Source organism: Acinonyx jubatus, chromosome A2, assembly GCF_027475565.1.
Source record: "Acinonyx jubatus isolate Ajub_Pintada_27869175 chromosome A2, VMU_Ajub_asm_v1.0, whole genome shotgun sequence".
NCBI classification, from domain to species: Eukaryota; Metazoa; Chordata; class Mammalia; order Carnivora; family Felidae; genus Acinonyx; species Acinonyx jubatus.
The window spans coordinates 37,179,064-37,251,152 of NC_069383.1; the positions used below are offsets into that span (position 1 = coordinate 37,179,064).

Consider the following 72,089-nt stretch of genomic DNA (forward strand, 5'->3'; position numbering starts at 1 on the left):
AATTTGATAACAAAAATCAAAAACATTATAAATTTTCCAAATTAAGGAAAAAGTTAACTAAATCATGGCTCAGCCATATGATGCAATATTTGCCATTCTTAACACAGTGTAAATGCTAATGCAATAAGTGCAAAAGGGTTCAGACAATAATAATGACATTTATTATCTAATTTAAGAATTTGGGATGTAAGAAAAAAGTGTAGTTAAGCTCTGGCAAACATGGCTTGTTGTCATCCATCATTCTTTCTTCTTCTCAAAAAGAGAACTCTGATTTTTACACAGGCATATGGCCACCCCAAAACTTACTACTTTTCCCAGATTCTATAAATACTAAATACTGGACAGTGTGATATAAGCTGAAGTGTTTCATGTAACTTCTGAGAAGTGTCATTAATGTAGGGGTGAGGGGAGTACATTTGCCTCTTGTACTTCCTCCTTTCTGTTACTGGAATTCAGAAGCGACAGCCAGAAATTAAGCAGACATCTTGCACTGTGAGAAAGAAAACCATGTTCTGAGTGGAAGGGGAACAAGAGAGAAGGAATTAGGATCTTTGACACCAAGAAGCACCATATCTGCTCTAGAACACCTACTTCTAGACTTTTTATGTGAGAGAAATAAACTGGTATTAAGCCATGGTTATTCGGCTTTGTAATACATACATCCTAAAATCTGGGCTCTACCCTTAGAGTTTCTGATTCTGTAGATCTGGGGTGGGGCCTGATAATTTGGATTTCTAACTAGTTCCCAGGTGATGCTGATGCATCTGGTCTAGGGACCACACCTGTAGAACCACTACACAGATGGAGATAATAACCCAGTTGTCCTCAACCCTTGCTTTACATTAGAATCACTGGGGGAGAGGCAAGAAGGAGGGCAGGGAAAGTCTTTAATAAAACACACCATCTACCTGGCACTCACTCCAGAGGAGACTGACTTAATTGATCTGGGTTGGGCCTGGGTATTGGTATAGATTAAAAATCTTCAAGATGATGTGGGGTAGCTCAACTGGGTAGCTCAGTTGCTTAAGTGTTAGACGTTGGCTCAGGTCACAATCTTGAGCCCTGCATCAGGCCGTCTGCTGTTAGCACGGAGCCTGCTTGGAATCCACTGTCCTCCTCTATCTGCCCCTCCCCCACTGGTTCTCTCTGTCTCTCAAATATTTTAAAATTAAATTAAAAAAAAAAAAACAAAACTCTGTTTGGGGCACCTCGGTGGCTCAGTCGGTTGGGTGTCTGACGTCGGCTGGGATCATGATCTCATGGTTCTTGAGTTCGAGCCCCACGTCAGGCTCTGTGCTGACAGCTCAAAATCTGGTGCCTGCTTCGGTTTCTGTGTCTCCCTCTCTACTCCTCCTCTGCTGGCGCTCTGTCTCTATGTCTCTCAAAAATAAATAAGACATGACTACCCAGGGAAGATGGCAGTGTAGGAGGACGCGGGGCTCACCTTGTCCTGCTGATCACTTAGATTCCACCCACATCTGCCTAAATAACCCAGAAAACCACCGGAAGACTAGCAGAACAGACTCTCCGGAGCCAAGTATAGACAAAAAGCTCACGGAAGAGGGTAGGAAGGGCAGAGAGGTGGTGTGCGATACACAGACTGGCAGGAGGGTGCTGGGGTGGTGGAGGGGCAGCCCGCCCAGCAAGGCAGAGCCCCCCGAAGTCTGGTTTGCAAAAGTGGAGGGGCCAGACTCCGTGAGTTCTGACAGCCAGCGGGACTTAACATCTGGAATGTTACAAGTCAACAGCTCTGCTCGGAGTGGGAGGGCAAGAGGACACCGGGTGGGAGAGGTGTTGAGCCCTGGAAGACAGAGCTCAGCTTGGCGGGGAACAAAGGCACTGGCAAGCACCATCTCCCTCTCCAATCCCCCAGCCATAATCCCAAAGGGAACCAGTTCCCCTCACCAAACTTGCTTGCACCGCCCAAACACCCAACGCTGTGCTTCTGTGGATCCATCCCTCCGACAGGCCTGCCTCCCTCCTGGTGTTGCAGGGCCTCCTCCCCACCCCCCCACCCCCCTACTCCCCCCACCCCCCCACCCCCGCTTCAGGGGACCACCAATGGCAAAGCTAGCTAGGCCTGCACCTCCCGCCCCTGTGCACCTTGCAGATGCACCCTGGCTAATACGCCAGATTCCCTCAAAGCAGCACCACAAGCCTGGCAGTGTGCAAGTATCCCAGAGTCCTACCCCTGGGAGAAGGGAAGATAAGGTACACACCAGTCTGACTGTGGCCCCAGTGGTGGGCTGGGGACAGACATCATGTCTGACTGCAGCCCCACCCACCGACACAAGTTACTCCAGATAGCACAGGGCTTACTGAAGTGCCCTGCAGTTTGGCACCACCCCAGGGACAACCCAAAATGACAAAGCGGAAGAACTCTCCTCAAAAGTAACTCCAGGAAGTAGTGACAGCTAAGAAATTGATCAAAAATGATTTAAGCAACATAACGGAACAAGAATTTAGAAAAATAGTCATAAAATTAATCGCTGGACTTGAAAAAAGCATCGAGGACAGCAGAGAATCTATTGGTACAGAGATTAAGGGACTGAAAAATAGTCATGAGGAGCTAACAAATGCTATAAATGAGGTGCAAAATAAAATGGAGGCGACCACAGCAAGGATTGAAGAGACAGAGGAGAGAATAGGTGAATTAGAAGATAAAATTATGGAAAGAGAGGAAGCTGAGAAAAAGAGAGAGAAAAAAATCCAGGAGTATGAGGGGAGAATTAGAGAACTAAGTGATGCAATCAAACGGAAAAATATCCATATAATAGGAATTCCAGAAGGGGAAGAGACAGAGAAAGGGGCTGAAGGTGTACTTGAACAAATCATAGCTGAGAACTTCCCTGATCTGGGGAAGGAAAAAGGCATTGAAATCCAAGAGGCACAGAGAACTCCCTTCAGACATAACTTGAATCGATCTTCTGCATGACCTATCATAGTTAAACTGGCAAAATACAAGGATAAATAGAAAATTCTGAAAGAAACTAGGGATAAACAGGCTGTAACTTACAAAGGGAGACCCATAAGACTAGTGGCAGACCTATCTACTGAAACTTGGCAGCTAGAAAGGAATGTCAAGAAATCTTCAATGCGATAAACAGAAAAAAACATGCAGCCAAGAATCCTTTATCAAGCAAGTCTGTCATTCAGAATAGAAGGAGAGACAAAGATTTTCCCAAACAAACAAAAACTGAAGGAATTCATCACAACTAAAGCAGCCCTACAAGAGATCCTAAAGGGGACGCTGAGTGAAATGTTGCAAGAACCATGAAGTACCAGAGACATCACTACAAGCATGAAACCTACAGACATCACAATGACTCTAAACCCATATCTCTCAACGATAATACTGAATGTAAATGGACTAAATGCTTCAACCAAAAGACATAGGGTATCAGAATGGATAAAAAAAACAAGACCCATCTATTTGCTGTCTACAAGAGACTCATTTTAGACCTGAGGACACCTTCAGATTGAAAGTGAGGGGATGGAGAACTATCTATCATGCTACTGGATGTCAAAACAAAGCTGGAGTAGCCATACTTATATCAGACAAACTAGACTTTAAATTAAAGGCTGTAACAAGAGATGAAGAAAGGCATTGTATAATAATTACAGGGTCTATCCATCAGGAAGGGCTAACAATTATAAATGTCTATGCACCGAATACAGAAGCCCCCAAATATATAAAACAATTAATCACAAACATAAGCAAACTTATTGATAAGAATGTGGTACTTGCAGGGGACTTTAATACTCCACTCAGAGCAATGGATAGATCATCTAGACACGGGATCAATAAAGACACAAGGGCTCTGAATGACACATTGGATCAGATGGACTTGACACATATATTTAGAACTTTGCATCCCCAAGCAACAGAATATACTTTCTTCTCGAGTGCACATGGAACATTCTCCAAGACAGATCACATACTGGGTCACAAAACAGCCCTTCATAGGTATAAAAGAATTCAGATCATACCATGCACACTATCAGACCACAATGTTATGAAACTTGAAATCAACCATAGGAAAAAGTCTGGAAAACCTCCAAAAGCATGGAGGTTAAAGAATACCCTACTAAAGAATGAGTGGGTCAACCAGGCAATTAGAGAAGAAATTAAAAAATATAGAAACAAATGAAAATGAAAATACAACAATCCAAATGCTGTGGGATGCAGTGAAGGCAGTCCTGAGAGGAAAATACATTGCCATCCAGGCCTATCTCAAGAAACAAGAAAAATCCCCAATACAAAGTCTAATAGCATACCTAAAGGAACTAGAAGGAGAATAGCAAACACACCCCAAACCTAGAAGAAGAAGAAGATAAATAAAGATCAGAGCAGAAATAAACAATATAGAATCTAAAAAAACTGTAGAACAGATCAATGAAACCAAGAGTTGGTTTTTTGAAAAAATAAACAAAATTGATAAACCTCTAGCCAGGCTTCTCAAAAAGAAAAGGGGGAGGATCCAAACAGATAAAATCATGAATGAAAATGGAATTATTGCAACCAATCCCTCAGAGATACAAGTAATTATCAGGGAATACTATGAAAAATTATATACCAACAAACCGGACAACCTGGAAGAAGTGGACAAATTCCTAAGCACCCACACACTTCCCCAACTCAAATAGGAAGAAATAGAAAACTTGAACAGACCCATAACCAGCAAAGAAATTGAATCAGTTATCAAAAATCTCCCAACAAATAAGAGCCCAGGACCAAATAGCTTCCCTGGGGAATTCTACCAGACGTTTAAAGCAGAGGTAATACCTATCCTTCTCAAGCTGTTCCAGAAAATAGAAAGGGAAAGAAAACTTCCAGATTCATTCTATGAAGCCAACATTACATTGATTCCCAAACCAGACAGAGACCCAGCAAAAAAAAGAGAACTACAGGCCAATATCCCTGATGAATATGGATGCAAAAATTCTCAATAAGATACTAGCAAATCAAATTCAACAGCATATAAAAAGAAGTATTCACCATGATCAAGTGGGATTCATTCCTGGGCTGCAGGGCAGGTTCAACATTCGCAAATCAATCAACGTGATACATCACATTAATAAAAGAAAAGAACCATATGATTCTGTCAATCGATGCAGAAAAAGCATTTGACAAAATTCAGCATCCTTTCTTAATAAAAACCCTTGAGAAAGTCAGGATAGAAGGAACATACTTAAAGATCATAAAAGCCATTTATGAAAAGCCCACAGCTAGTATCATCCTCAATGGGGAAAAACTGAGCTCTTTCCCCCTGAGATCAGGAACACAACAGATGTCCACTCTCACCGCTGTTGTTTAACATAGTGTTGGAAGTTCTAGCATCAGCAATCAGACAACAAAAGGAAATCAAAGGCATCAAAATTGGCAAAGAAGAAGTTAAGCTTTCAATTTTTGCAGATGACATGATATTATACATGGAAAACCCAATAGACTCCACCAAAAGTCTGCTAGAACTGATACATGAATTCAGCAAAGTCACAGGATACAAAATCAATGTACAGAAATCAGTTGCATTCTTATACACTAATAATGAAGTAAAATAAAGACAAATAAAGAAACTGATCCCATTCACAATTGCACCAAGAAGCATAAAATACCTAGGAATAAACCTGTAAAAGATCTATATGCTGAAAACTATAGAAAGCTTATGAAGGAAATTGAAGAAGATATAAAGAAATTGAAAAACATTCCATGCTCATGGGTTGGAAGAATAAATATTATTAAAATGTCAATACGACCCAAAGCTATCTACACATTCAATTCAGTCCCAATCAAAATTGCACCAGCATTCTTCTCAAAGCTAGAACAAACAATCCTAAAATTTGTATGGAACCACAAAAGACCCCGAGTAGCCAAGGTAATTTTGAAGAAGACCAAAGGGGGAGACATCACAATCCCAGACTTTAGCCTCTACTACAAAGCTGTAATCATCAAGACAGCATGGTATTGGCACAAAAACAGACACATAGACCAATGGAAAGGAGACTCCAGAATTGGACCCACAAAAGTATGGCCAACTAATCTTTGACAAGGCAGGAAAGAATATCCAATGGAAAAAAGACAGTCTCTAACAAATGGTGCTGGGAGAACTGGACAGCAACATGCAGAAGAATGAAACTAGACCACTCTCTTACAATATTCACAAAAATAAACTCAAAATTGATAAAGGACCTGAATGTGAGACAGGAAACCATCAAAACCCTAGAGGAGAAAGCAGGAAAAAAACCTCTCTGACCTCAGCCGTAGCAATTTCTTACTTGACACATCTCCAAAGGCAAGGGAATTAAAAGCAAAAATGAACTATTGGGACCTCATGAAGATAAAAACTTCTGCACTGCAAAGGAAGCAATCAACAAAACTAAAAGGCAACCAACGGAATGGGAAAAGGTATTTGCAAATGACATATCAGACAAAGGGCTAGTATCCAAAATCTATAAAGAACTCACCAAACTCCACACCTGTAAAAGAAATAATGAAGTGAAGAAGTGGGCAGAAAACATGAAAGAGACACTTCTCTAAAGAAGACATCCAGATGGCCAACAGGCACATGAAGGAGGAGCTCAACGTTGCTCCTCATCAGGGAAATACAAATCAAAACCACACTCAGATACCACCTCATGCCAGTCAGAGTGGCCAAAATGAACAAACCAGGAGACCATAGATGCTGGAGAGGACGTGGAGAAATGGGAACCCTCTTGCACTGTTGGTGGGAATGCAAACTGGTGCAGCTGTTCTGGAAAACAGTGTGGAGGTTCCTTAAACAATTAAAAATAGATCTACACTATGACCCAGCAATAGCACTGCTAGGAATTTACCCAAGGGATACAGGAGTGCTGATGCATAGGGGCACTTGTACCGAATGTTTATAGCAGCACTTTCAACCAATAGCCAAATTATGGAAAGAGCCTAAATGTCCATCAACTGATAAATGGATAAAGAAGTTGTGGTTAGGTACACAATAGAATACTATGTGGCAATGAGAAAGAATGAAATCTGTCCTTTTGTCGCAACGAGGATGGAACTGGAGAGTGTGATGCTAAGTGAAATAAGTCATACAGAGAAAGACAGATACCATATGTTTTCACTCTTATGTGGATCCTGAGAAACTTAACAGAAGACCATGGGGGAGGGGAAGGAAAAAAAAAGGTTAGAGAGGGAGGGAACCAAAACATAAGAGACTCTTAAAACTGAGAACAAACTGAGGGTTGATGGGGGGTGGAAGGGAGGGGAGGGTGGGTGATGGGTATTGAGGAGGGCACCTGTTGGGGATGAGCACGGGGTGTTGTATGGAATCCAACTTGACAATAAATTTCATGTTAAAAAAATAATAAAAACAAAATAAAATAAAATAAATGTTTTTAAAAATAAATAAATAAAACATTAAAAAGTATGTAAGTAAATGAATAAATAAATACATACATAAGTTAATGAATAAATATCCTCAAGATGATTCTAAGGTGTATGCCAGGCTGAACACTGTAACCCTCTCCTGCTGTTTACAGTAATAATGAGACTGAAATACCTGCCTTCACCCACAAAAGGAAATGATATTTAGAAAGCTGCACTTGATATCCTAGAACTTGAAGCCAAAAGACTGAAGTTTAAGTGCCTGCCCTGGGTCAGTGTAGTTTCTCTGGACCTTGTTTATTTTACGTATAACATGATGATGAAGATGGTTACTTCATTTAGATTTATAGAAATCAAATTATATGATAGAGGTGAAAGCACTTTGTAATCTCAAAGTGTTACAGAGATATATCAAGGGAGTAGACCCAGCAGATCATCTAGGGAGATGCTGAGTTCGTTCGACTCTGGAACAGGATTGAAGAATTGGAAGAAATAGGAGGAAAACAAGAGAGAACATAGGAAGAAATAATGTAGGACTTACCTGTGACTCTCTGCCACAGAGGACTGAGAAAGATACAACCATCCATTTCTCTGCCACAGGTGCCACCTTCCCTCCTTCCCTTGATTTTTAAAAGATATTTTCAACAGCTGTTCCTAGTCTGAAATAATTCCTCTGGGCGAAATTTTTGGCCTGGAGCACACAGACCTTGCCTGCATAGAAACAAGTGTTGGAGAATGGATGTTCCTGCTATTAGGATCATTACACTGCCATCAGTAACCGCAGCTTGAGATCTCCTGTCACTGAAATGGTACCCAGGTGGCTGCTTTATATCCAGGTGTTTGGCTGTGGATGTACTAGATGTCAGGAACTGACCCTAATATTTATAATTTGGGGACAAATAGTACCCAGCAAAGGGGTGTTCAGTTCATGCTCTGGAGGGCCTCAGGTGCCAGGCTAAGGAGTTTGGACTTTATTCTGTAGCCTGTAGAAATCATTGGTTTTAATCTAAAAAGTGACACAGAACGGTGCTCTGAGAATATCAGTCAGTGTGATGGATTAGAGGCTGGGTGAGGCTGACGTCAGGATGACAAACCACAGAGGTTACTGAAGTAATTCGGGGTTAGGACCTCAACTATGGTAGTGGCAGTGGACTTTGAAAAGAAATGATAAATGCAAGAAATGTAGTGAATGAAAACAAAAAAACACTTGGCCTTCACAATTGTGAGGTTCTTTTTTAGTCAGTACTGGCAGCCTTCAACAATGGAAAACTGATGAGAGTTACTACCCTCTCGTTTACTAATAGGTCGTGTCCTATAGTGAAAGCAAGTCTCAGACTTCATGCAACTACACAGATAAATATGCATCAACAAGCAAGCACACACACACACACACACACACACACACACAACTACACAAAAAATATTTTGTGCCAAAGTACTAAACAGCGTTCTAGACCCAGGGAGCCATTCTGAAGGCTGTTAGGGTGCTATATTCAGAAGACTCTTCCACGTGCTACATTGAGGCAGAAACAGAAGTACCTGCTCAGTATGCTAGCCAGCCACATATCCTGAACACCTGTTCTTTCCACAATGAAAAATTATTTGTAATCTTTTATGTTCATTAACATACCTCTAGTGCAGATTAACAGTGATGGTGGAAGCACTTGTGCAGCCAACGTTAGAGTGAAGATGCCTGATTAGTCTTTCAAATGCTAATTACCCACCCTGGAGTGTGCAGATTAAAGTTAACTCTCAAACACATACACATCTCGCTGAAGTATTCTAAAGTATACCGACAAGATAACAAGCATCAAAGATAGTTTCAAGGTCACAAGGCTGTGGATCATCTTTGAGGAAGATGAAAAAGCAGTGTTTTAATGAGGAGTCTTAGTGCTAAGGAACAGGAAACAGCTGTGGCTGATTTAAGCAGAAAAGAAATTTATTAGAGGATACTGGGTAGCTCAGAGCGTTTCTAGAAACGAAGCCTTGGACCTGCATGGTCAGAGTCTACAACCAATAACAACAGAGCACTGAACTGATGGGAGAGGGCTCTAGAGTTGCTGTAGGCACACAGGCATCTTGAATTACTGATGCCACTCATCCTGAACACTGGATGTCAACCACCAGAAACACTCTCCCTACTGCCTCGGGAGCCTCCCTTGCCACACTCCTCCAGTTACCCCGGAAGCACAGCTTTCTGTTTGCTTTTTTTTTTTTAATTATTTATTTATTTTGAGAGAACATGCAAGCAGGGGAGAGGCAGAAAAAGAGAGCGAGAGAGAGAATCCCAAAGCAGGCTCCATGCTGTCAGCCAAGAGCCCAACGTGGGGCTCAAAGTCATGAACCGTGAGATCATGACCTGAGCGGAGATCAAGAGTCTGATGCTCAAGCTACTGAGCCACCCAGGTGCGCCATGGTTGCCTTTTTGAGTCCATAGCTCCCAGCTGGTACACATGATTGGTAGAACAAGTATGTGGCATTTCAGTTTCAGCTACTACTAGACTCCTCAAGTGGGGAGTTCAGATGGTGGGAATGCAAAACAAAAAAACAATATATATATGTATAAATAAATGTCCACTAAAGGTAAACTGAGTTAGAAGTGTATTCAATGTATTCAAGAAGAAACATCTAGCAGGTAGTAGGCAATATGGACACTGTGGCAGGAGTTTTTTTTACCTCAAGACGGGGTGGGGGTTCATTATCTTGCTACTTTGAAGAATGTAGAGGTGGACACAAAATGACCAGCAGGCAAAAGTTTACTGGAGTATAAGATCAGAAAGGAAGAATAGTATGGAAACGCTCTATACAGTGAGGGGGACTTAGAAAGTAAATACCTGCGACTATAGGCAAGGGTTTTGGTCATCGCCGCCTTCCCTTCCTCCTCATTCCTTCTCAGGTCATACTCTTACAGGCTAGACAACTCTAGGTGCTGGGTTGTCCATATCTAATTGGCTTGTTTCCATTGTATGAGGTGTGGTGGATGGCCACAGGCTTCCTTGTGGGTCACACATTTTATTGTCTAGATATTTTTAATCAGGTCTTTTGTCAGGTTCCTGAGGGAAACCTGAGTGGGAGTAGATGGTGTCTGTTACATTCTTAAGAGGGACTTTAATGCCTGAGGCGATTTGTTGTAATCAGCCCCTCCCAGTATTGTTCCAAAATATGTGTTTTCCCCCACCCGGGGACCTCAGGTACTAACCTTTCCTTCACTGCCTATTGTATCTTATCTTTCCCTATTAGAACACTTGTTCTCCAGAGAGCCAGAGTTACAGATTTGGGAGATGGCTAGCGATTGCATTTAGAGTTACACAGAAGTCTGGACACAATCTCACACTTTTCATTTGCATATGAGGAATCTGAGCCCGAGAGTGCTTCATCACTATAGATGTGCTGCCCACCTCGACCCCCAACATCTATTAAATAAAAATGAAGAAATTCACATTCTATTAGCAGATATAGGAACAGACGACACTAACAGAAATAAGTGGGAGAGAACTAGTGATTGTTGAAGTCCTACTGTGTACTATTACTTTACAAATAGTTATGTACCAACTATGTATCAGGCACTACTACATTGGGTGGATTTAATGGTGAGTAAAACCGGACATGTCCCAGAGGAAATGAAAGCATGCTGGGGTGCAGACAACTGAGGGAGTGTTCTGTGATGTCAAGCCGAGGTAAAAAAGAGCCAGACTACAAAATTTGTTGAAGGATTACAGCCAGACTATAGAACTTGTTGAAGGATTCTGAGCTTTATCCTAAAGGATATAAAACATCTAAAGATTGTAAGGGATTTTTCTGCATGTATCTTCTCATTTAATCCCTATGACAACCCTGTAAGGTGGATATTATTAGTATCCCATTAACACATAAGAAAACTGGGGTTCAGGGAGATTAACTGACCTAAGAGCTACAAGGAGTAGAAAATGATGGGAGGGAGAGAAGGCAGGCAGGAAGGGCTATTCTTAGGGAAGAGTAATTCATACTTTTTAAGGGCCTACCTTCTGCCAGAAAAAAATATATTGTTTCCCTGTACATTGACAACACCTTTGCAACGAAGGTTTAGTTACTATTTATTTATTTAATCAGAGAAACTGAGGTTGCGCATAGAGAAGGGGAACCAGGATACAAATCCCCAAACCGTCGGGTCCACAGCTGTTGTAAAGCGCTGCCTGTAAGAGGCCTGGGCGTTTTAATGGCTTTTAGGAAGAGAGGTTGGTGAAGGAAGAGAGGTTGGTGAACATGTAAGGGACAGGGGGACGAATGGGGGGAGAGGGGGGGAGCTCAGCGTTGTCGGTGGCGTAAAGACCCAGGCGGTGATTTAAAAGGAGTCTTAATTAGGAAAGGAGGCGAGAAGGGCTTTGAAGGCGAGCCTAAGGAGCTTGCCTTTTGCCGGTCAGCAGACACAAAGCCATGCATTATGCCAAATACTAAAGAACAGCAAAGCCTCCTGCGGTATTTACAGCCCACGTGTGGCCGTCCCGCCCGTCCGGCCCCAGTTTCGGTCCAGCCCGAGGCGGCGGCCTAGAGGCTTCATAGGCACGGTTTACATGATCCTTTGTGGTCTTCCCACTCCCGGTTCGCGGCCGATTCCAAGTCCCAGAAGGCGAAGGTCGCTGGACTCGGCCAGCACCCTAGGTGGTGTCTGTGCGCCAGTGCAGGGCCGGACGCACCTGGGACGGCTGTGGCGCGGTGGATTTGGGCGGGGAGGGGGGCCGGGCCTCAGGGAGGAAGCGCGCCGCCCGGTTTGACCCCGGCGGCGTTCCGTACCGTCGCGGATTCGGCGGCAGGAACATGGCGGCCGCGGCCCGGCCGGTAACGGAGAAAGTTTCCATCGAGACTGGCCTGTACTAGTGCGTGTGGCCTCAGGCCCTCGACCCCCCTCCCCCCGCTCCCGGCGTGCCACCTTCCCGCTCCGAGTCTCAGGCTCAGCCCCAAGGACCCTCCCTTTTCTGTGTTGGCCCCAGAGCCGACTCCGTGGGTTGAGAGAGCATTGGTGGCGGCGGCCGAGTCAGGTAGGGGGGTCCTGGTGAACAGCGGGGTGGCGAGACCTGAGCACAGACACCGCCCAGGGCTCTGCCTAGTTCGAGCCCCAAGCTCCGCCCAGCCGGTCTCTTGGGGCCGGGATTGCCATTAACTGCCCCGGGAGTAGTTGACGGTGGGGGTCGGAGGATGGAAGGTGGGGTGTGCCTTTCCGTATCTTCCGTGATTAACCAGTCAGCTGGGTCCGCAGTTGTGGTTGCCTTCTCCCAAAGTAGAGGGGTGGTAGAGAACAGGCGGGCTCTTTCTGGAAGAATTGCTGTTGCTGCCCCAGTACTGAGAGATTTAATATTTAAGGTGCCATTCTTCTCGTATTTAATGGGCCCAAAGAGTTAACATGAATTCATAGAAGCAAAGCTCTGGAATTCCCCGCCCCTGGCTGTTCAGTATGGTTCTTTTAGCTTTTGAAGCTTCCCCCTAGATGGGACAGAAATAGTTTCTGAGTCCAAAGCTGATGCAAATATTAAAGTGTGGCTTTGACTCTAGTGAGCCATTCCCTAGAGGGAGGACATGGAAGAGAACTAACTGGTTTGGAGGAATTTGGGTGAATTCAGCGAAGGATAGAGTAATTCCAAACATTTATGGAATCTCCCTTAGCTCTACTGCTTATGAGCCATGGGATATTGGACAACTTCTTTATTCTCTTTGTGTATTAGTAAGTGTCCAATAACTAGCATTGTTATTATAGTTATTTCTGTATTAGACTTTATTTCCTCAGGTATTTGTTGAATACCTACTTGATTCCAAATTTCTGCTAGACACGGGTACACAGTAGTAATGACAAACTTTCAGAGACCTTGTGATCTAATAGGGAATGCAGATATTAAATGATGATCAGTATTCTGCTATTATAGAGGAAGTGCAGGGATCATATGAATGGGTCAGGGGTGATCTCAGTAAGAAAATGATTTAAGTGACACCTGAACAGTAGGAGTGAGCCAGGTGTGAGGACTGGGTTGGGGGTAGGAGGAGGGAAAGGAGTATACTTGAAGAGGGAATAGCAGTGGTGTAGTACAGAACTGAAAGGTCAGCGTGGCTGGAATACAAAGTTCAAGAGGAAGAGTGGTAAGAGATGAGGCAGGAAAGTTATTCACATCCAATATGGCGAGTATTATAAGGCATTTTAAGGAATGTAGACTTTATTGGTTAAGATGATGGGAAGCCATTGGCAGGTTTTACATAACAGAGTGACCTAACAAATTTTTGGTTTTAAAAGGGATGTTTCTTGGAGCAGGCAAGAGTAGATACAGGGAGATATTTAAGCATGAGACAATGGTGGCCAAAATTGGGATTTTGACTTTGGGGATGGAAAGAAGTAGAAACATTTAAGATGTGTATAGGAAGAAGGATAAGACTTGGTGAGGATTAAATATCGGCGGTGAAGGAGAGGAGGGTTAGAGTAGTATGTGGGTTTTATAAAATAGACTCTGGGAGTTATTAGTGAACTTCCTCTATGCAAATTGACTCTTCTCTGCTCCATTTTTATCTGTCTGTCAAGGAATTTCTCATTGAATCGACTAATGGCACACAAGTTGAAAAGATTGTGATGCTTTGTTGCTTTGCTCTCTGATTCAGCCAGCTCGTCTTTTGAAGAAGGTCAGAATATGGAAAGACTTTGTAAACTAGCCATTTAAAAATATGCTGCCATGGTGATTTTGGCAGTGTGGTTGCGTATATTCTACGATATGGATTTATGGGTACAATTTACGTTTACCTTTTTTTCTAGGTTTTACTTTAAGAGCAAACAGAGTTGGTGCTTTTATTTCTATCACATAGATTAATATATGTGTGTAATTAGGGAGAGAGAATAATTGAAACATGGAAATAGATGAGATTGCTTATAGAAAGTATATAGTGAGAGAAAAGCTTAAATTTGGGATTGAATAGCCAAAGGATGGATTGAGAACGAAGAGTCTGCAAGAAGACCTAGAAGGAAAGATCAATGGGTTAGGAAGAAAATCTGGAGTTTAGTCTTTGAAAGCTAAAGGGCGGACAGGTTTCAGAAACTGAGAGGAGTCAGCAATGTCAAAGGTTGTTTGAAAAAAGTGCAGGATAATAAGTGAAAAGTACGCATTGATTTTTAGGAGCTTACCGCTCATTTTAGAATTTGGCAGAGCAATTTGTTGTATAGTGGGAGCCATTGTTTAGTGGTGGGAGAAGTGCAGCAATCAAATAACATCTGTCAAGAGGACAGAAGATTGAACTTGGAAGAGAAGATGGGGATGAGTGAGGATTGTTTCTATTGTTTCCGGTTTTTGGTATTTTTTTTTAAGTAGTTTATTTTTGGGAGAGGGGGAGGGGCAGCAACAGAGGGAGAGAGAATCCCAAGCAGGCTCTGCACTGTCAGCATGGAGTCCCACGAGGTGCTCTATCCCATGAACCCGAGATCATGACCTGAGCTGAACTCAAGAGTCGGGCACTTAACTGGCTAAGCCACCCAGGCGCCCTGGTATTATTATTATTATTATTATTATTATTATTATTATTATTATTACTTTTTAATGTTCTATTTATTTGTGAGAGAGAGAGAGAGACAGAGTACAGGCGAGGGAGGGGCAGAGAGAGAAGGAGACACAGAATCCGAAGCAGGCTCCAGGCTCTGAGCTGTCAGCACATAGCCGACTCGGGGCTCGAACCAACAAACCATGAGTTCATGACCGAGCTGAAATCAAGAGTCAGACCCTGGACTAACTGAGCCAACCAGGCCCCCCACCCCAATGTTATTTTTAAAAAGAGCTTTGCAGAGCCCCTGGGTAGCTCAGTGGGTTAAGCATCCGACTCTTGATTTCTGCTCAGGTCATGATCTCACAATTCATGGGTTCGACCCCTTCATCTGGCTCAGCGCTGACAGGGCTGAGTCTGCCTGGAATTCTCTCTCTGCCCCTCCCCTGTGCACATATACTCTCGCTGTCTCTCAAATAAACTCAGACATTTGCAAAGCTCTTTTAAGTGCTAATGGATAAGAGTGGGAGTTTGGAGAGAGAGGAGACAAGTTCTGGAAGAGGTAGAGGGAAAAACATATCTAATATGGCTGAAAGATTTACCCTTATATAGGGAAGGGACATCCTTCTTTTCTTGTATCAGGAGATGTAGGTTAGACATGGGTTTGTAGGATTGGAAACCCAAGTAAGCTCTCTTCAGACACCTGTCGGAGGCAGTCATATAGTGAGAATGCAGTGAGAAATGGGTGTCAGAGATTTGACTAGAAGAAGAGAGGATGATAGTCACAGAGAATGGGAGAGTGATTTGAGTGGCATCCATTTAGCCTGGTGTGTGATTTTTTGTTTTTTTTCTCCAGCAGTGTTCAGTTGTCTAAGCCCAGACTGTACCATCAACTGAGGATATACATGCCAACATAGTCACTGAATGATTATATAACATACAGGAGTGATGTTAAAAAGATACAATGTATTCTAGATTTTTTTCAGTGTCTTAAGCTTAGGGGAAAAAAGGTAAAACCAAAATAAGGTTTTGTCCTTCCAAACAGAGGAAGACATTTTCTTTAGTGTGTATGGTATCATAAGTAAGAAATGATTGGATGAAAATGTAATTGAGGAAAATCAGAATACTTAAATAGGATTATCTGTAAAAAATATACTTGATGAAGTAGAATTAGTAAGAAGTGGAATTAGTAATAGTACTTGGAACATCCCAGAGACTGTAAGATTGTCACTCATTGACATTCTTCTCTAGCCAAATGGATAATTAACATTAATTCCAGGTTATCTTATGTTTCTGTCAGGTCTTTTAGTGTCCTATTAAGAAAGTATAAATAAGCTGATCACAAACAAGTCATTTTTTTGAATTTTTATCCAGTTGAGTTCTCCATGGATATTTAATGTGACCGTGAACTGTTGAATGGATCAGTTCTTTTGAAACAGTATACTAGAAAATTTGAACAGTTATCTGGCAGATAGTTAAAGCATTTTTGACCACTGTCATGCTTTAAGTGCAACTTTTGGGGGGCACTCAAAGATTGAAATAATTATCTGGGTCCTTTAACAAATAATTGTTAACTTTTTAAAAGTAAAATTATAAGGTTTTTAATTTACAATAAATATTGGTTAGCATTCCAACTTTACAATTTTAACTAGAAAGTTCAGGAATTGGTTTGCTACAGAGATAGCATCTAGATTTAGAAAGGAGGTTTGATAATCCAAGTAATTTAGTAGAGACAAAACTACAGGGAAAATTACAGATTAACTTTAGGGACTAATTTTAATACTTTACTTCTAATAAGTATATTCGTTAAACAATGTAAAGACTAAGATTTTATAGCATGTTAGAGCTGCCTTGTAAAAAGATGTAGAGGATTTTAGGCAGATAGTAATGGTTGCTATTATTGGGTATTAGTGCTTTTCAAATTAAAGATGAGGATGGAAAAAAAAAAAAAAAAGATGAGGATGAAGTCCATCATTCTTTTTAGCTGCTGAGTAACTTGTGATTGTGCCAAATCCATCTGCTACAACCTAAGCCAGGTTGAATATCTCATATTTGCCTGTAGTTGAAAAATCAAATATTGAAGCAAGAATGGCTTAGTCTCTGGAAAAACAGTTTCATTGGTGGTGATTTAGTCATACAGTCTTAGCATATGTTAAGTAGAAAGCACTGCCATTTTGGTTTGAATAAAGTGAATTTTTAAACCAGAGACAGTTACCATTAAGATACATGCAAGTCAAATTTAAAACTGGGTTTCAGAAGAAACTGTATATTTCATTTATTATTTTTTACAAAGAAGATAGGTGGAAAAGGTGAATTATATAAAATTAACACTGACATATATATTTTTTTCGTTTTAGATCACTATAAACAAAAATTCCACCAGAGGAAATGTGGAAATAGGAGTTACGGATACATTGGATTTGCTGGATGAAATACAAGCAGATAATTTTTGAAACGTGGGGAGAAAGCCCAAATTGCCAGATTACATGTGTAAATCACTGCGTTACTGCTTTAGTCATTGTCTCTATTTAGCAATGACAAGACTGGAAGAAGTAAACAGAGAAGTGAATATGCATTCTTCAGTGCGTTACCTTGGCTATTTAGCCAGAATCAACTTACTGGTTGCTATATGCCTAGGTCTTTATGTAAGATGGGAAAAAACAGCAAATTCCTTAATTTTGGTAATTTTTATTCTTGGTCTTTTTGTTCTTGGAATTGCCAGCATACTCTATTATTATTTTTCAATGGAAGCGGCAAGTTTAAGTCTCTCCAATCTTTGGTTTGGATTCTTGCTTGGCCTCCTATGTTTTCTTGACAATTCATCCTTTAAAAATGATGTGAAAGAAGAATCAACCAAATATTTGCTTCTAACTTCCATAGTATTAAGGATATTATGTGCTTTGGTGGAGAGAATTTCTGGGTATGTCCGTCATCGACCCACTTTACTAACCACAGTTGAATTTCTGGAACTTGTTGGATTTGCTATTGCCAGCACAACTATGTTGGTGGAGAAGTCTCTGAGTGTCATTTTACTTGTCGTAGCTTTGGCCATGCTGATTATTGACCTGAGAATGAAGTCTTTCTTAGCTATTCCAAACTTAGTTATTTTTGCAGTCTTGTTGTTTTTCTCCTCATTGGAAACTCCCAAAAATCCAATTGCTTTTGCATGTTTTTTTATCTGCCTGATAACCGACCCTTTCCTTGACATCTATTTTAGCGGACTTTCAGTGACTGAAAGGTGGAAACCCTTTTTGTACCGTGGAAGAATATGCAGAAGACTTTCAGTTGTTTTCATTGGAATGATTGAGCTTACCTTTTTTATTCTTTCAGCATTTAAACTTAGAGACACTCACCTCTGGTATTTTGTAATACCAGGCTTTTCCATTTTTGGAATTTTCTGGATGATTTGCCATATTATTTTTCTCTTAACTCTTTGGGGATTCCATACCAAGTTAAATGACTGCCATAAAGTGTATTTTACCCACAGGGTGGATAACAATAGCCTTGATAGAATCATGGCATCCAAAGGGATGCGTCACTTTTGCTTAATTTCAGAACAGTTAGTTTTTTTTAGTCTTCTTGCAACAGCAATTTTAGGAGCAGTTTCCTGGCAGGTAAGTGTATATATAGTTTGGTTTATTATGTCAGTACCTATGATGTGTGGTTAAATGCTTCAAGAGCTAAATTATTAGAATTCAAAAGTCATGTCCTTTTCAAAAGGAGACTCTTTCCTGGTGCTTATTTTTGTTCATGGAATTGAAGTACTGAATGAATAGACAGTATAATTTAGTTTGTTCTCTAGCAGAGAGGTACCAAGATGTTAGGAATACTCAGCAAGTGACATGCCTCCTACCTCCTGTTTTTAAACACTGATAAAGATCTTTAGAATATTAACATTTGAAGGGTGCTTAGAGATTGCACTTTAATCCTTTCATTTCACGCCTGAAGAAACTGAAAGCCATCGAAGACTATCCAGAGTCACTGGTACTAACCTTAACCATGTTAACTAGCTCCTGGTCTTTTTACTACAACACATTTTTTTTTTTTATATGTATAAAGCCATTTCCTATTTAAGTAAAAGGTGATTAGCTATATCACATTCCTAAGAAAGAAAAAATGGGTTTCTTTTTTGCTGCCCATGATGTTAAAAAAAAAAATAAAAAGGTCTTTTGTAGACAAGGATACTCAAATTGCATGGTTGGAGTTTATAATATTAACAAGCCTAGTCTTCCATTCTTTGAACATTTATTGACTGCAGTGTATGTCAGATACTCTACACGTTGCTGAAGATCTCAAGGTCTCTGTCTGAAAGAAGTCACAATGTCTAATGGGAGAGGGAAGAGGCAGGCATATAAATGATTATTACAGCAAGAAATGCTGTAGTTTGAGTACATCAGATTAGGATGTAGGATAAAAAGGAAGGTCACCTGTACTTGGTGCAATTTTCTTCTTCGCTGCAGTTGCTACAGAGTGATTTTTGGATGTGAGTGTTTAAAGGGAGATGTAGAAACTTGCCTGGGCATGGTACCTTTTTGTCAAGTGTGGGCTAGGGCAGGGAGCCAGTGTGGAAGTCAATTAAATGATAAAAACATTGTGGGTGTTGCCTGAGACCATCTTCCTCATTTGCCAGTGCAGGGGACTATTAGAACCATGATCGTGATGATGATGATGGAGGATAATGTCAGAAATTCCTAAAGAGTTCTACTTCCTTTCCCTACCCTCTACCAGGTTAGCTCCTTTTCCAGCCTTCCAGCGCTAACTACTTTGTTTTTGTTTTTTTGTTTTTGTTTTTGTTTTGAAGTCAGGCTCACTCATGCTTGACACCTTTCCAGATCGTCAAATCCTGCTAACCAATTATTTTGTAAGTCACTGTACCTTTCTTGTTTTCTTATACCAGTGGTCTTATATCAGTGGTATGTGTACCACTGGAAGTACGCAAAAGCTTTCCAAAGACTATGTCAGCAAAAATGATTTTGAGAGAATCAATTTCCATATTCTCTCCTTCCATTCTACTCTTTTTTAAAGTTGAATTACTTGAGACTGCTTCTCAATTTAGGTGTGGAGTGGTATCTCTTTGTGGCTTTAATTTGTATGTCTCTAATGACTAATATGTTGAGCATCATTTAATGTATTAGTCATTCACTTGTCTTTGTTGTTGAAGTATCTATTCAAATCTTTTGCCCATTGTAAATTGAGTTATTTCTCTTATGATTGAGTTTTAAGGGTTCTTTTTATATTCTGCATACAAGTCCTTTTTTAGAAATATATGATTTGGAAATGTTTTCTCCCAGTGTGTGACTTATCTTTTTTTCTTAATGACACATTTTGAAGAGTACAACTTTTAAATTTTATGAAGTACAATTTACCAGCTTTCTCTTTATGGACTGTGCTTTTAGTACTCTATCTAAGAAGTCTTTGCTCAACCCTAGGTCACAAAGATTTTCTTCTATAAATTAGTTTTCTTTAGTGATTGTATTGTTTTAGCTTTGATATTTAGGTGCATGATCCATTTGGCAGTAATTTTTGTCTAGGATCTAATTTTTTTTTTAATAGGGCTTTCTAATTATTCTAGGAAAAGACTATCCTTTCCTCTGTTGAATTGCCTTGGTGCCTTTGACCAAAATCAATGAAATATAAATGTAAGGCTTTATTTTTGAGCTCTCTTTTTTGTTCCATTGATCCATGTGTGTGACCTTCTACTAGTACTAGGCTGTCTCACAAGGTATTTTCTAATTTCCCTTAAAATTTACTCTTTGACCTTTGGGTTATTTAAAAATTGGTTGTCTGATATGGCGATATCTGAGGGATTTCCCACGTTTCTTGGTTATTAATTTCTAATTTAATTACATGTGATTGGAGAACATAGTTTGTATGATTTTAGTCTTTTGTTAAGACTTGTTTTGTGACCTGGCATGTGTTTGATTCTGGAGAAAACACCATGTTCACTTGAAAAGAATGAGTGTTCTGCTGTTATTGGGTAGAGTGTTCTGCTGTAAATACCAGCTAGGTTAAGTTGGTTGTTATTCTTCTATATCTACATCTTTGTTGATTTTTTTGTCTGATTCCATCAGTATTGAGAGAGGGATATTGAAAATCCTTGGTATAATTGCCAAACTGTGGGTTTATCCTTTCAATTCTGTCATTTCTTTATGTATTTTGGGATTCTGTTCTAAGGTATCTATATTCATCTTTAATTACTATATCTTCTTTATAGACCTTTTTATCACTATAATAAACAGCCTAGTTGAATAGTTACAATACAGACCTCATAGCTCATAAAACCTAAAATTTTAATTCTCTGGCTCTTTACAGAAAGTTTGCCAACTCCTGTTGTAGGCCAGTGCTTCTCAGCCTTTAACATTCATTGAAATCATGTGGGGATGTTGTTAAAATTCTGAAGATTGAAATTGATTTTGGGAAAGAGCTTGAAAAAATTAAAGGTGATGCAGAAACTCCTGATCAAAAGTATACCCATTAAGTAACAAGGTATTAATTTAGTTATTTAAGAGCAACATGCATCTACCTGAGTTTTGTCTGCATTCCCCAATTAGTTACTATTTGGTCACTGCTGCCTATGATGTAGGCATTGTGTCCTTGATGCAATTAAATTTTTTAAACTTAATTTTAATTTAGTATTTTGTGTATAGATTTCCCAAACTGTGCTCTGTCCAGTGTTCTGTGAGATGTTAATGAGTATACTCAGAGAAAAAGTGTTAGAAGAAAGAGAAACATTTCCACACTTATTTGACTGTGAAAATCTTGCCTCTACCCTTCATTAAGAGGTACCCCCAACCATACCTATAAACCTCTGTGTGAAACAATTTAGGAAACACTCCACTGGATTTATAGAGGTTCTAACCCTTTTGATTGATGAAAGCATCAGAAAATTATATAGTGAAAGGCAAAAAATTTGAGTTTTATAAGGCCAGGACCGCTTTTGGCATAACATCATTGTTAATCCAAGTAAATTTTAAGTCCTATATCAAATTCTTTAGATTTTAATTATTTTTTAAAAATTGACCTATGTTTAACATTCCTAAATGATATTGATACTGATAGCTTTGTAACAATATAATATAAACCCATTTTTTCATATCCTTTAGTGGATTTCCACTGAAAAAATAGTTCCATTGATTGGGTGGGGGCAGACCCAGTGTAGCAGGAAAAAAAAAAAAAAAAAAAAAAGGAAGAAACCTTTTGAGGAGATTGGTCAGCCAAAGATAGGATCAGTGAAAGTAGAGGTAGCTTGAAATCAAGGGTAGCTAGGAGCAAAAGATAAGCACCTGGACTAAGATGATAGTCTTCCCTTTAGCACAGCGATTTTCTCCTAAGATCTTGTTGAGAAGTAAAATTTAAAGAGATCTTGAAATAAGTTGATGAGATGTAGAGTTGAATAGTGTTCTGATGTGGTGGATAGTCTAAAAATGTTAAAAAGATATTGAGAGAATAAAGGGAGCAGTTGGAAATGTAGGATGATGGGGTTTATTGAGTTAATGACCTAGGAGCATTTGGAATTTATAAAACAGTTTCTAGTAGGTTTATTTTATTTTTTAAAAAATTTTTTTTTCAACGTTTATTCATTTTTGGGACAGAGAGAGACAGAGCATGAACGGGGGAGGGGCAGAGAGAGAGGGAGACACAGAATTGGAAACAGGCTCCAGGCTCTGAGCCATCAGCCCAGAGCCTGACGCGGGGCTCGAACTCACGGACCGTGAGATCGTGACCTGGCTGAAGTCGGACGCTTAACCGACTGCGCCACCCAGGCGCCCCACTAGTAGGTTTATTTTTTAAAGCATATTTTTTAGGAGTCAAATCTATGGTTATTTTACTACTAGAGGAGTAAAACCAAACAAACAAAAACATGAGATTTAGCTTCCTAGTGGAGTACAATTGTAGCTTGGACCCTAATTTCCAAAAATGGGCTTGGCCACTTTCTTATTTTAAGCTTTTTTGCATGTTAGTTTTGGGTTCTGTTACTTTTACTTAGCTATAATATAAAAATTTTTCTGTTAAGGAAAAATTTGCATAGAGTATTATTCATCCTTTTTAGTGTATAATTCTGCAGTTTTGACCAATACATATAGTTGTGTGACCACCACTACCACAGTCAAAATATAGAGGAGTTCAGTTACCCCCCAAAATTCCCTTCTGCCCCTTTGTAGTCTGTCCCTTTCTCAACCCCCAGGAGTTGACAACCACTGATCTGTTTGTTCTCCTTAGACACTTTCCTTTCACAGAATGTCATATAATGAAATCATACAGTATATAGCTGTTTGAATTTAGCTCCTTTCACTTGGCATAATTCATATAGATTCATCTATGTTGTTTATATTTATTCCTTTGTATTGTATTATATTTATTCCTTTGTATTGCAGCAGTATTCCATTATATGGGTATCTCACAGTTTATTCATTACTCACTTGAGTGATGTTGAAATTCGTTTTTGGTTAATATAAAAGTTGCTGTAAACATTCATAGGGTTTTTTGTTAAAATAAATTTTTATTTTACTTGGTGTGGGATTGCTGGGTCATGTCATAAATGTGAATAATGGGGGTGCCATGGTGGCTTGGTCGGTTGAGCATCTGACTCTTGATTTTGGTCGGCTCAGATCATGATTTCACAGTTCATGATTTTGAGCCCTGCATCGGGCTCTCTGCTGTCAGTGCGGAGCCAGCCTCAGATCCTATGTCCCCCCTCTCTCTGCCCCTCCCCTGCTCACGCACACATGCGTGCAGGCTCTCAAAAATAAATATTTAAAAAAATAAAATAAACATGGATTATGTTTAATAAATTATCAAAATGTTTTCACAGCAGCTGTACCATTTTGCATTCTCACCCACAGTATATAGGAGTTCCAGTTGCTCCACATAATAACTGGTTCTTGGTATTGTCTGTCCGTTTTTTTTTTAACCATTCTAATAGGTGTGTGGTGGTAATTCATTGTGGTTTTATTTTCAGTTACCCCAGTAACTGTTGATGTTAAGTATCTTTCTTGTGCTTGCTTACTAAACTATGTCTTCTTTGGTGAAGTACCTGTTAACATGTCTTGGCAGCTTTTAAAATTGTGGATTGCTTGTTTTAATAGTAAGTTCTGAGAATTCTTTATCTATTCTAGATAGAAGTCCATTATCATATATATGACTTGCAAATATTTCTCCCAGTGTGCGGCTTATCTTTTCTCTTAACATGTTTTCTGAAGAGCAGAAGTTCTAAATTTTGCCACAGTCCATTTTATCAGTTTTTTTCTTTTAAGAATCTTTTGATGTCATGTCTAAGAAATCTTTGACCTCACTTGAATAGAATCTTAGCTAATCCTACATGGGTAGCTTGGTTTTTTGTTTTTCCTTAGTTTTACTGAGTTTAATAACATTGTCAGAATGAGTCAGTAGTATCATTCTAAGTCATTTACATTAAAAATCTGGAATTTTACCATTAACTTCTGTTGTGTTCTATTCATAATCTCATTCTAACTTTAAAATGGAACATTACAGCTGATGTTTCCTGCAATTTGTATTATGTTCATTGAATGTGCTATTTACTTTCCTCTTTTATCCTTTTTTTAAAAAAATAAGTCAATAAGACAGACTTACACAGTACCACAACATTTGGTGCTAGTATTATTGCTCAGCTATTGGCTTTTCAGAAATTGTGATAATTGATAATTCACATAAGGATAAAAGGGGAAGAAAGCATTCAGATACCCAAGGAAGTATACCCCATGGCTCACTCTTATGTTTAGAGATTCTCTCTCATTATCATTCACATGAGATTTTATGTGCCTTTCCTTGCCAACCATTGTCATTTGCAGATTCCATGGGAGTTTGAAGCAACTTTTTGTAGAAGCCTTTTGACTCAAATCAGAAAAACCATAATCATAGTTGATTTCTCTATAGGAGAAACAATGGCAATCACTGGGTGTGACAGATGGAACAAGATCAGCCCCACATTTAAGGAAGGGATGAAATCCACAGATGTAGCAGTTTCATTTCTAGCAAGATGGCAGGATCAGCCATATTACTTCACTTGGCTCGGGGAGCAGGGAGTTTTCAAATCTTCTGCCAAAACTAGAAGTGCACATGTTTCATAATTTTTTGTTTTGTTTCATTTCTCTTCCTAAAGTTTTGAGCTATTTTCGTCTAGATGGCAAAGGGTGGGGGGGGGGACAAATTCTTTTTAGCTAGAAAGCATTCTTTTAATTTGATGTTTCATCATTTCTGCCAGAACATTGTGAAGCAGGAGTTCTTTTTTTTTTTCTAAAACACCAACAATGGTCCTAATTTTGTTTTTCTTGACGTAAAAACAAAGTATTTCATCTTTCCCCTGGATGATATTCCAGCTTTGAAAAATCTTTAAAAATTTTAATGACCAGAGAGAATGTTTTCCATTTTAATAATAAGACTCACCATTTATTAACTGTTTTCTATGTGCTCTACACCATTCTGTGTACTTTGTGTGTTCATTTAATTCTCATGATACTCTGAGATAGGTACCGTTATGATTCCCATTTCATAGATAAGCATGATTGAGAGGTTAGGAAACTTCCTCAAGGCTGCAGAGCTGGTATGAATCCAGGCAATCTGCCTTCACAGCTCTTAACCACTTTACTTAGTTCCATATATTTTTAGAGTTGGAAATGAGCATAGAGATTATTTAATCTCTTTATTTTGCCCATGGGAAAAGTAAGATTCAGTAGACTGAGTTTGATTCCCATACCACTGTTGTTTCACCTTTATTAGGGTTGTAGTGAAAAAAAAAAGTCTATTTTTGCTGTTTCTATTTTGAGATACTCAAAAGAAGAAAAAACATAAGATTTCTAATGCATTTATAGAACTTTAACTCTACATCAATATCTCCTATCAGCAATAGTCATTTAGATGAAAAAATAATCGTCTTTGAGATTTCTGTTGGCGTGCTCATAATGACTTCATTTCAATTTGAAAATGCTTCACTGCAAATTATTTATTGTACTAGCCATATTTCACATATTTCTAATCTGTAGTATAAGCTCACAAAATAAATATTAGTCCCCTTTTATAGATTGAGACTCAAAGGTTAATTAATTTGTTCAGGTACACACAGATGGTACATGGCTGAGCTAGGATTGAACCAAAGTCTAACTCCAAAGCTTGAGCCCTTTCCACTAGACCCTATTGCCTCTGTATAAAGAAATCACTTGACTTTAAAACTGTGAAGTAGCTTTCCTAATGTTCTTAAAATTTTCTGTACTGAACACATTTTTGGAGGTTGCCTATTATTTCTTAAATATGGGTTTGTCACATTAAAAGGCATAATATCTCCATTAATATAGTGTTTCTTAGTTGGAATTCCATTTTCCTTAGATTTCCATGTATACTGTTTACTAAATCTGGTTTACTTAATGTGGCTGCTACAAAAATACCTCTAAACGTTAATTTTATCTCTTATGTAAATGCCATATTTTTAAAAATGAAATTCCAACATTGATATCTGTATATTGCATAAAGAGATTTGGTTCCTATTATCTGAGAAATTTTATGATATGAAATGGTTGAATATTTTGACCATGACTTGAAAGCCTAGCTGAATAGAGAATAGCTAGTTACTACTTTCATACAGAGGATATTACTTACAGTTTATTGGTCTGCTAGTATGTTCAGATTCTATCTGCTTTAAAATTTGAATCATGTCCTATAGTTTGATAGTGTCCATAGGGTGATTTGGAGAAACAAAGCCAGAAAAGTACCTACACTTAAAAGTTTTCATTGGGTAAGTTGATCATATTTATTACAGGGAGTTGTTTCAAATATAAGAATATACCAAGAGTCACAAATGCCTTTTAGGTTGAAGCTGTAAACGTTTGCATGCCAGTAAAATTGAAGCTTTCTGAAAATGGCAAGTAGCTAAAACATCCTAAATATATTTTTTCTCCCCTTGGACATATTTGCCATCTGTGAAGACTGCTAATATTTTTGTGTTGCCAAACTGCTCACTTTTATTTGTGTATGTTATCTTGATAGTATATTTAATACTGTTTTTTTCTAAGCTTGCTTACTCAAAATAACCTAATAAAAATGTTTAATGATTTTTTTGTTAAATTTGACTTTTAAAAATTAATGACAATATAAAATTACCAGTTTTCTAAGATTATAAAAACAGATCATCTGTTGTATGCAAACCATCTGTGATCAGTAAACCTCTAAATATCTGCTTATTTAGTTCTATTATATTAAATATTATCAGTGTTGTATAACTGACATGAGACTGTTGAATAACATCACTATCAGTTAACATTTTAATTGGAATTTTAAATTATTTAATAAGGCTTCCTACTTGAGGTATACACAGACTGGCAATTGAAGTTTATCATTACTGTAGTTCATTGTTAAATTATAAACTGTTCAATGCAATGCTTTTTTCTAACGGTAAAACTATATTTTAATTTCACAATAAAAATCTTAGATTTATAAAATTCTTTAAGGTAATTCAAAAGAAGTCAGTGATAACCATTGGTATTGTATACACATGAATATTTAAACAAAGGGTAGTCTCTACCCTTGACAACATTTGATAAATAAGGCCAAACTTAAATATTCCTGGGCCAGCTTTTGGAAATGGAAATTTCCATTCTTTTTACTGTAGGAAATAGGAAAGATGCAGAGATAGCAAGTTAATAAGTAGCGTTAACTAAAGAAAAATGTTTTGATTAAACAAAATGAGAATTGAACAATTTTTTTTTTTTTTTTTTTTTTTTTTTTTTTTTTTTTTAGAGAGAGAGAGAGAGCTCCTGCAAGCCAGGGAGGGGGAAAGGGAGAGGGAGAGAGAGAATCTTAAGCCTGACATGGGGCCCTATCTCAGGAACCATGACATCATGACCTAAGCCAAAGTCAAGAGTTGGACTTAAGAGCTTAACCAGCAGAGCCACCCAGGTGTCCCAAGTTAACATTTTTTGATGGTATAACATTCTCTTGGTATAACATTCAATTTGCAGTGTCAAAGTTTAGTTCCCAACTCTAGAGTATCAAATTCCTTATTTATGAATTATCTTCAATATGTATTTCTGTATGTCCTGAAATTTCCTAGTAACTTAGTACAAAAAGGCTGCTTACACACCTGAACTTCTCATCCTTCTAAAATCTATCCTGATTTTAGGAAAAATGTATAGGAAATTTTTTTTAAGAGGGTGATTTCTTTTGTAATTCTCTTTTTTAAATCCTTTAATTATGTCTGTATAGTAAAATAAATAAATCAACATACCTGCAAGAATTTTGAGTCGACCAGTTTTATTTGGCCAGAACATTTTTTTTTAAGATTTTTTTTAATGTTTATTTTTGAGAGAAAACTAGTGGGGAAGAAGCAGAGAGAGAGAGACAGACAGAAGCTAAAGCGAAAGAGAGACAGACAGAATCTAAAGCAGGCTCTGTATTGCCAGCACAAAGCTGGATGTGGTGCTCAAACCCATGACCCATGAGATCATGACCTGAGCTGAAGTCAGGCAACTGACTGAGCCACCCAGGCGCCCCAAGCCAGAACATCTTTTAATATGTGCCTTAAATAATTGAGACAAATACCGTATGATTTCACTTACATGTGGAATCTAAACAAATCAACAAAACTACAAGACTCTTAAATATAGAGAAAAAATTGGTAGTTGCCACAGGGCAAGTGAATGGTGTGGGTATGGGCAAAATGGATGAAAGGGATTAAAAGGTACAAACTTCCAGTTATAAAATAAGTAAGTCACAGAGATGAAAAGTATAGCATGGAGAATATAAATAATATTGTGAAAATGTATGGTGATAGATGGTGACTACACTTACTCTGGTGAGCACTGAGTAAAGTATAGAATTGTCAAACCACTGTGTTGTACACCTGAAACTAATATAACACTGTAGGTCAATTATATTTCAATAAATTTTTTAAATGCCTCTAAAAAAAAGAAAATGTATGCCTTTAGGCAGCAATGCACTTTCCTTTAGAATCTTTACCACTATTTATCACAGCTGCTTCACATAATCCTGAAGGTGTTTATGACCCTTGCTATAAATGGTAACATAGTGAATTAGTTTCTTATATTACCATCTTGATCAGAAAAGTACAAGTTACATAAAGTTAAAGGTAGAAATAATAAAGTTGTCATATTGGTCATGTTATTTAGTAATTCTTTTATATGAATGGCTGACAAAATGTAGAAATAATCCTTTGATCAATTAAACCCCTGTACACAAAAGATTTTTTGTTATACCGGAGCAACATATGCAGTAAATGTTTGGAAAATAAGAAAGAAATGAAATACTAGTATTTGTAGATAAGATGACTACCTGGCAAACCGAAGAGCAAACTGAAAAATCAGGTGAAAATGCTGTAGTAATAGTTGTGAGAATTGTACTGCATCTTTAACATCGTAAACTCTCTCATAAAAGGTTGATTTTGTTGACAGAATTATCATTAACCTAGCCAGTATAAAAACTATGTAAATTCTCTTGGAATTGTATAATATAAGTACTATAAGAAGAAATAAATGGTGCATAGTGAGAATATATATGTTTAATACTATTCAGGTAGCAAATAATAACATGTAAATATAAAAAAAAAACAATCAGTATCCTAGAAGTCAGTAATCAGAAAATGCAATAGAAATCATTCCACTCATAGAACAACAAACATGTGGTGCCTGAGTGGCTCAGTTGGGTAAGCATCTGACTCTTAGTTTTGGCTCAGGTCATTATCTCGCAGTTTGTGGGTTCAAGCCCCATGTGGGGCTCTGCACTGACAGCACAGAGCCTGCTTGGGATTCTCTCTGCCTCTCTCTGCCTCTCCCCCTTGCTCATAAATGCTCTCCCTCTAAATTGATAAATAGGCTTAAAAAAAGAACAATAAACATAAAATGCCTAGAAATAGATTTAAAAGAAACTTTTGACATTTTTACAAAGAAATAGAAAACTCCAGTGAAGGCTTTGAAAGAAGACTTGAATAAATGAAAATACACGTCATACCTTCTGGGATAGTAATACTCAACACTGGGCCCTGTGGACATGTTAGTGGAGGAAAGTTTAAATCTGAACTGCACTTCTATTTCCATCAAGAGGAGCAAGTCAGTCTAGAACTTCAGAGGTGGGGTCTCTGGTAAATTACCTCCCATTTTAAGATGACACACTGAAGGAAAAGTGTGAAGCTGTGTACATTACAGGGTGCTCATGAATTTGTATCCTGACCTTGTGTTCTGTTACTGATGGGACCTGGATTAAGTGGTCCAATCTGGATTAAGATACGTACTTGTAATAGCCCCAGCTCCCTGGAAGGAACCAACAAAAATCCTCTTGGAGAAACTGGATTATTCTAGGCCTGAAATTAGTCCTATAATTATATATGTGTGTGTATTTTTGCATACAGTGTTCTGCTCATAAATATAACCAGGGACACACACACATGGTATCAAGAGCAAGAAACAGCAGGACCAACAGACAGATGACCAAAAAGTCTTGTGATCATGGAATTCTCAAACACAGAAAACCATCATATTTACAAAGCTGGAAAAAGCAAAGATAGTACATAATGGTAGGAAGTTGGAAACTATAAAATAGTGACAAGGCAGACTTAAAAATAGCAAGTTTTAGAATCCTAAAAATACCTGAAATTAATTCATTGCGCAAGACTAACGTTAGATAAAGCTGAAGTGAGCATTAGTGAATTCAAAGATACATTTCAGAAGAAGCTATGCAAGAAGGAGCACAAAAGAAAAATAGGGAACACACAGAAGAGTAAGTCTCAAAAAAGGATACAATGAGAAGGTCTCTATTTTATTGGAGTCCCAAAAGAAAGGAGGAAATAAAGGCCAAAGGAAATATTTGAAAGGACAAAAAGACCAGTGGAACAGAAAAGAGTACAAAAACAAATCCCAGAATACTTGATTTATGATAGAAACATCACTGTAGAATAGTGTGAAATGGTTGAGATTTTTTGAGTAATTCAGTGTACAGTTAGAAAAAAGTGAAGTTGATTATAATCAAACAAAAATCAATTACATTTGGATTACAGGCCAAAAAATGCAAAGGTCAAGATAATAAAGCCTTTAAAGGGTAATGTAAAATAATCTTCTTGACCTTTGGGTGGAGAAAGATTTAACTTACACAAAATGACATTACAATTAAAAACATGCTAAGCAAAAAACAGCATTAAGGGGAGGAGGAAGGCACTTGCCATATATCCCCAAAAAGTCTTAACTAAAACATACTGAGAGCAAAACAAAGCTGTAAATAATAAAAAGGCAGTCCCATGGAAAAAGGGTTAAAATAGTTAACACTTCACCGAAGATGAAACTTAAATTATCAAAGGGATTTAAAATAATAGAGAACTCAATACTTATTCTGGTTTTATTACAATAGAAAATTAAACGGAATCTAGCAATAGGGATTCAGCTAATTAAAATTTTATACATATGATAGTAATGCCATTTGTTCTTTACACATGATGTAGAATTTATTAATAGGCTTACAATATATTAGAAAGTTTACAGAACATTATCCTACTTTGGTAAAAAAAAAAAAATATATAGTGTGAAGTCTGATAATATTTTAAAAAGCATGTGTAGAGGACAGTACTTGCAATGATTTTAATCACTTATCCTTTTACTTATTTGTGTTTTCTAGTGTTTCTAAATTGAGCATGTACTATATTTTATGTAATTGAGAACACACAATGTACCAAAAAAAGGGTATTACATCTGTTTTTTAATTATGGGAATCACCTATTTTTTATTAAAATTCTGATGGAATCAATCATCTGTTAGCATTAGAAAAATGTGTGTTCATGCACAGAAGCACAGAACCGTATATAATATGTACAGCAGCAACATAGAAAGAATGTGGAATAATATCAGTGTTGTAAAGCTGTAGATCAGGACTGAGTGACTGTCCTCCTTCCATTTTCTTTTCACTTAAATGGGTCCTTTATTTATTTGTTTATTTTTTATATCAGTGACTACCCAATCTTGCCTCCTCTTTTTAATATTTCTTACTGCCTGCCCTTTTCTCTTCGGCTTTTAGGATGCTTAAATACCCTTTATATATGACATATTCTGTATATGCATATTTATAACATGTAATATATATGAATATATTTTTAATATATATTACACTCTTTTTTTTACAGTTTTGTATTTACAGTCTAGAGCTTTTAAAAGGAAAACTTAAAAAGTTTAAATATAAGAATGGGGTTCATTTTGATAGCTTTAGAATCTTAAGTTTTCTGTAAGATTTTACTCTCTTAATTTTGGACTTTTCACAGGAAAAACAAGCCCTTTCTAAAGTAACTTTTCTGATAAAGTATTGGAGTATATTATTTGAAAGGCAGCTATGCTCAGCACTACCACCAATGCTTGAGTATGTTATTTGAAAAGTGATTAAGAGCATGTGGTTTTTAACAGGAAGGGATTTGTTTTCTGGCTTTTTGTGTCATATCAAGAAGGTTACATTTGTGTTCTCTTTTTTAGTTTGGGTGGGATATTACCTGACAAATTAAAAAAATATGATGTGCCATATTTGCTTTGCCACAACTTCCAGGAAGCTTCAAGATTAATTTAGGTTTCATTGCTCATCCGTATATACTTCTCTGCTTCAACTTCTGTTTTTAGGCTATTGATTGTTCTTTTAATCTTTTTTGGAAATAGGGAAAATATATAAATATGCATGTATATAAATATATGTACATATGCACACACATAAGTGCAGTCACACACTGTATAAACATGCTGTTTTAAATTTCTTTTAGACAACAAATGGAATCTTCCTGAGCATGTTTCTGATAGTTTTACCATTGGAATCCATGGCTCATGGACTGTTCCATGAATTAGGTAACTGTTTAGGAGGAACATCTGTCGGATATGCTATTGTGATTCCTACCAACTTCTGCAGGTATAGTAATCTAGTATAATTTTCCTAATATTTGTATGAATATGGATATAAAATGTGATAGCTCATTTTTTCAAATGTGTAATATTTTCAAAATATAATACTCTTGCAGTTCTTTTTAATTTACCCCAAATGTTTAAAAACTTGTATTTATTCTGGGTAATGATATAATCTTCAGGGTCCAGTTAAAAAAATTTTTTTTATAAATGTGATTAGCTTATATTTGAGCTAAAAATGAGAAGATATGATTGTTCTAAGAAAAGGTCCTACCCTTTCTTTAGAAAAGGTCCTACCCTTTCTTGTTTAGGAAAATGTCCTGTGAAACAACATGGTGAAATTTAATAGAATGTATACTGGACCTCAGAGCCCTAAATTCTAGTTCTGTGTTACCCTAGGCAAATCACAACTTCTCTGAACTTCAGTGTCCTTATCTAAAATGCAAACAGTAATACCTATTCTTCCCATCTTAGAGGAATGCTATGAAGACCTAATGAGAATATGAATGCAGAAACAGTATGCCCATTGGAAACTGGCATACAAATACCAGGAATTCAGGAAATTGGCAATGAAGTTAAACATAATTGTTTGAGGGGTGCCTCAGTGGCTCAGTCAGTTGAGCGTCTGATTTTGGCTCAAGTCATGATCTCACGATCCGTGAGTTCAATCCCCACGCCAGGCTCTGTGCTGACAGCTCTGAGTGTGGAGCCTGCTTTGGATTCTGTGTCTCCCTCTGTGTCTGTCCCTTCAGTGCATGCACACGCTCTCTCTCTTTCTCTCTCAACAATAAGTAAGCATTAAAAAAAATTTTTAAACATACTTGATTGTAGTTTTATTCCAAACTTAATTCTTGTCCCTAAATGTGTAGCAAATTGGTTTAATCTGTAAAAATTGCCACATTAAAATATTTTTCATAGTTAAGTACCTTGGAAATAGAAAAAATAGTTCTTTGCTTTTTTTTTTTTAATGTTATTTATTTGTTTTGAGAGAGAGGGTGTGAGTGTGTGTGCAAGGAGGGGATGGGTAGAGAGAGCAGGAGAGAATCCCAAGCAGGTCCTGTGCTGTCAGCACAGAGCCTGACCTGCAGCTCAATCTCACAAACCAGTGAGATCATTACCTGCACTCATATCAAGAGTCAGACTCTTAACCAGGCACCCCTCTTTGCTGTTGATGTATTTTGACCACCATGTATTCTTCATACTTTCCATGGTGGCTTTTAGGGTGGGGTAGGGGGAAGACTTGAAATAAAAAATTGATTTCAAATATTTGACATAAAAACCAAAAATAGACTATTCGTAGTAAACATTTTCCTCCATGTTAAAGGCTTTATAAAATTGCAAATTCTTGGGGCGCCTGGGTGGCTCAGTTGGTTGAGCTTCCAACTTCGGCTCAGGTCATGATCTCACGGTCTGTGAGTTTGAGCCCCGCGTCGGGCTCTGTGCTGACAGCTCAGAGCCTGCAGCCTGCTTGGGACTCTGTGTCTCCCTCTCTCTCTGCCCCTCCCCCGCTCATGCTCTGTCTCTCTCTGTCTCAAAAATAAATAAACGTTTAAAAAAAATTGCAAATTCTTTGAGAAGTAAAAGAAATAGATTTAAAAGGGTCCCATAAAGAAGTGACAGCTCAGCAGAGATAATATGTGGAAGTAGTAATTTGCACAGATTTTTATTCTAATTTTTGTTAATGTGTTGCTTATTCTTTTACTTTTTGATTGCTAAGTGTTACAAATACAAAATAAGAACAAAATGCCTTATTATTTTAATGAAAACTAGTGTTATTTGAATATTACTGATAATACCTGCAGCAAAATGTAAAGTTTTCAAAATTACTTAAATTCCTTTTCTGGATGGGAGTGATGATTTTTTTTTTCTACTTCAGTATTGATATTATTTTGATTCTTGTAGCCTTAAGACTTGGTTTATCATCTTTACTAGAGTACCATTTTATGTTTGTTCTAGGATCAGATCTGTCTTTAGTTAGTGTTCAGTAGTATAAGGCATTGGACCGAAATTTTAATAATTGTTTTAAAATGCCATTTACTAACAGATAATTTCTTCTGTCATTCATGTTCCTTAAGTTAGTAGAATTTGAATGCATTTTATAAAGACTGTGTCTTTTTTCAATATAGAAATAAAAAACATATTGCTTCCTTACTTTGTTAAAATTTTTTTCTCAAGGAAAAAAGTTATTTCGTTATAGTTCCCATGTGGGTGTTCTTAAAACACAGGGTAAAATCAATATAATCTTGCTTTTAGAAAGTCTTATTCAATTATCAGTCATTTGGGAAAAGGATATGAGTATAGAACAAAGAATAGTATTATCAACATTTGGATATCTTTTCCTAGCTTTCAGTTTGGTGATTATTTTAATCGTTAAAAATGTAACTTTTAGAAACTAGCCTTTGATGTTCAAGCTTAATTCTTAGCACTGTAGGAACTTTAGAAAAGATGATAACTAAACGGCATGATTTTTAAAAATCGTGCCGTTTAGTTATCAGCAACTATTACGATTCTTAATTATAAATGAAGAATAAGAATGTAATATAGAATGAACATTCTTTAAACACCAAAATCATCTTTTTTTTTTTCTTTTTTTCCTTCAGTCCTGATGGTCAGCCAACACTTCTTCCACCAGAACATGTACAGGAGTTAAATTTGAGGTCTACTGGCATGCTCAATGCCATCCAAAGATTTTTTGCATATCATATGATTGAGACCTATGGATGTGACTATTCCACAAGTGGACTGTCCTTTGATACTCTTCATTCCAAACTGAAAGCTTTCCTTGAACTTCGGACTGTGGATGGACCTAGACATGATACATATGTTTTGTATTACAGTGGACATACCCACAGCACAGGAGAGTGGGCTCTTGCAGGTAAATGCACCTCTGGCAATTTCACTTTTAGGAAGATAGACCTATTTGTGGAAATATACCCTTCACACTCAAACATTAAATTTCCAAAATTCTTCATTTTCTACTTCACAGTTTACAAAGTATACATAGGACTTTTTTTTTCTTTAGCATACCTGTTTAGCATAATATTAATAATCCCTATAAAGGTTTTGAGAATTATGTCTTGTATTGATTAGAAGAAAAAAGATCTGCTTAATCTGAGACTTATTGTCAGTTTCCCTTTAACATATTTTCAGAATTATTAAATACAGTTACATTTTTCAGAAGCTGATTAACTTGACTAGTAGTTCTAAGTCTTTAAATGTTATGGAAGCTGATTTCTAAGTATTTAAATGTTAGTTCTGCACACATCCAGTTTTGTTTATGTTAGAAAGCTCACCAGGATTTTAAATAACAGGCTAGGTGATATGGTGGGAGTAGCACTTAGGTCAGGAGACCTTGGTTCTGGCCCTGATTTTGCCACAACAGTGTTATTTTTGACAAGTTACCTAACTTCCCTCAGTTTCAGTTCTGACATCTGTAAAATGAGGGAGTAATCCTAAATCTCCCTGCCAAGGGTAAAATGAGATCTATTTTATATGTAAATTTGTTCATTGGGCTTTCTAACTAGATTAGAGTCCATGTAAGTCATGGGCTTTGTTTTATGAATTCTTTGCACCTAGCACAGATCCTTGCATGTACTAGGGATCCTTAAGTAACTGATAGATGGATGAAATCATTGAATCAATCATGAAAAAGAGTAATTTTCTTATTTTATGTTAGAAATAGTTCTTCTAGAACTTAATTATATCCTGCTTTTTCTCATAAATATTATAGATGTTTTATACTAAGAACATGTACAAATAGTAAAGTGGGGCGCCTGGGTGGCTCAGTTGGTTGGGTGTCCAACTTCGGCTCAGGTCATGATCTCACTGCTCGTGGGTTTGAGCCCAGCATTGGGCTCTGTGCTGACAGCTTGGAACCTGGAGCCTGCTTTGGCTTCTGTGTCTCCCTCTCTCTCTCTGCTCCTCCCCTGCTCGCTCTCTCTCTCTTTCTCTCACTTTCTCAAAAACAAATAAATAGTAAAAAAAATTTTTTTTAAATAGAGTAGTAAAATAGACCTAACATAAGTAGAAACTGATGTTCAGATGCAGGACTTACATAAACAAGTATTGTGGAAGGACAATGGCAGAGCTCCCAACACAACTCCAGAAGAAAGGGAACAAACTCAAGGTTTAAAATAGAGCTGATTTTAAACCATCATGGTCTTACTAATTTCATGCCAGATTTATAACCAGGGTTTTATCATAAAAGTACTGTAATTTTTAGTTTTACAAGTAAATATTTAAAAACCTAATGGCTGTCTAGGAGTAAAGGCAAAATTTATTGGGCACATTTGAAGCACAGTTACTATGCTTGGTACTTGATATACGTTAGATTTAAACTTTACTTGAAATACTTTGAGGTAAGTACTGTCACCTCTGTCACTTCGTTTTTCAAAGAATAAAATGAAAGCTTAAAGTTGTTACCTATCTCTGGTCATACAACTGGTAAGTGAAGGCACTATGATTCAAATCCAGACCTGCTTTGCCCATAAAATATGTTTTTCCCCATTGTACCATGTGCTGCCAGAGACAAAAACCATTAAGGTAGAGAAATTGCATGTTTTGGTTAAGTACGTATTTTTGTTAGCATCATTCATCCATTTTTGAAATACTGTAAAAGAGGGTAGTCAGCATCAAAGTTAGTTGAATATAGTTTGTGCAGTATTTTACTTGACCTTTTAACTTTTTAGAACTCAATGTAGAAAACCCCTTTTTAACCTTTATGACTATTTTAATTCTAGGGAAAGTATAGCATTCTGTGTACTTTTCCTTAGAGCACAGGAGAAAAAGTTCTATTCAATTCAAAAATCTTGACAGAAATAGAATCTCAGAGTTAAAACTACAGATTGATTATTGAAAACTTATTGCAAGGCTTATAATAATAAACTCTTCCCAAATCAAATGAGGAAAAAGGCATAATTTTGGTGGTCATGCATGTATCCTTAGTTATTTTTAAGTATTTTAAGAAAGTAATATTAAAAGTAAGCTTGTATGTGTACATGAAGGATTTATTAGTAAAAACATTTTTCAGAAAGTTTCTATTTTTCCTCTTAAATCTTTTAAAATTTATTTCAAGTATCTTTTATTTTTTAATTTTTTTTGATGTTTATTTTTGAGAGAGAGAGAGAGAGACAGAGACAGAGCAGTCGCGGGGGAGGGGCAGAGAGAGAGAGGGAGATACAGAACCCAAAGCAGGCTCCAGGCCCTGAGCTGTCAGCACAGAGCCTGACGTGGGGCTTGAACTCATGGACCATGAGATCATGACTTGAGCTAAAGTCGGATTTCAACTGACTAAACCACCCAGGTGCCCCTCAAGTGTCTTTTAAAAGATGGCTTTAGAAATAAATTCTAGATGTTCAGTTTACTATTTATATCAGCTTTTTCTTTTCATAGAAAAAATTATAGACATCAAGATAAATAACATAGTCATCAGTGTTCTTAAATTCATTATGAGTTAGCAATAATTTATGGAGACTTAAAAACTCTATGGTATGGCTTTATTTTAGTTAAATGTCTAGCAGTTACATTCTGGAATGGTATCTTTATAATATTTTTTAAATTATGTCACCAGTAAGTTAACCATTATAGAATTCCTTTCTTAGCCAAGATTTATTCTTGTATGTGTAACTTTCTTTGTTGGAGACATTATTGTAAAAAGTGGAAAAACACAATGGAGAAAGCACCACTTGAGATGGCTTTGCCTTCTCCAAGAGGGGTAGGTGTAGGTTCATCCCTAATTCGGCAACTTTATACTCTCTCAGCTTGAGGCACCAAGCCCATAGGTAACCAGGTCGAACCAGGAGCAGAGGCAGAGCCTTCCTTTCAGTCAGTTCCTGCCCTGGGCTGACAGAGACATAGCCCTCAAAAGCAGATAGTACTCAAAAATAGTACTGAGCACCCCTGCTCTGAGGAAAATGCTTTAATCCATTCCAACCCACGTGACAAAGAACTTTAAGCCCTGAGAATTTATTAATAGTTGTCTTTCTAAAAACCTGTAAAATAGGAAACATCATGACTGGATTTTACCTGAGTTAGCAAGTTAAGAGCAGGTCCAGAACTAAATACCATTCTGAAAAGGAAAATTTGTATTTGCCCTTATATCACATACCTTTACTCAAAGTGCTTCTTAGAATATGTAGTCTTCTTACATTTATGGGGTTTCATAATATGAACCTGATATTTTTGCCTCTTTGTTTGAGGGTAAAAAACAATTAATATAATGACCAGAGAGAAATAAATGGAAAAAAAAAAAAAGTAGGTAATCTGTAAAGCAGTTTATCACAGATAAACAAAGTCTTTAAAAAAACAGTCTCAATTACTTTAACCGCATTAGATGGTTGTTAGCTGAGATAAATGTAAGTACTTTGCATCTGGGCCAAAAGCCAAATGCAACATAGATCCTATTTACAGGAGAGAGTAGAGCAAAAACAAAACAGGAGAAGAGAAATATTCATTGAAAAGGCTTTAATGCTCCTTTAAATCTCTTATTGATATCTAAAGAACATGTATATAAGAGAATTAGTGTAGAATGTGCATTTTAGAATATTTATTGAAATAGTTGTAGAAGGCAAGTTAGACAATGATGTTTTGTGGCAGATGGAATTTGTATAATAGCTCTTGTAATCTGTATCATTCCCTGATCTCTAGAGAAATTGAATAGAACTGGCAATAATGAAAAGTTAGTATTTCACCATATAATAAAAGGTATCTTCTGGAGCTGTCTGTGAAATAACACATTAGTAATATGTGGAGGGCATATATTGAAATAGTGCCTCTGAAATGATAAGCAGGAGTAGGATATCAATTCATGAAACAGCTTTTTCATTGTCAGAAGTCTAAGATACAGCAGGCTGAAAAGAAGAGTATTAATGATACATAAAGAATTTGTTATGCCCTGGCTTCAGAGGTCATATTACTCATGGAGTCCAAATTCTAAAGGATTCCCGCTCTCTCCAGTGTTGTCGTTTTGTTAGTTTAGCAAAGAGGATGGTTGCTCTAGGTAGAAATACGTATCTGAGGTTGTTGGAGCTTGTGCTAGTAAATTATACCATGTTAACATTTTTTTCTAATCATAAAAGTGACATATACTTAATGTGAAAATTGTGGAAAATACAGGAAATTGTAACAAAAACCACCTAAAATCCAAACACCCAGCAATAACCACTGCAGCTATTTTTGTAGATAGACTTCTATGTCATGCTTTTTCTCCTAGTATCATATTTTCTCATTATTAAAATGTTTCTATAAATACCATTTTATTATAAAACTCCCTCAGACTTTATTTCCATTCCCCTGGTTGTTTCAGATTTTACACTGTCTTAGCAGTGGGAAGAAGATCTTTATAAGTAATTTTTGTCCCCCTTTCTGCCCTTTCCTTAGGATAAATTGCTGGAATTTGAATGATTGTATTAATATTAATGTACCATTGAGACAGAGCCAGGAGTAGGGTGAGTGAGGATGGCAACTGCCTAGGGCCCAAAACTTTAAGAAGATGCCAAAAATTAAATAGTCAAGATAGATAGTGTTTTAGAGCAATCTATCTAAAAATCAAAATTAACAAAAAAACCTATGTATAATGAACCAAATGTAAAAACTACTAGCTATAAGGCAAATTTGCTTAGACCTTTCTGGGTATGTACATATATATATTTAAATCCTGTGTTGTTTTTCAGGTATAAAATGAATTTAAAAATCCATTCTAAACATACTCTTGGTACAGGTAGGAAAAGCGTTTCTTTTTCCTTAGGTAGGTGCCTACATACGCAGCAAGGTAACATTAATTTATCAGTGATGTAGAACAAGGGTCGACAGACTTTTTCTGTAAAGGGCCAGGTGTTTTTGGCTTAGTAGGTCCCAAGGTCCCTATTGTAACTGCTCAGCTCAGGCATTATAGAGCAAAAGCAGCCATAGACAGAATGTAAATGAATGTTATTTATGGAAATAATAATAGCAAATTTAAGTCTCCTATGATTTGCACTGTCACAAACTTTTGTCTGTTGATTTTTAACCATGTAAAAATGTAAAATCAGTTCTTAGCTCTCAGGCCATACACACACAGGTGGCATACTGAATTCGCCCAGGAGCCATAATTTGCTGCCCCTGATGTAGAAGATTAGCTTTTAATTCTTATCACTAAATATTATCACTAAATTTTAATTTTTTCACTAAATTGAACCTTAGAGAACAATTTTCTTAATTATAACATATCCCTTCTTTTAATGTAATAAGGATTTTTTTTTACCTGAAGTTGAAAGGTAAAACTTCTTTTTTTAAAAAAAAAGAAAAACTCCTCTAAAAGATACTTTAAAAGGAAGTTCCATCTATTTTTCTTTTTTGCCTACATATTTAATTTCAAGAACTTTAAAAAAATATACCAAGAGGAGCCTTCAGAAATTATTATTCTGTTGAATTTTCTTTTGTTCACAGGTGGAGACATACTGCGCCTCGACACACTTTTAGAATGGTGGAGAGAAAAGAACGGTTCCTTCTGTTCTCGCCTTATTATCGTGTTAGACAGTGAGAATCCAACCCCTTGGGTGAAAGAAGTGAGAAAAATCAACGATCAGTACATTGCAGTGCAAGGAGCCGAGATGACAAAGACCATCGATATTGAAGAAGCTGACCCACCACAGCTGGGCGACTTCACAAAAGACTGGGTAGAATATAACTGCAACCCCAGTAATAACATCTGCTGGACCGAAAAGGGACGCACTGTGAAAGCGGTGTATGGTGTGTCAAAACGGTGGAGTGACTACACTCTGCACCTGCCAACGGGCAGTGACGTGGCCAAGCACTGGATGTTACACTTCCCTCGCATCACGTATCCACTGGTGCATTTGGCCAACTGGTTGTGTGGTCTGAACCTGTTCTGGATCTGCAAAACTTGTTTTCGGTGTTTGAAAAGATTAAAAATGAGTTGGTTTCTTCCTACTGTGCTGGACACAGGACAAGGCTTCAAACTTGTCAAATCTTAATCTGGAACCCGAAGTGGAATATTACTGAGAGTTCATACTACCGGTCATCACTAACTTGCCATTTTTTGTATATTATTTTTTTATTTGTGAAAAATATCTTGCTACTTCTGTAGCTTGTTTCACTTTGTCTTCTCTCAAGTAATTATGGTGTATGTAAGATGTGGGGAATAAGCATTTTATCCTAAAGTATGTAAGGAGTCATAAATGCTGATGCTGTGTACATGCATAAGAGATGTTAAAAATAACAATGCACTTTGAGGAATGTTTGCATATGCCTCCGATCAGAAAGAAAACACTTGTCGATGCTCTGCAGTGGCCAGTGAAGAATTACTAATGCCTTATTTTCTAGGCATAGGTTAGAGAATGTAGACCAGACAGTTTGTTTCCTATTATAAGAAAACTTTCAATTTGCTTACAAAAGATTATTTTTTTGTGAACAGTAGGCTTGGGTCCAAGACCATTTAAGAATTACAAGCTCTTAAAAAAGAATAAAGGAAGAAACGAGTGCACAAATGTACTTAGAGTCTACCACATTCAGATGTCTTGCTTGTGGCCTCTTACCAGTTTAGCAGTGAAGCCCAGATCACTGTTTAAGATCAAAACATTCTTCATGTAGGTAACTGTAAGAAGCTAGATGCCTACAAATTGCTCCTTCCTGCACTACCGTGGGGGCTCCGAAAGCACTGGCAATTTTAAGAGTTTTTCTCAGGGTAACAGTGTTTGAATGAACAATGTTTCCAGCTACAAATTTCTTCCAAATAAATTGTCTTCCCTTTCAAAAAGTAAACATTTAAAAGAAATTTAGCAGTTTCTCACCGATTTAGGCTATTTTCATTCTTCAGAAATGATTCTGATCTCTGTGGAGTTAATGCTATGTCATGAAAAATTATTTTTCAAATCTTCCATTAGTGATGACATTTTTTTTCTACTGAAAGTCAAAGGATTGGAAACAGATCATTTTTTTTTCTTGTATACATGTAATGTATTATGTTAAAAAAAAGTGTTCATGTTGGCAATTTTAGTTATGCATAATGGTGTGGTCGTAATTTTTAAAACTTAATTCAGTGTTTTGTCTGATTAAAGCAGGCACTGATCAGGGTATCCCCTAAGAGGTAATTTACCTCCTATTCCCTTCCAAAAATTCTTACATTCTAAATTTTCATATCTGAGAAATAACAAGAGGGGAGTGGAATTAAATTAGGGGATAATCTAATCTTTGTTGTTTTAAGTAGTGTGACTTCTCACCATTGAAGCCATTTTTCCAGCCTCAGAGAGGGGAAATAATGCCTCTACCATTTTCTACCTGGTGACTTGAAAATTGAAGTTTTTGTTAGGTAGAAGTCACTTAGTGTCAGGGAACTCGTATACCACTATCTATGCAGCATTGTTACAGTCCGATTATTGCTGTGTTTAAAATAAGACTTTCCTAATGCTTTCAATAAAATATTAAAAATTAATTTTTCATGTAATGTGCAAAAACAGTTACTGAATAATTTTAATATATCAAAAGTGATAGTCATAAAAAATACCCATATATTAGAGTTCATGGTTGGTAGCAGGTTGATTTGAAGTTTTCCAATATTTGGTTATGTATTTGTATCAACATTATCCAAATGAAATAGTACAGCAGAAAAGACACGAGTTAAAATTATGAGCTTATAGTTACAAAACAGTTAAATTAACGTTAAAGAAAATCTTTTAAATTTCCGGGCCAATATTAAGCAAATTAACTTTAATTAAAGCCTGTCTCTTCACTCTGAGAAAGCCAGATATAAAGGTGTATATTCTGCATTCTTTATAACATAATCTCAAGATGGTACTAAAAATCAGATTCAAAAGGTAGCCTACAGATGACTTTACAGCCACAAAGATAATATTTTGATAGATAATTCTCCGTGACCAAAAACGTTCTGAGCTAGAAATGTGACTTGACCCAATTTGTTAAGCACAAAGTTACAGATAATCCACTTTGATGAATTCTTCTCCTCAAACAAAAAACTATAAAATGACAAGAGGTAACATCCTAAATGAAAGCCACCATTTTAGAACATCAAAGTAACTGACAGTATGGAGAAAGTATTTATAGGAGGGATAAATTGGTTACTTTAACCCAAAGATTAAAAACTAGATCTGACAATTAATAAAGCCAATTTTCTTATGGCTTTCATTTTATATACCATATGTTTATGAAGAAGTTACTTGGAGTGGTAGGAATTATTTTAGAGCAAAACCATACCATCCCACTAAAAAACAGTTAACATGGAGATGTTTATGAACCTAACAATGACTCCGTTTGTCTCCTTATATGATACATTGCTAAAGCCACAAAAGCACTATCCCCTAAAAAATGTCTTTTAAAAGAGTGTATACAGTTCTTCCTCTTCCTATAATTTTCAGTTACGCTATTATTTCATTAAAAAATTTTCAGTTTGCTCTGACTGAACTCTTCTCTGAGATATTTGGATTTATCTTTGCATAGCTTTCTATCTTGCTCTTCTTAATAAATACAAAATTGTACAGAAGACCATTTTTATGACCATTGTTTTCATAAGTCTATTAAAAATTGCATTGCTGATTAAAATGCATTTATATATTTAATGCGTTAGTGGGTAGATTTTTTTAAAGTAAAATCTTCATTAGAATCTATTTGTAACTATACATTTTGTTTGTAAATTTTGGTCTAAATATATTTGCTGTTTTGGGTACTGCCTTTTTATATGTATTCTTTCACATTTAGAGCTTAGGCTCCTCCAAAGTAATGTTTACATTACCTTTCCACAGGTAATGTGACAGTTAACATTATGCCAGAAGAAAACAGTTTAATTTTAAGAATGTGGTTAGGTATATTTCATAGAAAATGCTCAAAGGAGTTTGATATGTCAGTACCTTTGGGGCGCCTGGGTGGCTCAGTCGTTTGAGGGTCCAACTTCAGCTCAGGTCATGATCTCACAGCTCGTGAGTTCGAGCCCCACGTCGGGCTCTGTACTGAGCTCAGAGCCTGGAGCCTGCAGCCTGCTTTGGATTCTGTCTCCCTCTCTCTCTGCGCCTAACCCACTAGCATTCTGTCTCTCTGTCTCTCAAAAATAAACATTGAAAAATAAATAAAAGATATGTCAGTACTTTTGAACACCTCTATTGGAAACATACTAGATTATCCTCTCTTTTCAGGGAGAAGCTTATACATCTTGATATTTCTGGTACACAGTTAACCCAGAAGAGTGTCTTGCCCATAATAGGAGGTATTGAAGAAATATTTTTGAGCGAATTTAGAATCCTAAAGAGAAATTAGGATAACTTGATTGTATATTACTTAAGGTTCTTTATGATTTTAAGTGGATATTTTATCCAGATCCTCATTAAGTTGATAATTACTAAAGACTATTACAGAATCAGTGAAAGGAAAACATCTCACATTTTCTAAAATATATTTTTTCTTAACTAAATAAACTCCATGCCCCATATGGAGCTCAAACTCGTGACCCCAAAATCAAAAGTCCCATGCTGCACTGACTGAGCCAGCCAAGTGCCCCAAACATTTCACGTTTTTAAAGAGTGGTAGGTGTCAAGATCAGAAAAGGAGAAACTCAGGTTTGAATGAAAACATAACTGATGTCATAAAAAGATGGCTTTTTGTTGGTTAATTTTTATTAGGATTTTTATATGATTAAGATTGAATCTTTGATATCCCTTAGAAACATATAGATGGTCAGAGACTTCTCACAAATGGAAATTATTGAAAGAATGTCTGATGAACAAAGAAGAAATCTGGCTCTGCTCATCAGTGACAATTAGACGATAAAGTCAGAAAAAAATGGCCTATAAACATAAACAGGTTCAGAACAAGCTAGGGAAACTACAAGTGTCTCAATTTTGGAGTATCTTCCCTATTCACTAGTTGCAATATATAGATACAAAGTATGAAGCAAGTAGTAATTGCTATGAGCAACTATTTTATTGACAGTAATTTACATTTATGTGTATTAGGAAGTATTATTCTTAGACCAAAGTTGATTCAAAATTGAAAACGATAGATTAATCACTAAGTTTTTAAATATTAATACATAAAAACAATTTTGATTGATTAAAAAAAATCAAACTGAGGGGCCCCTAGGTAGCTCAGTCAGTTAAGCGTCCCAACTCTTGGTTTTGGCTCCGGTAACGATCTCATGGCTCGTGGGTTGGAGCCCAGGGCGACTCTGCACTGATGGAATGGAGACTGGGATTCTCTCTGCCCTCTTTCCTAGCATGCTCGCTCACTCTCTCTCTCTCTCTCCCTCTTCCTCTCCCTCTCTCTCTCAAAAATAAACAAACATTAAAAAAAAAATCAAAGTGACCAGTCATCTTATGTGATGACCTCTCGGCATTTTATAAGTAGGAACTTAATTAGAATAAAACAATTTTAGTAAACTTTTGTTATTGCTTTTGATCTGTACCTAAAAATATTGATCTATCCCAAATCGAAGGTTTTAGTAGTGTGCCAAGGGTAGGTGAAGAACATGGTATATCTCCCTAGACCTCAATGTTTACTACATGTAAAGTAAAAGTATTCTTATATTAAAACAAACCAATGTGTTGATAAGCAAAATTTACGTTACTTTTTAGTGTAAAACAGAAGACTTAAAAGCACTTTTATTTTTGTAGTTGGCCATTTGTTCTTCCCACCACAGCACACTGAAGACTCTTTGGATATAATATTGGATGTTAATGACACTGTGTAGAGAATTTTTTTTAAGAAAAAAAATTCATCTTCTGGCTTAGAAATACCCACAGCACATGAATTTTCTCAAAACAGTGTTGTTTCTGTATATTTGGAATTTCAGATGGATGCCATTTTAATACAATTTTATAATAGACATTTCTAGGTTCTCTGGAGTCTTTTTGTAAATTGATTCCTTCTACGTAAGTAGGTATTGGTAAATAAAAATGGGGTTAGGGTTTTAATTTGTGATCCACATGCACTTACATTAATACCCATTCTCCCTTATTTCTTTTTACATAATTAAAAGAAGTACTCCTCTTTTTCCCCAACACCTAACCTTCGGATTCCTTTCTTCTTTTCTACATAAAGCAACTAATTCATCACTAACAATAACAATGACAATGACTGTCATCTGTTGAATTGTTTTTATGTTTGAGGCACTGTGCAAAAGCACTTGTGTTTACAAGATTTCTTTAAGTCCTCACAACCACCTTTTATGATTGATATACTTTTATAAACGAGGAAAGTGATGCAATGAACCTAAGTAACTTACCCCCAAAGACACAATCATGGCTAAGAAATTGGGTCTCAGACTTAGCTTTGAGCCAGATTTTGTTCTGAGGATCCCCACATGCCAAGAAAAGGAAGGTTTTACTCTCAAGTATAAATATCCCAGACTTTCGAGAACTTTTTTTTTTTTGAATTTCAGTTAACATACAGTGTTATATTAGTTTCAAGTGCACAGTATGATAATTCAACAGTCCCATACATGGCACCCTGTGCTCATCATGACAAGTGGCCTCCTTAATCCCTATCACCTACTGAACCACCCCCACCCTCATAACCATCAGATTGTTCTCTGTGATTAAGTCTGTTTCTTGTTTTGACTCTCTCCCCTCTGCCCTCCTCACCCCCCGCCTTGTCTCTCATTTTTTTCCCCTTTGCTTGTTTTGTTTTTTAAATTCCGCATATGAGTGAAGTCATATGGTATTTGTCTTTCTCTGACTGACTTTGTTGAGTATTTTGTCAAGGGGCCAAACACCTGTCTACAAGCACGTAAGTATACCCAAGAAGGGCAGCTGGTCAATATAAAGACCTTTGATTATTAATTGCACTAATATCAGCCTCACTTTTTAGCCCCTTCCTTAATTTCTCAGCAATTTCTGATGCTGAAGTCTTTCTGGGGTTGACCCGGACTGATCAGAGGTTCCTCCTCAGAAGTATTTTCTGTGGGGCTACTAGGCCACAGCTTGCTCCTCTCTGCCTCCCAGTTCACACTCTTCTATCCATTTTGTCTTCTCACTGTGTACCGAAATCACTGGTCTGATGAAAGACCCCCCCCTTTCTCTACATCTTGATGTTACATGTTCCTTTACTATTAATTGTTCCTTTACTATTAATTTAATGGGAACTGGAGATGATATAAAGGCATGTGTTCACTATCTTGAACTTGAAGCGAATATAAATTTCACTTTTACTAAAACATGGTGAAATTGACTTCTGGTTAGGACATAAAATACAAAAGAACTCTGATCCACTGGAAACATGAGAAAAATTCCAGATAAAATAAACATACTCTTTATTGGAGCTATTGCAGAGTACTATATATAAGCAAGTCTCGATGAAATAAATCTTAGAGAGGAGTTCTTCATAAGTAAATACAGACTGAAGCATTTTTTATACCTGGGGCAAATGACCGTCTGGGTGCTGGTGATTTAGAAGTGGAACTGCCATAGAAAAGATTTTGCAGAAAAGAGGAAACTGGATGAACTTTTGATAACATTGTGGGCTGGTGAAATGGGTCTGAAAGGGCATTAAAAGCTTGACCCAACAAGCATGCCCCCTTACCCTGGGATTTTTCCAAGAAACTGGCAGTGGAGGAGGGCTCAGAAACAAAGAGAGTGTATGTAGCTTTGCACATGACACTTCATTGCCAGAGTTGGAACCACATTTGAATCCAAACTAAAACTGAAATACAACTCTCATTCCAGTTCAAACATTAAAATGATCAAGTTGCTCAGTCTCTTGACAGAGAAAACAGATAAGGCAGATAGGGATTGGGCTTAACTGAAGGTGATCTCAGTCTAATTAAAGCTGCAGCCAAGCTCTAGCTCAACTGAACTTGTGGAGAATTCTGAAGGATACGTTCCTCACCCTAATCACCAGCCAATGAAAGGCATGCACTCCCTCAACGAACACGAATTAACACTTTCCTCTCCACTGTACTTTTATGGACAATACAGAATACATATTTAAAAATTATAAGACAGGAAGAGGGGAAGAATTGGATCCATTATCAAGAGTAAGCAATCAACAGGAAGTTCTAGCCACAGCAATCAGACAATAAAAAGGAATAAAAGGCATCCAAATTGGTAAGGAAGAAGGAAAACTTTTACTATTTGCAGATGGCATGATACCATATATAGAAAACCCTCAAGACTCCACCAAAAAACTACTAGAACTGATAAATGAATTCAGTAAGGCCACAGGATACAAAATCAATAGAAATCCATTGCATTTCTGTACACTAATAATGAAGTAGCAGAGAGAGAAATTAAGAAACCAGTCTTGGGGTATCTGAGTGGCTCAGTCAGTTGAGTGTCTGACTCTTGATTTCAGCTCAGGTCATGACCTCATGGTTTGTGGGATTGAGCCCCACATCAGGCTCTGTGCTGAAAGCACAGAGTCTGCTTGGGATTCTCTCTCTCCCTCTCTCTCTGCCCCTCCCCCACCCATGAGCATGCACATGTGCTCTCTCTCTCAAAACAAATAAACCTTAAAAAAACCAAAACAGTTTCATTTATAATTGCACCAAAATGAATACCTAGGAATACACTTAACCAAAGAGCTGAAAGACCTGACAATTACAAAACGCTGATGAAAGAAATTGAAGATGACACAAATAAATGGAAAGATATTTCATGCACATGAATTGGGAGAACAACTATTGTTTAAATGTCCAAACTACCCAAAACAATCTACACATTTAATGTAATACCTGTCAAAATACTAACAGCATTGTTCACAGAACTAGAATAAATAATCCTAAAGTATGGAACCATAAAAGACTTCAAATAGCCAAAGTAATCTTTAAAAAGAACAACAACAAGGGTGCCTGGGTGGCTCAGTTGGTTGAGCGTCCAACTTCGGCTCAGGTCATGATCTCACAGTTTGTGAGTTCAAGCCCTGCATGAGGCTCTGTGCTAATAGCTCAGAGCCTGGAGCCTGCTTCAGATTCTGTGTCTCCTCCACTTTCTGCCTCTCCCATGCTCATGCTCTGTCTCTCTCTGACTCTCAATAAGTGTTAAAAAAAATTTTTTTTAAAGAACAATAACAACAAAAAAGAGGGAAACAAACCATAAGAGTATCTTAATGACAGAGAACAAACAGAGTTGCTGGAGGGGAGGTGGGTTGGGGAATGGGCTAGATGGGTGACGGGTATTAAGGAGGGCACTTGTTATGATGAGTACTGGGTGTTGTATATAAGTCATGAACCATTGAGTTCTACTCTTGAAACCAATATTGCACTTTATGTTAACTAACTAGTATTTAAATAAAAATAAAAAAAATAACAAAACTTAAAGTATCAAAATCCCAGATATAAAGATATACTACAAAGCTGTAGTAATCAAGACAGTATTGTACTGGCACAAAAATAGACACATTGATCAACAGAACAGGATAGGGAACCCAGAAATAAACCCACATTTATATGATCAATTAATCTTTGCCAAAGCCTGAAAGAATATGCAATGGGAAAAAGACCCTCTCTTCAACAAATGATATTGGGAAAACTGGAGAGCTACATGGAAAAGAATTAAACTGGGCCACTATCTTTCACCATACACAAAAATAAACTCGAAATGGATTAAAAACCTAAATGTGAGACTTGAAACCATAAAAATCCTAGAAAAGAGCACAAGCAGTAATTTCTCTGACATCAGCCAGAACAATTAATTTTCTTGATGTGTCTCCTAAGGCAAGGGGAACAAAAGCAAAAATAAACTATTGGGACTACATCAAAATAAGTTTCTGCACAGTACAAGATATGATCACCAAAACAAAAAGGCAACCTACTGAATAGGAAAAGATATTTGCAACTGACATATCCAATAAAGGGCTAGTATCCAAATTACATAAAGAACTTATACAACTCAACACCAAAATGACAAATAATCTAGTTAAAAATGAGCAGATGGGTAGACAATTCTCCAAAGACAACATACAGATGACCAACAGACACATAAAAAGATGCTCAACATTAGTTATCATCAAGGAAATGCAAATCAAAACCACACTGAGATATTACCTCATACCTATCAGAATGGTAAAATAAAAAACACAGGAAACAAGTATTGGAGAGGATGTGGAGAAAAAGGAACTCTCATGCACCATTGGTGGGAATCCAAAGTGGAGCAGCCACTGTGGAAAACAGTATGGAGGTTTCTCAGAAAATTAAAAATAGAACTACAATATGATCTGCTAATTCCACTACTGGGTATTTACCTAAAGAATATGAAAACACTGCTTCAAAAAGATATATGTGCTCCAGGGTTTATAGCAGCATTATTTACAATAGGCAAATTATGGAAGCAACCTAAGTGTCCAGTGATAGATGAATGGATAAAGAAGATGTTGTGTACACACACACACACACACACACACACACACACACACAGAGGAATATTATTCATCTACAAAAGGAATAAAATCTTGTTATTTGCAATAACATGGATGGATCTACAGGGTATAATGCTAAGTAAAATACATCAGTCAGAGAAAGATAAATACCATATAATTTTATTCACATGAAATTTAAGAAATAGGACAAATGAACAAAGTAAAAAAAAGAAGACAAGAAAACAGACTCTTAACTATACAGAACCAACAGATGGTTACCAGAATAGGTGGGTAGGGGAACTGGTGAAATAGGTATAGGAGATTAAGAATACACTCATCATGATGAGCACTGAGTGATGTATACAATTGTTGAATCACTATATTTTATGCCTGAAACTAATACAACACTGTGTATTAATCTTACTGGAATTAAAATAATAAAAAAATAGAAACAATAAAAGGAGGTAAATATTTTTTAAAAAGAGTACACAGTCAATAGACACTTATAGGTTACTGGAAGGCAAGAATGTTTAAAAAATTAAAGTGTGTTGAGAAATTTATAGGAAATAATGGATACAATAGGCAAAGAGGAAATTTCAGAACCAAATAGATATTCTAGGACTGATAAATATATTAGAAACAAAAAAAATACCTGGATTGCACTCATGGTGGGGTGGACAGTCCCTGGCATGGGATATCATAACATGTCAGAACCTCAAAAATGAGTGATCTGGCATGTGTTAAGAAGGGTGCACCAGGGATAGGGGAGAGAGGATAATGGAGACAGGCTACACAGGAGAGATTTATCAATATAAAAATTTATTAAGGATGATAGGAGCATATTTTTCTGTTGAAAAATGGAATTGCAAACATGGAAATGTGGAGAACTATAATAACCTTTAAAATGTTGGGTTGGAAGAGGAAGTAGTTGATAGAGAAATTAATAGAGATGTAAATATGTGTAAACATTTATATATGCATATTTTTCTACATATAATCCTTAGCTTTGTCTGTAAGACAGCTTGAGATTACCAGTGCCCAAAAAGCAATGAATATACCTATATCCCATATTGTGGCTTCTGAATATTATTCTCCACTAAAAGAAACCCAGGGCTCTTTGGAGAAATAACATTACTTGTTGTAACTTTTGCTGGAGTAGCAAAAGAACAAGATAAGCCTGGAATTCTGTTAGTTCCAGAAAGCAATCAATACTCAAAAAATAAGAGGTAGCTGTTAAAAAGGCACAAATGCCAGTTTAAGGTAACTCCCAATGGCCAGAGCTGAGACAGTTTGAACAATAGACAATGATAGTAACAGATTATATCCAAATGAGTAAAACAGGAAACTATGTGCCCATTCTGATATACATACATACATACATATACATACATACATACATACATATATACATACATAAAAACTTTGATGAACAGGATAGTTATATTAAAACAAAGAGACATAATAAAAAAAATAATAGAGGAGATAGAATACTAAAAAAGAAACTGATTAATTCAAAAGAATGTAGGAAAGGAGAACAAAGAAACAAAGAACCAATAGGACAATAGAAAAAAAATACCAAGATACCAGATTTAAAGTTAACATTATTGGAGCGCCTTGGTGGTTCAGTCAGTTAAGCGACTGACTTGGGCTGAGGTCATGATCTCACAGTCTATGAGTTTGAGCACCGCATAAGGCTCTGTGCTGAGAGCTCAAAGCTGGAGCCTGCTTCAGATTCTGTATCTTCCTCTCTCTCTGCCCCTCCCCCATTCACACTCTGTCTCTCTCTCAAAAATGAATAAACATTAAAAGAAATTATAAAGTTAACATTATTGATAATTATACTAAATGTAAATGGACTAATTTCTTCAATTAAAAGTGAGAGACTGTCAAACTAAATCAGTTTCTCAGCCTCACCTCTATTGACATTTTGGACCACATAATTCTTTGTAATGCACCATGTGCATTACAGGATGTTTGATAGCATCCCTAACTTCTACCCACTAGGTGCGAGTATCATCACCCCTTTCCCTTCAGTTATGACAAAAAAACAAAATTGTCTCCAGATAGGTGTAAATTTGCCCTGGGGAACAAATTCTCTCCTGGTTGAGAACCACTTCACTAGATGAAAAACAAGATCCAACAATATGCTATTTACAAGAAGTATATGTTAAATACAAAGATACTAATAGTTTTAAAGAAAAAGGATGGTGAAAAGATGCAAATATGAATCCTAAGAAAGCTGGTATGACTACGTTCATATCAGCCAATTCAGAATTGAAATCAAAGAGCATTTTCAGAAATAGAGATATTTCAACATGATCAAAAGACCTACCTATCCAAAGGGCTTAAATGTGCATGCACCTAATAACAAAGGTTCAAAATATATGAAGCGTAAAATGGCAGAGACAAACAAAAAGACAGATCATAATCCTATTTGGAGATTTAAACACTGCTCTCTCAGTAATCGCTAGAATAACTAGAGGAAAATCACTAAGGTTACATAAAATTTGAACAACACTTTTAAAAAATTTTACTTAAATGCTATTTTCAGAATAGTACACCCAATAACTGCAGAGTATACATTTTTTTTCAAGTGCACCCAGAATATTCACCAAGATAGACCATATGCTGGACCAAAACACAAGTCTCATTAAAATGCAATGACTGCAGTCAAAATATTTTCTATGACCATAACAGAAATAAATTAAAAGTCAATTATAAAAAGCCATCTAGAAAAATCCCCCAATACTATAAAGTAACATACTTTTCAGTAACTCCTGGGTCAAAGTCACAAGGGAAATTTAAAAATGTTTTTATTATATGTCAAACTTCTTTAAAATACTTTGTTTTTTATACCCCTGCTTTGCTGGTACTTTAAACAAATTCTAGAGTAAAGCCAGCATTGAGGCAAGATTATTTACATTGTCCAAACACAGAATATAGAAATTTATTTTTTACAGGTCAAATGATATCTGGAAAGAGTTTGTCAGTTAATATATGTGGTAAAGGCATATTTTAGGTAACAACCAAACCACAGAACTTTCTCCAAGAACATAGAAGATATATAAGAAACTTGAAAACACTTTTCAAATCCAGGGTTCCTGGGATCCCTCTTGTAGAGAATTATAGAACCGTGAAGGATAAAATCTCCACCATATGAGTGAACTCAGACCTTCCTCACATAGAGCCCTTCTCCCTATCTCTTGAAAGAAGACAATGTTTCAACAGAATACCTGGGCGGAATTTAGAAAATGATTCTTCCCCTTGCATACAGTTACCACCAAGAGATACAGTTTAGCTTATTCTGGAACTTAAATTTAGACATTCCTACCATGGGAATGACAGCTTTTTCCTGGCTGAGATAAAAGGCTTTCAGGTAAGAATTTCAACAAAATCCATGATTGCTTTTGAAGCACTTGAACTACTTCGCCCCAGGTCTTTACATTTGACCCTTCTGGATAATGCATGAATGCAACCATTTAACTTTGGGGTCATAATTGCCAACACTTCCGCTGGTCGCACTTGCTACAGTAGATTAAAAAGCGATTTTTCAGGTCCAATAGGCTTTCCATAGTCAAAAACAGGGGTACATTAAAACCATTCAACTGCTTTGCTTGCATTTTTGGGCATACTTTAATTTTTTTTTAATGTTTATTTATTTTTGAGACAGAGAGCATGTGAGCTGGGTAGTGGCAGAGAGAGAGGGAGACAGAGAATCTGAAGTAGGCTCCATGCTGTCAGCACAAAGCTTGACATGGGGCTTGAACCCATGAACTGTGAGATCATGACCTGAGCCAATAGTTACGGCTCAAACGACTGAGCCACCCAGGTGCCCCACTTACACTTCATTTTTAACCTCCCACCTATAGGAATGGAAAGCTTGAGAAGTGAATAAGTGTTATATTTACACTCTGTCATTCAGAAGAGAAGTGGAAAATAAATTTTAAAATTTCAACAATCCTTTATTTTATAAGCCAAGAAATTGTTTTCTTTGAGTATAGTGGGTATTATGATTGTAGAAAATTGTGGTTAACACTAGATTTTTGCAAACGGGGGGTTTCTAACTAGGAATTATCTTGTAGTTTCAGCTATGATGTTAAAAGGAATGATTTCAGTGATGGATCTTGATCAAGTAGAAATTTTATTTTTAAAAAATATTTATTTTTGGGAGAGCAAAAGTGGGGGAGGGGAAGAGAGAGGGAGACAGAGGATCCCAAGTGGGCTCTGTGTTGACAGGCTGATAGCAGTGAGCCTGATGTGGGACTCAAACTCATGAATTGTGAGATCATGACCTGAGCTGAAGTCGATGCTCAACTGACTGAGCCACCCAGGTGCCCCAAGTTGAAATTTTAAAAAATCTACATCTAGACTTTCATAATAAAATTTCAGAGGAAAAAAAAGAAATCTAAAGTAGTTACATTTTTTAAAAAAAGACTGTATCTTTAAAGAGGCAAAATGTATACAAACAGTCCGTTTCAGTAACAGCAACAAGAAAAATCAAAGAACAAAAGAATTATGTAATCAACATGCTGAGAGAAAATAATGACCAACATCCATACCCAGCAAAAATATCCTTTAGGACTAAGGATGAAGTAAGGGCATTACAGGCAAAAACTGAGAATTTGCTACCAGAATATCTTCAGGAAGGAAGGAAGTGTATTTTTGGGGGGGGTGCAGAAGAAAAGGATACCAGTTAAAGGACTAACTGTAGAAGGAAAGAATTTCAAAGAAAGTCAGGGGGTCCCTGGGTAGCTCAGCCAGTTAAGTGTCCAACTCTTAATTTCAGCTCAGCTCCTCATCTCATGATCCTGGGATTGAGACCCGGGTCAGACTGAGCCTGCTTGAGATTCTCTCTTTCCCTCTTGCTCTGTCCCTTGCTGCACATTCTCTCTCAAAAAATAAAATAAAATCTTCAAAGAAAGCCATATAGAAGTGTGTAAATCTAAATGAACACTATGTTAAGCAATAGTAAGTCTTGTGCAGTATAAAATACAGAGAAAATTAAAATAAAGAGCATATGCAAAAATAATAGCATACTGGTTGTGTTTTCCTGTGGGAGGGTTAAAATACTAATTAACTAGTAATTTCTAGGGTAAAAAGTTGCATAAATCTGTTCCCATAAAATAAGGACTATCTTCAGACTGATAAAAGGAAAAAATGGAATAAAAACCATCACTGACTCTAAAAGAAAGCAAAAAAGGGAAAAAAACAGAACATAAAATAGGCATGATATATAGAAAGAAAGTAGATTTAAAGCCACATTTACTGTTTTAAGACTTTTGAGGAGAGAATCTGGGAGTATGACAGAAAAGAGAGGCATTGAGTTCAACAATATGCCTTGTTCTAAGACTTCCTTTTTACAAAGTTCCCGTAAAGTTTGAAAATCACCATTTCTTAAATATTTTGGGAGCCCAGAGCACCAGCAGGCCACTCTTGCCTATACTTTTCATCACCACCACGAACCTGCAACGTAGGGTTTTTTTATCCCCATTTTAGAGAGGAGGATTGCCTGAGGTTGCTCAAATAGTAAATGACAAAACAGGATTCAAACCAGTTCAAGTTCATCCCAACCTCAACACACTTCCCAAAAGACACAATTTCCACCATTTAATGAACATAGGTTAGTCATGTTATTTAAATATATCCTAAGTTCTTAATTGCCTAGAAGAAACAGATGGACAAAAGTTTTGCAACAAACCCCACTTTAAAAATTCAAATTCCTGAGATTTCTCAAGCTACAAATAAATAGATCCTTAAAACAAATGTGCCAAACTTAGGCTATAGTCCTGTGTGCAGCTACTCATATTCAAAGCATTTTGGAAATGCTATGCATCCTATATTTTTCCATTCTGTGCTCCACAATGCATATGCATTTTGGTTTCTATTTGGGTCTCCATTTAATTCTGCTAAGAATATGCATTCATTTCTTGTTAAAACTAGAGTTTTCATTTCTGAAATTATTTATACTAGAAGACAATGTAATTACATTAGAAGACATTTTAATTTGCAAATTCATTTCCAGCCAAGATTTGTCCAAAATAAAATCTAATTTATGCCAAAGAATATCAAACCTGCTAATCAATTCTCTTTTAATGACTTCCCAGGAAGAAACTGATGTTGGCTATGATTCTTTACACCGCAGTTATAGTCCAACCATATTGCTTTTTAAAAGTATTCAATCTATTTTTATACACTTTCAGAATTAGGAATGCTTCATCTATTTACCACAAAATGAGAACTTTGTTGCCCAAATGATACAAAAGGAAGATTTTGATCATTCTCCTTCAGGTCACTTATTTCCAGGTACATTCACTTTTATTTTCTTCACTTTTTTACTGCTTATTTCCTAATACCTTCTATACTGATCTGTTCACTGTATTTTAATATATAATATAATGCTGAAGTGACTGTAGCTTGTCCCAAGACTATTGTAAGAGAACAAGTTGGAGAAAGAAAAGTTGTCACTAGAAAAAATAAACAGATGACACACTGGCCCTTAAACTCTGTTTCTAATGGAAAATCCCATGCAATAGATGAAATATTACCAGAAAACATGAACTGCCTCATTAACTTTATGCCCAAGTTATATCAGCAATTGATTTTTAATGCCTATGTTCATCATATGAGCTTCTACCATTCTTTATATATGTATTTTAAATTAGGCTTTATAAGATGAACTAGTTACATCATCATGCGTACTACATTATCTATATAAAGCATCTCAAAGAATAATTCACAAAGAAGCAAAAAAAAAACTGATGAGCAGCGTTGTTTTGTGGGACAAATTACTAATTATGAAATGTTGAATGCGGCAGCTATAATTGATATTTTATTTGAAATGACCTTAAAAATTGGCAACATATCATGAAGATACTTTTGGAAAATGAAGATACCATTGCTTTCTTTGATTGCATTTCTATGGTGTCTTTCAGCCAAGGTTTCTTCTGGCAATATAGCAGTGAGGCCATCTGCATCACTAGGTATTTGTCACTGATAGAAAGATAACGGATTTGGAAATTGTTGCATGTCAGAACAAAGCAGATTAAAGTGAGCTGAATATATTAATTTTCAAAGTGGATTAGGGAGATGCCAATTCCACAGACTTAATAATTCATTGGGCTTTGTAGAATTTCTTGTAATAATTTTTTCAACAGTCATTTTTTTTTAAAAAAGTAGAAAATGAGGTTTTAAACATGGTTTTGTAAGTTTGCTCTTACTGCCGGGCAAAACTGTTAAGGCTAGCTTTGCTGTTACTGGAACTAAGTTAAAAATAAATTTCCAGAAGCCAGATTGATTTGGGAGATATTTTTGAATTTACCACTAGAGAATAGCTTAACACTGACGAACAGCCAACCTCTGTTGAAAGCCTTGACATATGTTAACCCATTTAATCTTTTCAACAATCCTATGAAGGAGGTACTATTATTATCGATATTTTGGTGGGGAGTAAATGAGGCAGGGAGGTAAGCTAACTTACATAGGTCACTCAGTAGGAAAAGGAGTGATTGAACCTGGGTGGTCTAGCTCTGAAGCCTGATTCTAACCACTGGCCTAAGCTGTTGCTCTTTAACTGAAGTGTTCAAATTGAGGGTAGAATGCTTTCTTTCATTAAAGGCAAAGAAGAATATGTGGGGAAATTCTAGTATATGCAGGAAACCTTGAAGAATCTGCAAAATGGAGCCAATCACAAACCCGATTAGTGGACCGTCAGTGGATTCTTCTCTCACAAAATACTCATCCTGTAGACTTTCAGCCTCTGACATTTGAATTCCTGGTCAGGACTGTGATCATCTCATTTAACCCTCACAATAACCCTACAGACCACAGTGGATTATCTTCATTTAAATTGACACAGGACATGGACATTTTGCAAATGAGGGCAGAGGACATCACAGATATTCTAAAAATAACAAGGGTTTAATATATTTCTACATTCCTTTTAAATAGTTTCTTATGAAAACTTTTACCTTAAAAACTCAAGACCCCAGAGGCGCCTGGCTGGCTCAATTGGTAGAGCATGTGACTCTTGAGCTTGGGGTCAAGAGCCCAGGGTCAAGTTTGAGCCCCATATTGGGAGTAAAGTTCACTTAAAAATGAAATTAAGGGGGCGCCTGGGTGGCGCAGTCGGTTAAGCGTCCGACTTCAGCCAGGTCACGATCTCGCGGTCCGTGAGTTCGAGCCCCGCGTCAGGCTCTGGGCTGATGGCTCAGAGCCTGGAGCCTGTTTCCGATTCTGTGTCTCCCTCTCTCTCTGACCCTCCCCCGTTCATGCTCTGTGTCTCTCTGTCCCCAAAATAAATAAACGTTGAAAAAAAAAATGAAAAAAAAAATGAAATTAAAATTAAAAAAAAAAACTTGAGACCACAGATAGTAACATAAAGTTATTCTGATAAATAATTTTTTCTAACATGGATAATACAGGAGAAACATGGGATAATGATGTCAAGAAATGTGGAAATCGGGTTGGATCAGAGACTATTTTTCCAAGTCCAGGGAATCTGAAACTGCAGGAGTAGAATTACAAACCTCATCAGGAAAAGGAAAAGTCCTCAACTGGGCTGGTGACCTGGCAGGACAAACATTTTTAGCTGTATTACAGAAAAATTAGAAACAAGAGCTTGTATCCAGGGCCCTGTCCCCAGAGAAGTGCCCCTTCCCAGAGCAGCTCTCCATTCCTGGCAGGTCTGCTGCCTCCTGCACTCACCCTGAGGGCAGCACCACAGGCTGTGGTTGCGGTCCCTTGGCCTTATCTCAGCATGACAAGCCCTTGCCTAATTAAATTTTGTCCTCATTCCCATTCTACTGTTTTGTGCAATCTAATATTCCCTGTGACAGATCCCAGTCACAGTGGGCTGCCTGCCTTGATAGGACATTTTAATCCCCAATTATCAATGACTTTTTTTTTCTTGGTGGTGGTGGCTGTTAGCGCTCTGGTTATCATTATGTTAGGCAGTTTATAATGCAAAATAATAAAATAATCATAAGCATCATCAGATGAAAAATCTTTTTGTATAGCGTAACATCTTTTCTGATATTCCAATTCTCTACCTCCATGATTCCTTCTTCCACTGGTTTTAAACCTGGTGTGTGGGGGGAGGGCAAATATCAAAGTCACCTAGGAAAAGTTTTAAAGAACCCATACTCACTTGCCCTTCCCTTCTGCAAGACTATATTACGTTGATAACCACCATTCTTTTTTTTTTTTTAATTTTTTTTTCAACGTTTTATTTATTTTTGGGACAGAGAGAGACAGAGCATGAACGGGGGAGGGGCAGACAGAGAGGGAGACACAGAATCGGAAACAGGCTCCAGGCTCTGAGCCATCAGCCCAGAGCCCGACGCGGGGCTCGAACTCCCGGACCACGAGATCGTGACCTGGCTGAAGTCGGACGCCTAACCTACTGCGCCACCCAGGCGCCCCGACCACCATTCTTGAAAAATATGTAGTACAGCATGTATTTCCTATATTCCTCAAAACTCTTAAAGCCAAACAAGAGTTTCAATATCCTTAGGAATTTATAGACCATTTTTCTTTATGACTGGGAGGCGGGTTCTATGCTTAAAAGCATTTATGTAACAAGCTTTCCTTAGCATAAGTAAAAACATCCTGTTTTATATTAAGTACGATCACATAACAAGACGTATCAGTATATATTTTTACAGCAATTTTAAAGATTCTCTCATACCTAAATTAACAAAGCTGCTGCTAGTTTTTAAAATCTTGTTCAAAGGGAAAAAAGTAATTAAAATCTCCTTCTTTTGATGTACCAAAGATTATTCAACAGTATTCTCTGAGGGTTTTAATAGTAAAATTATTTCCACTTTGCTTTTGTATTTTAAGTAGTCTTCCCACCCAGCACAGAGCCTAGTGTGGGGCTGGAACTCACGACTGTGAGATCAAGACCTGAGATGAAATCAAGGGTCAGATGCTTAACCAACTGAGCCACCCAGGTGGCCCATATTTCCACCTTGCTTTTAATTCAAGGATATCTTAGCTCTATTATTTTAGATACATACGTCCTTTGTCATTTCCTATATCTCCAACATGGCTTTTCCATCCAGAAATTGGAAGGTGCTACCATGCTTAGGCTGGTGGGCCTCAGTTGAATGACAAATGCAGGTGAGACTGAAGAAATGTTGTGTCTGTTTGCTCCAACTGTCATTTCTTTTTCCATTATCTCTTGCTATCTAATTTGAAATAGCCACCATTAAAATTGCACCTCTCTCCCCAGGTTAGACACTTGGGAAATTGTTGGGAATCTCTTTTATTAGTTGCGGCAGCTTTGTTTTATTTACTTGTAACTTATACCCCATGTATCTCCAACATATTTGAGGTGGTAAACAATAAAATTAGGTCAATTATGGAAATGAAAAGTAACCCTTCCCTTTTTTCCTAATAATCCCTCCAAATAATAGAAAGTCCTAGTCAACTTTGATTCAACCTTTGTTAAAATTATAGGAAAACGTAAGCCACAATAACATTTGATTATTTCATGTTGGAATATTCCAGTGATCTCAAGCACATACGAAACAAAGACACTGGACAGGTAAGGGAAAGGTTTTACTGAGAATTAAATGAATATGTCAGTTATTAAATTTTTGTTGCTCAGCACCAAATCCACCCTTTTTACTGTGTTACATGATGTCAGAACGGGGACTTTGCAAGCCAAATTTCTGCTTTGCCAGCTGGCTCCCTCTTAAGCTCTGCCAACTATAGTGTGTGGGTGTGTCTGTGTAGGTAGTGATGTTTGTGTATATGTGGTGTATGTTTGCAATGATTGATGTGTATGTGGTGATGTGTGTGTGGTGTGTGTGTATATGGTGGCTTGTTTATATGTTTGGTAATGTGTGTGGTGTGTGTGTATATGGTGGCTTGTTTATATGTTTGGTAATGTGTGTGTGTGTGTGTGTGTGTGTGTGTGTGTGTGTGGTATGTGTGTAGATGTATGTGGTATGTACATGTGGTGGTTATGTGGTGGCAGTAGTGATGTGTGTGTGTTTGTGTGGGGAGGTGATAGAGGGAGAGTGTAAGTTGGAAGGAGAAAGAAGGAACCACTTGCTTTCAGTGTGCTTTCTGCTCCTGGGAGCATCAACCCAGAAACACCTCCTCACCCCAAGATGACACTTCCTTCCCATGACATACACTTGCAAAACCCTAACAACACTTCCTATAACCACACTTCCTCAGAGATACCCAGGACCAGTTGCCTGGAGACTCTTTGGAAATCTGAGATTCAGCTCCATTTGGCTTCTTCACCAAGTCTTTAAGTTAAGTTTTAATACATTTACCTTTTCCCTTTGTTTACCTAGGCCTACAGGTGGAAGCTGCTTCCTATAGTTGCTTCCTCATTTTCTCTTTTTGGCTTTTTGTTCACTTAATTCACTTTATACCTTATTTTTCATGTATACTCTCAGTTAAATGACCAGTGTGACTCCTGTCTCCTGACTTGATCTTAATGGACAGAATGGATTCCAGCCATGTCTCTCATTATGTTCACTTACATGAAAGAGTACGCCTCCTAAGCCACTCATATACTTTTCCTGAGCAATGAATGCAAAGATGTTCCCATGATATCCATTTTTTTAAATAAAATGTTTCTTAACAAGGAAGCATGTAAAACAGTTTTATTCATTTTTTTGACTTTTGGTACTTATTGCAAAGATTGTAATTTATATCCTTTGAATGTATAAATGTGTTGTGTTAGACCCATGACTGCATGAATCATGTATGGGTCAGAAAAGCCCCACACCGCTAGGCTAATTTTTATATTTGATAGCTTGGAAAATAAAATGAAGACAATGGTCCTAGCAGCTTAAACATTAAGCCCAACCAGAAGTCTGGTTTATTTAGTAATTTGCTAACAGAGTATTTAAAAACCAAAGCTTTAAAAGGTTGGTAGAAAGATGGCTAGTTGTATAAAGAAAAAGGTAATTATGTCAAGAGTCAATGATTATATTTTATCATGAAGGTTTTCTGGAAAGCCATGGAAATAGCATTTTTTTTATGAATAAGTAACATAAAGTTCATCTTTTCTTCCAAAGATTAGTCCATGTATAATGGGAGGGCACAATCGCCTAGGCTCAGGAGTTTTTAGGACTAACAGGAAACACAGACCAAGAGTGCCAAAAATAGGACGATACAAAGGTCAGAATTTTAGGGTAGAAAAGACTCAGCTTTTGAGTTCAAAAACAAAGTAGGAGCCAAATTTGCTTTTTTGAAAATATAAACAAAATTGATAAACACCTAGCCGGGCTTCCCAAAAAGAAAAGAGAGAGGACCCAAGTAGACAAAATCATGAATGGAATGGATTTTTACAATCAATTCATCAGAAATATAAGCAATTATCAGAGAATACTATGAAAATTTATATGCCAATAAACTGGGCAACCTGAAAGAAATGGACAAATTCCTAAACACCCACACACTCCCAAAACTCAAACAGGAAGAAATAGAAAATTTGAACAGACCCATAATTACTAAGGAAATTGAATCAGTTATCAAAAATCTCCCAACAAATAAGAGTCCTGGACCAGATGCCTTCCCAGGGGAATTCTACCAGACATTTAAAGCAGAGTTAATACCTATTCTTCTCAAGATGTTCCAAAATATAGAAATGGAAGGAAAACTTCTGGACTCATTCTGTGAAGCCAGTATTACTTTGATTCCCAAACCAGAGACCCCACAAAAAAAGGAGAGCTACAGGCCAACATCCCTGATTAACATGGAAGCAAAACTTCTCAACAAGATACTAGCAAATTGATTTCAACAACATATAAAAAGAATTATTCACCATGATCAAGTGGGATTCATTCCTGGGCTGTAGGGCTGGTTCAATATTTACAAATCAATCAATGTCACATTAGTAGAAGAAAGGATAAGAACCATATGATCCTGTCAATAGATTCAGAAAAAGCATTTGACAAAATACAATATCTTTTCTTAATAAAAATGCTCAAGAAAGTCAGGATAGAAGAAACATACTTAAAGATCATAAAAGCCATTTATGAAAAGCCCACAGCTAATATCATCCTCAATGGGGCAAAACTGATAGCTTTCCCCCTGAGATCAAGAACACGACAGGGATGTCCACTCTTACCTCTGTTGTTTAACATAGTGTTGGAAGTCCTAGCATCAGCAATCAGACAACAAAATGAAATCAAATGCATCAAATATTGGCAAAGAAGTCAAACTTTCACTTTTTGCAGATGACAAGATACACTACGTGGAAAACCTGAAACTCTCCACCAAAAGGCTGCTAGAACTGATACATGAGTTCAGCAAACTTGCAGGGTACAAAATCAATGTATAGAATGGTTGCATTTTTATACACCAATAATGAAGCAACAGAGAGGAATCAAGAAACTGATCCCATTTACAATTGCACGAAGAGACATAAAATAGCCAGTAATAAACCTAACCAAAGATGTAAAAGATCTATATGCTGAAAACTATAGAAAGCTTATGAAGGAAATTGAAGACACAAGAAATGGAAAAACATTCCATGCTCATGGACTGGAAGCATAAATACTGTTAAAATGTCAATACTACCCAAAGAAAGCTACACATTCAATGCAATTCCAATCAAAACTGCACCAGCATTCTTCTCAAAGCTAGAACAAGGAATCCTAAAATTTGTATGCAACCACAAAAGACCCCAAATAGCCAAAGTAATATTGAAGAAAACCAAAGCAGGAGGCACCACAATCCCAGACTTTAGCCTCTACTACAAAGCTGTCATCATCAAGACAGTATGGTATTGGCACAAAAACAGACATATAGACCAATGGACTAGACAACCCAGAACTGGACCCACAAATGTATGGCCATCTAATCTTTGACAAAGCAGGAAAGAGTATCCAATGGAAAAAAAGACAGTCTCTTTAGCAAATGTGGCTGGAAGAGCTGAACAGCAACATGCAGAAAAATGAAACTAGACCACTTTCATACACCATACACAAAGATAAATTCAAAATGGATGAAAGACCTAAATGTGAGACAGGAAACCATCAACACCCTGGAGGAGAAAGAAGGTAACAACCTCTTTGACCTCAGCTGCAGCATTTTCTTGGTCAACACATCTCCAAAGGCAACGGAATTAAACGCAAAAATGAACTATTGGGACATCATCAAGATAAAAAGCTTCTGTACTGCAAAGGAAAGAATCAACAAAACTAAAAGGCAACTGACAGAATGGGAAAAGATATCTGCAAATGACGTATCAGGTAAAGGGTTAGTATCCAAAATCTATAAGGAATTCACCAAACTCCACAACCAAAAATCAAATAATCCAGTGAGGAAATGGGCAGAATACATGAATAGATAATTTTCCAAAGAAGACATCCATATGGCCAACAGACACATGAAATGATGCTCAATGTCACTCCTCATCAGGGAAATACAAATCAAAACCAGATACTGCCTCACACCGGTCAGAGTGCCTAAAATGAACCAATTGGGAAACTAGATGCTGGTGAGGATGTGGAGAAACGGTAACCCTCTTGCATTGTTGGTGGGAATGCAACCTGGTACAGCCGCTCTGGAAAACAGCGTGGAGGTTCCTCAAAATATTAAAAATAGAACCACCCTATGACATATCAATAACACTACTAGGAATTTATCCAAGGATACAGGAGTGCTGGTGCACAGGGGCACATGAACCCCTATGTTTATAGCAGCACTTTCAACAATAGCCAAATTATAGAAAGAGCCTAAATGTCCATCAACTGATGAATAGATAAAGAAGATGTGGTATATATATACATCGGAATACTACTTGCCAATGGAAAGAATAAATTCACGCCATTAGCAGCAACGTGGATGGAACTGGAGGGTATTATGCTAAATGAAATAGGTCAGTCAGAGAAGGACAGATATCATATGTTTTCACTCATATGTGGATCTTGATAAACTTAACAGAAGACCATGGGGGGAGGGAGAGGGGTGTTACAAATAGAGAAGGAGGGAGGCAAACCATAAAAGACTCTTAGATACAGAGAACAAACTGAGGGTTAATGGGGGTGGGGTAGAGGGGAAAGTGAGTGATGGGTATTGAGGAGGCCACTTGTTGGGATGAGCACTGGGCATTGTATGTGAGCCAATTTGACAATAAATTATATTTTTAAAAAATATATTTTAAAAAAGGTTACCTTAACAGTGGAGGGAAGAAGACAGTAGAAGAACATATTCAAAGTGCTGGAGAAAAAAATTACCAGTCAAGAATTCTGTACCCAGAAAAGTTTGAGGAAACATATATCTGCCTAAAAAGAAATAATAAAGAAAGTCCTTCCTACTGATAGGGAATTACTTAGGATGGTAATCTGACTGTACAAAAAGAAACCAAGAGCACCAGAAATGGTAAATATGTGGATGACCGTATTTGGTACATATTTATGTTTTTTCTTTTAATTACTTTAAGGACATAAGCTTGTATAAAGCAGTAATTATAACCCTGTGTTGCTGAGTTTATAAACTAAATTGATCTCTATGACAATAATAGTACAAAGAAGGAGGAAGGAAAAGAAGCTGCAATGGAGCAAAATTACTTCATTTTATCAGAACTAAGTTTATATTCACCTGACAGAGAGAGTGATACATTATGACATATATAATCTTTAGCACAACCACTAAGAAAATAACTCCACAAGTATCATTAAAAAAATTGGCAGAGAAATGTAAATATCATACTATACGATATTTGACACAGAAGGCCACAAAGGAGGAACATATAAATAAGAAATACACAAAGCATCTAGAAGGCAAATTGCAAAATGAAGACATATTTCCAGCAAAAGCAATAATTACATTACTGTAATTACACTCTAATCAAAAGGCAGAGATTGTCAGGCTGGATATACAAAGCACCATCCTGTTATATACTATCTATAAGACAGAATACAGATTCCAAGACAAAAAATTTGAAAATAAAAGGATACCAAGGTAGTTGGAATAGCTACATTAAGACAAAATGGACTTCAAGAATTCTTACCAGAGACAAACATATTTTACAGTAAGGAGTCTATATATCATAAAAATAAAGCAATTTTTAATTTATACTTGCCTAACAAGAGTCTCAAATCAGAAGAAATAAAAACGACAAAATCCAAAGGACAAATAGACAAACAACTATAGAGATTTCAGTGCCCCACTTTCAATAATGGATAGAATGAATAGACATAAAAATCAAAATGGATCTAAAAGATCTGAACAACACTATTAATCCATTTAGCCTGGTGTAGATTGTAATAAATTAAGATTCACATAACCACCCATATTCCACCCAACAGAGAAATACAGAGTCATTTCAGGTACACATGGAACACTCTCCAGGACAGACCATATGGAGAACTAGTATGTCCTCTGACCTCAATTAATTTGATTATAAATCAATAGCACAAATAAATGAGAAATCTCCAAATACTTGGAAATTAAATAACATGTTTATAAATAATCTAGGAGGCTAAGAAGAAATCACAAGGCAAGTTAGAATTTTTTTGTGACCCAAATGGAAAAAAAAGCACACTTAAAAATGTATACGATGTGGTTAAGGAAGTACTTAAAAATAAACATATAGCTCTAACTTATCAATATCTACAAAGAAGTGTCAAAAATTAATAATGTAAGTTTCTTCTTTAAGAAGAACAAAGAGCAAATTAAACCCAAAACAAAGAGAAGAAAAGCAACGATGAGCAGGGAAATAATGAGGAAGGAAAATTTGTAAACTTATTCAAAGAGGTTAATTGTACCTTAATACCAATACCAAAGACTTTACAAGAAAGGAGAAAAACAGGGTAGCATAAACAGACACAAAAATTCCTGACAAAATACTAGAGATTAAATCTAGCAACATATAAAAAAGATGACCAGTGGGATTTATCCCAATAATGTAAACTTGGTCAACAAATGAAACCCAACTAATGTAGTATAGCATATTAATAGAATAAATGCAAAAACACATGCTTATCTCAATAGACAGAAAAGTCATTCATCAAAATCCAGCATCAATTCATGATAAAAACTTAAACTACAAGTAGATTTCTTCCTTAGCCTGATAGAGGGAGTCTACAAGATGTATTAATTGCCTCCTATTCACCCTATTGGTATGGGAGGGATTCTTACCCTAAGGTTCTGGGGATGACTGAACACACAACACCTGGTCTTGACAGATGACATCAATGGCAGTTTATTAGTCACATATGCTCACTGCCCCAGAGAGGAGGACACTCCATGCCATTAAAGGCCAAATAGTACAGTGGAGACCAGAGTGAATACCCAGGAGCTATTAAGAGGCAGGCTTTGGGGGCGCCTGGGTGGCGCAGTCGGTTAAGCGTCTGCGACTTCAGCCAGGTCACGATCTCGCGGTCCGGGAGTTTGAGCCCCGCGTCAGGCTCTGGGCTGATGGCTCAGAGCCTGGAGACTGTTTCCGATTCTGTGTCTCCCTCTCTCTCTGCCCCTCCCCCATTCATGCTCTGTCTCTCTCTGTCCCAAAAATAAATAAACGTTGAAAAAAAAATTAAAAAAAAAAAAGAGGCAGGCTTTGTAGTATTAAAAGGGTGAGTTGCCTCAATGTGCCTGCAAGAGAATGTGATTGGCTTGTTTGAATAATTCCATGGGCTGGCAGGGAACTGAAAGCCAAGACATAAGCATGAACTCCACCTGTTCTGTTTGATAAGGAGGACTGTTTAGCTGTGGGACTTTATCCATGGGAACAGAACAGGAAGGAGAAGTTGTGGTTAGGCCATTTGAGGTCCTCCTAATTTTATAAGATAAGACAGCACATAATGCTGAAAATTTTAGTCTTTAAATCACAAACAAAACAAAACAAAACACAAAACCCCACAACTCTCCCCGCGCAAAAAAACAAAACACAACCAGATAGCTAACATAATACTTCCCAGAGGAAGAATGAATGTTTTCTTCCTGAAATCAGGAAAAAAGGAAGGGTATCCATTTTTACTACTTCTATTCAACATGGTACCAGAGGTTTAGCCATCACAACAAGGCAAGAAGACAAGTTAAAGTCATTCAGATTAGAAAGGAAGATGTAAAACTGTTTTTATTTGCAAATGACATCATGTTATATGTAGAAAAACCTGAAGAATCTATACACATGCACACACAAACTACTAAAACTAATAAATCAGTGTAGCAAGTTTTCAGGATACAATATGCACACAAAAAAATTATATTTCTATATGCTAGCAATGAACAATCTGGAAACAAAATTAATTCATTCACAGTATCATCAAAAAGAGTAAGATAAAAATACTTAGGAACAAATTTAGCAAAAGGGACACATACCTGTATGCTATGAACTTTGCTAAAAGAAATTAAAGACCTAAATAAATGGAGACACATGTTTGTAGATTGGAAGACTGAAAATTGTTAAAACAGAAATTCTCCCCAAAATTATCTATAGAGTTGAATCAAGTCAATGTCAACCCTATCAAAAACTCAGCAAGGTTTTATTTTTGTTGTTTTGTTGTTTTGTTTTGTAGGAATGGACAAGTAAATACTAAACTTGTATGTAAATGAAAAGAACCAAGAATAGCCAAAACAATTCTGAAGAAAAAAAGTGGGAGGCCTTAACACTTTATTTCAAAGCTCATTGTAAAGTTACAGTGATCACAACAGTATGGCGTCGATATGAGAATAGACAAATAGATCAGTACAACAGATGAGGAAGTTTAGAAATAAACTTTTGCCTTTATAGTCAACTGATTTTTGACAAAGTGCTAAGCAATTCAGTAAGAAAAGTCTTCTCAGAAACAATGCACAAACAATTGGGTATTCACAGGCAAAATATCAGCTGAGACCCTTAGCTGACACCATACGGAAAAATAAACTCAAAATGGATCATAGATCTAAATATATGAGCTACAAATATAAAACTTCTAAAAGAAAACATAGGAGAAAGTCTTGTGACACTGAGTCAGAAAAGATATGTTAGACATAACAACCAAAGCATGATTCACAAAAGAAATAGTTGATAAATTAGACTTTAAATTTTTAAATTTAAAACTTTTCCTCTTTAAAAAGTATCATAATAACAAGATAAGCCACAAATTAGTAGAAAACATGTGCAAATCTCATATCTGATAAAGGGTTTATATTCAGTATATATAAAGAATCTTAAAACTCAATCATAAGTAACCCAATTTTAAAATGGGCAAAAGGTTTGAACAGACATTTTATTAAGAAAATATATGAATAGCTAATAAGTCCAAGTATATTCAACAACTTGTCATTAAAAAAATGCGAAGTAAAGCCACAATGAGATACCACTCCACACCCATCAGAATGACTAAAAAGAAAAAGACTATGAATACCAAGTATTAGCAAGTATGTGAAGAATCTGGCATCCTTTCAGGTTGCTGATTGGAATGTAAAATGGCACAGCCACTTTGGAAAACATTTTGGCAAGTACTTCAAAAGTTAAACAGTAACTTACTATTACCATAATTAACTTACAATTATGTAGCGATTTCGTCCCAGGTATCTACCCAAGAAAATGAAACCTATCAGTATAAAGACCTATACATTAATATTCATGGCAATATTATTCATAGTAGCCAAAGAATGGAAACAATCCAAACGTCCACTGGCCAGTGAATGGATCAACAGATACAGAATATTTTCATCAAGGATCCCTGTGTTGTCTTTTTATAACCACACTCCACTCCCTGTGCTACTGTACGTCCTGCCCCACCTCCTTCTTCCATCCCCTGACTTCCCCCAACCACCATTAATGTATCCTCCATTTTTATTTGGTGATTTCAAACGTGTCATATAATGGAATCATATACATAGTATGTAACATTTTGGGATTGGCTTTTTTCTCACTCAGTATAATTCCCTGGTGATTCATCCAAGTTGCTGCCTATCTCAATAAGCCATTCTTCTTATTTCTGAGTGGTATCCCATGGTATGAATGTACCACAGTTTAACCACTCAGTGAAGAACATTTGGTTATTTCCCAGGTTGTGGTTATTAGGAATAAAGCTGTTATAGACATTCATTTATAAGTTTTTATTTATTTATTTATTTATTTATTTATTTATTTATTTATTTATGGGCTCTAAGTTTCATTCAATTTGCAGGGAATTCGAAAAAAATTTAAGCAGTGAATTGTCCTGATCAGATGTGCAGTTTAAAAGGATCACTCTTAGAAAATGAAAAAAAAAGTAACCATTCTAGCTTAGAATAGAGGAGAATAAAAGTAGATGAAGGGAGGCCAGTTAGAAGCCTTTTACGGATGCTCAGGAGAGAAATGAAGAATTTCTTGGATGAATGTGTTGGTACCAAAGAAGAAAAATACCTTAGAGGTAAAGCTAGTAAGATGTGGTTTTAGTCAGGGGTGCCTGGGTAGCTCAGTCAGGTAAGCATCCGACTTCAGTTCAGGTCATGATCTCATGGTTCGTGGGTTGGGAGCCTACACTGAGCTCCGTGCTGAGAGCTAAGAACCTGGAGCCTGCTTTGAATTCTGTGTCTCCCTCTCTGCCTCTCCCGCACTTGCACGCACGCTCTCTCTCTCTCAAAAATAAATAAACATTAAAAAAAAATTTAATGTGGTTTTAGCTAGAGTAATGGAGTGGCTTGGATAGATTTAGGGTTTACGGCTTCAGTTTGGGACATATTGACTATGGGCTAGAATGTGAATTCCATGAGGACAGGTTTTTTGCCTATTTTGTTCACTGCTGCATCCCAGTGCCTTGGGAGACATTCAAGGGGAGATGTTGAATAGGCAGATTAATTATATGGATTTGTAGCTCAGAAGAGAGGTTTGGGCTGGAATTTAAAATGTGGGAGTCAGCAGAATATAGATGCTTTCAGCAGCCAGAATATCAAACTCCACTGGGGAAAGCTGAAGAGTGGAAAAGGCAAGATCAAGGATTGGTGTCCAGCTGACTTGTCAACAGCTCTCTGCAACACTATGTGATTGCCAATTCATTTAGGGGTCATTCTCATCATGTTGAGATGAGTGAGACCCAATGTAGTCCATGCTCTAAAGGGGGCGTGGAGGTGTTTAAGGTCACAGTGTCTCCCATATGCATTTAGGTTGGGCCTGTCCT

The 72,089-nt window shown here is 36.9% G+C and overlaps 1 protein-coding gene across 3 annotated transcripts; it reads left to right on the forward strand.

The window, feature by feature from the left end:
• The first annotated feature begins 11,916 nt into the window (after nt 1–11,916).
• On the forward strand, nt 11,917–44,224 carry TMEM168 (transmembrane protein 168). Of its 3 annotated transcripts, none has more exons than XM_027075306.2 (5): nt 11,917–12,058; nt 17,206–18,462; nt 32,595–32,737; nt 35,331–35,605; nt 41,155–44,224. In XM_027075306.2, exons 2-5 carry the CDS (start codon nt 17,335–17,337, stop codon nt 41,700–41,702), a joined length of 2,094 nt encoding a protein of 697 aa, XP_026931107.1. In that variant the 5' UTR covers nt 11,917–12,058; nt 17,206–17,334; the 3' UTR covers nt 41,703–44,224. The 3 variants fall into 3 exon arrangements, with proteins under 3 accessions (XP_026931107.1, XP_014922835.1, XP_026931106.1); XM_015067349.3 differs by lacking the exon at nt 11,917–12,058 and adding an exon at nt 12,107–12,381; XM_027075305.2 differs by lacking the exon at nt 11,917–12,058 and adding an exon at nt 12,740–13,061.
• Nucleotides 44,225–72,089: the final 27,865 nt, after the last annotated feature.

Bases quoted from the DNA above. Each gene is read 5' to 3' on its own strand.
- TMEM168 (XM_027075306.2), top strand. From the start codon at position 17,335: ATGTGTAAATCACTGCGTTACTGCTTTAGTCATTGTCTCTATTTAGCA. The intron at 18,463-32,594 runs GTAAGTGTATAT...AATTTCTTTTAG, and splicing joins TAGGAGCAGTTTCCTGGCAG to ACAACAAATGGAATCTTCCT. The intron at 32,738-35,330 runs GTATAGTAATCT...TTTTTCCTTCAG, and splicing joins ATTCCTACCAACTTCTGCAG to TCCTGATGGTCAGCCAACAC.